Consider the following 72089-nt stretch of genomic DNA (forward strand, 5'->3'; position numbering starts at 1 on the left):
TTCAATTGTAACATACTACTATTATTTATGATCAAATTCTATTAGTATCAAATTCTATTGATTCAGATATTTTTGTAAATGATATCTAAACAAAAATAATATTTGTATACGAGAAAAAATATATTATTGATCTAAATATTTTTATGTAAATGATACTTAAATATGAATAATATTTGTATATGGGAGAAATCTATTAATGATCTAAATATTTTTATATATGAAAAATGATATTTAAGATCCAAAATTTTCTTATTAAAAAATTGTATACGGGAAAAAAACTATGATTGATATAAATATTTTTATATATGAAAATTTATAATTCATTTAGATATTTTTCTAAATGATACCTAAACGTAAATAATATTTGTATATGGGAAAAATCTATTAATGATCTAAATATTTTTATATATGAAAAATGGTATTTGTGATTTTAAAAATTTTGATTTAAAAATGGTATACGGGAAAAAAATCTATTATTAATTTAAATATTTTTATATACGAAAATTTACTATTGATTCAGATATTTTTTATAAATGATACATAAACATAAATAATATTTGTATACGAAAAAATTTTTATTATTGATTTAAATATTTTTATATACAAAAAATGGTATTTATTATTTAAAAAATTTAATTTTAATTTTGTTTTTGATTTAAAATAAATATATTATATAAATAAATGCACGTACCAAATCAGAACTCGTGCGTATGCACGGGTTTGTTACTAGTTATCCTTAAAGAAAAGCTACCACCCTTGTTTTGAAATTTATTATGACACACAATCTATCATAATCAATTCAATTTCTATAATCAACTCATTTCCCTTATTATATAATTAAATATAAATATAAATTATTAAAGTAAAATTTGTTACAACTGAAAGATCTTTCAAGTTTTATCTTAATTCAATGTCTTAAAATTTTATTTTAAATAATAACATTTTAACTAGTTATTATAATTAAATGATCAAAGATTTATTATATGATGAACTCATTTGTTGTTATTTTTTTATAATTAGATGTTGTACATTATTATTTTTGGACATTGTTTTCCTTCACAATAATGTTTTAAAACTTAATAAATGTATTATTTAATTTTACTTAAAGTATTATAAAATATAGTAAATTAAGTTATTCGATTTAAATTATTTTTAAACATATTTTAATTTAATTTGTTTAAATTTTTTCATTAATTTGTTTATTAAATACAGCGAATTGACACAATAATAAATTTGATGTAGTAATTGTCTCCCTTTGAAAAATCAAATTATACTCTTATAGTTTTGTAATTTCACAATGTTAATTATTTATAATTAAAATACTTTGTTATGAACATTGTCACAATTGTTCAAATAATTTTTCATTAAATAGTATAATTTTTTTTTTATAAATGAAGGATTGTAGGAGTATGAAAATGCGAAAAAACTAAATTTCAAATGAGTCAAATTTTTACAGAATATTTCTATATCATTTTTTTCTATATATTTATTTTATTAAAATTTAAATGAAATATAACTTTTATAATCTATTGTATTTTATCTATTAAGGGGCCTAATGTTACAATAGATCTGGGCCTCTAAATTGTTTGGCCCGACCCTGGTTATAAGGTATGTATTTTAAACTTACCTCTTTAGTCTAATTACTAATTTTATTTGCCTCAGTTATAGAAAACTAACAACCAGTCAAGTGATTTATAACTAGAGTGACTATTGTCGTTATTATTACTTTACTCCTTGTTAAAAAAACTGGCAACTTGTCAAGTGCTCTATAATAAGTCTGATTATTTTTATTATAAATTTTGTGTGGAGGTATAATATCTCATATACACTTACTAACTTTTGTATTTAGTGGAGGTTTAAAACCCCATATACAGTTACTAACTTTTATATTTAAAGTGGAGATCTAAAACCCCATATGCAGATACTAACTTTTATATTTAATGAAAGTCTAAGACTCCATATGAAAATACTAACTTTTATATTCAATAGATGTCTAAAATCCCATAGACATATATTAATTTTTATCATACGTGTTCATTTACCTTATATGTTATATATTATAATTATTTCTAACACTTGTGACGGCTAGTTGATATTTTGAACACACTTAAAATTTGGCTAGATTATTTTTATAACACTTAATCTTTTTCTTTTTCCTTTTCCTTTTCCCCAACGGTAGGACCATTTTTTAAAATTACCTCTATAAATACTTCTACTTCTTTCATAACTTTCAAATCATTCTCAAAATATCTATCCATATTTTTTTTTCAAATGACTAAATTTCTTATTATGTTCATTACTCTACTTATAATTATTTTGTTTCTTGTCGGTATTATCAAGCGTGAAGAATTAGGTAATGATTTTGTAGCTTTAAAGATAATTACCATCTTACCATTATAAGTCATAGCTTGGTTTATTACTAAAGATTTTTGAATAATATGTAGTCATGAATTTTGTAATTGAATAAATTGATATTATTTTTAGTTATGCATTAAATATAGATTATGTTCATCTGAATTATAGATATAATCATGTCAAATCTTAAGGATCAATTCAAAATTCTAAGCATAACTGGAGACAACTTCGTAACCTGGAACAACAATTTAATAGAGTACCTTACATGTGAGGGACTTAACAAAATCCTTGAAGGAGACAATTTTAGAAAATCGACACACGACCCAGATGAAATGGAAAAGAGAAAGTAAAGTGAACAGAATAATCAAGCATCATCTTAATAATGGATTGCATACCGAATATTCAAATGCTAAAAATCCCAAGATTTTACGGGACAAAATTAAAGCAAGATTTAGACATCAGAATAAAGTCTTTTTACCCTCATTGCATATAACTCTATTATGCACCAGATTATAGCACAGCTAGAATTTTATGGCACAATTATACTTGAAAAAGTAACTTTTTCAACTTTCCATGCATCCAAGGTATTATTGTAACAATAATATAGAATGAAGGAATTTACTGAGTATTCTGATTTTGTTGCAACCCTTCTAGTGGCAGAACAAAATAACGAGCTCCTTATATAAAACCACCAATCACAACTCACAAGAACAATGCCGTATCATGAAATAAATGCCACAACCTTTAATCGTGGGCGTGGTGGCTTTAATCATCTTAAGAGACATGGTGGTCATGTTCATTTTGATGGTAATAATAGTCATGCTCGTTTTGATGATCACAGTCGAGGAGGATACCATGGTCGAAACCTTTTCCACGGTCGAAGCCATTTCGTGGTAGAGGGTGTCGACGAGGTCATGTGAATAATTATAGATCCTCCAGATATGACCAAAATAATTAGAATCGCAAAGGAAAGGGTAAGTATATCCAATAAGGTCTCTCGAGGAATTATGAGGATATATGTTACAGCAGAAAGAAAGGCCACTAGTCTATGGTTTGTAGAACACCAGAACATTTGTGTAAAAGACAAATGACATCTGTAGAGAAAAAAGGAAAAGAAGTTAATTTTAATGAGATTGAACCCAAAAATGATAGTACCTATTTTGAGACTACAAATTTTGTTGGAGGTGGAACAGATTAAGTAAATACTTAAAATTATGTATTTGAATAATGTTTGGTGTGCTTGTATTAATTTTATATTTGAAATATGTATCAACTTAAGAATTTGTATGTTGTTTAGGTGTATCTTATGTTTGTATAAAATAATAATGTTAAATATGTTATTAATTTACTCTATTTAATCTTATTTCTATTTTAAGAAGATTAGACATGGAACATGTCAAAGACATTTGCATTCCAGACTGTGGAACCATACACATATTCCTCAAAAGTAAGAAATATTTTACTAAAATAAATCCCATTAAAGGTGTAATAAATACATTCTCAGGTCCTCCAGATTTGATTGAAGGAACATATAATGATATGTTCATATTATTAAATGGGACAAAATCTATCATTAATAATGCTTTATACTCTCCAAAATCAAAGAGAAATTTGATGAGTTTTAATGACATATATCGTCAAGGATATGATACTGAAATTGCAACTGAAGGTAATTTGAAATACATTAATATTATTTCTAATATTTTGGGAATGAAGAAAACTTTAGAAAAACTACCAAAATTGCCTTATGGATTACATTACACATATATACATGAAATTGAATGCAATTTAATAGTAAAAGAAGATTCCAAAATTGTGACTTTATGGTATGACAGTTTAGGTCACCCTAGTTCAACAATGATACGTAAAATAGTTAAAATATTACACATGGTCATATATTGAAAAGTTTAAAACTTACAAAATAAGATAGAGCATGTGAAGCTTGCTCTCTTGGCAAACTAATAACAAAGCATTCACCAGGCAAGATTCAAACATAATCACCTGGATTTCTTGAAAGCAAGGAGATATGTGTGGACCTATACATCCACCGTCAGGACCATTCAAGTATTTTATGGTATTGATTGATGCATCTAATAGATGGACACAAGTATGCTTACTGTCAAGTTGTGATATGGCATTTGCAAAATTTCTTGCACAAATAGTTAAACTTAGAGCTCAATTTCATTATCATACTATAAAGAAAATTAGAATTGACAATGCCGCTGGATTTACATCTGAATTATTTAATAATTATTGCATGTCAATTAGAATTACTGTTGAACATCATGTTTCTCATGTACATACACAAAATGGTTTAGGTGAGTCATTAATCAAACGTCTTCAATATATTGCTAGGCAATTGATAATAAAAACTAAACTACCAGTTACTGAGTAGGGTCATGCAATTTTATATATTGCAGCACTTATCCGTCTAAGGCCAAGTGCTAATCATAAACATACCCCTTATCAACTTGCAATTGGTAAGGAACCAAATATTTTTCATTTAAAGATATTTGGTTGTGCAGTATACGTTCCAATATCTCTACCACAAAGAACAAAGATGGAAACTCAAAGGAGGTTAGGAATATATATGGAGTATGAATTACCATCTATTATTAGATATCTTGAACCTTTAACAAGTGATGTTTTTCAAGTAAGATTTGTTGATTTTCATTTTGACGAAATAATATTTCCAACACTAGGGGGAGAGAATAAAAAACTATAAAATGACATAACATGATATGTACCTCATTTATTACATTTGGACCCATATAATAGATCGTGGGAAGAAAATGTAAAGAAAATAGTCCAGTTACAAGATTTAGCAAATCAATTGCCAGATTCATTTAGTCACATGTACCAGCTATAAATGTCCCAACTAGGATTGAGATTTCAAATCAAAATAATGTAGCAAGTACATCTAAGGCACACTTGAAGCGTGACCGGCCTATGGGATCCAAAGACAACCCTCCCTCGAAAAAGAAAGGGAATAAAAAAGGTGAATTTGGATAGAGGTTACACACACTCACAAAAAAATAAGATGATTAATGCCAATAATAATGTACCGGCCATAATGGCCAAAACGATGAAAGCACGAGAAAGGATGTATGTCTACAAATACACCGAAAGAGGGCCAAGAAAATGGCATCACTTATTCATACATCAATCATATTAAAGCTTTTCACAAATGGTGTTCGTTTTGTTAAGTAAAGTCCCAAGCCCAATTGACATCAACTCACCTAGGATCTTTCAGAATAGAGAACGCCAAGCCCTTTGATGATTCTAAAAATGGCATTTGCGAGTTCAAGATGATCTCGAGACATATCAACCAAAGTCATTGTTATATAAGAGGTAAAGTTTATCAGGCAACGAGGTTGGCTAGGTTCTGAATCAAGAGATTAACTTAGCTTTGTTGAGTTAACTATAACTCATGCAACGAATTTACTAAAGGTTACGCACGCTCAAATGAGAAGATAAGATGGTTAATGACAATAATGATCAGTGATGGATCTTGAAGAAAATTGTTGGGGTGCCAAAAAATAAATTATATATAGGGAGAATTATTTTTAAAAAGTAACAGGTATTGTTAGATAAAGTGGTGGTTAATAAAAATATTTTTTAAAAATAAATACAAAATTGATGGAATCGGTAGTCAAACTCATGACCTTATGCAAAAATAAGAAATATTTTACCACTCTGCCACAAGAAGTTGAGGGGTATCGCCTTCCGCTCCCATATAAATTTGCTCATGATAATGATGTAACAACAACAACATCAAAAAGTATGAGAGCGTGGTAAACGAGGTATGACTATAAATATACCAAAATAGAGTCAATAAAAGGGCATCAGTTATTCTAATATTCATCATATTGAAGCCTTGCCCATACGTTGCAAGGTCACAAATGGTGTATTTTTTGACAAGTACAAATATATATATATATATATATATATATATATATATATATATATATATATATATATATATATATATATATATATATATCATCTCTATGATTGTGAGATATGACCAAGTCTACTCACTTGATAATCTATTATCTATGCATTAGTGTTGTCACATTTGATAGTAAAATTTAACTACAAATAAATTAATAATAATATTTTATGCTTAGAGTCTAATAATTAAGTCACCATTAATGTTCAATTAGATAAATTAACTATTTTAAATACTTTATTATGTCATATACAAATAACATAATAATGTATATATTTTTTTATAATCACAAGATTGGATTAAATAACATAATGTATTAACACAATAAATACATTGTTATTATGTGTATGATCACCTATAAATAAAGAAAATTCAAATTATATAAAAGAGAGTACTATTAGTGATTTGTGGTTGTGGCTAAAGTCAAAATTTGCAACTACCACTTGATATGGGTTTCCAAAAATATCTTAAGTAAGCATTGAAATGGATTCTTGGGTTATGGCCCATATCCTTAACTCATTCAAGACCAAGAACTATAATTATACCAAATTTCTTTGATACATCATGTTTAAAAAGTTGACATTTAATTATTATTTTAATTAAATAATGACATTAAAAGACAATAAGTTGATTACATAGATTTCTCATAAATATGATTATTAATGTATCTAATAATTTTAAATTTTGATTTTCTATTTAGAGACATTTTTTTAATCATCACTAACGGATTGGGTTTCTTTTTCTTGCTTGCTCTCTCTTTTTTGTGCAAACTTCTATTCATTCGTCAAATCAACCACACTAACTAGTGATGATAACAAGATATAAATGAGATACATTGATACTACAATCCATGATGAATTGAAATTCATAAAGACCAAGGTATTAAAGAAGAAAGTTGGTTGAATTGAAAAAGTTGTTTGGCAGAATATGTTTGATACATTCTGAACTATGGAATGAACCAATGGCTACAGTCTAGTATAGAAACTTAAAGAGACAAGCTAGTTAGTAGCGTGACGATTCTAGAAGAGGTTCGGAAAATTATTAGAGCTTGTTGATATCTTAAAAAGTAATTTGATAAATAAAAAAGAATAATAATTTTCATCCAATTACTTTGTAACTTATTTGTTTTTTAACTATATTTTTCACCTTTCATTTATAGTAATGAAAGTATATTTGTTTACACAATAACTTTTGAATCGAAACGAGCAAGCAACAAATATAAGGATTAGACAAATTTGCTCTCAATCAAATGAAGATTATATATATATATATATATATATATATATATATATATATATATATATATATATATATATATATATATATATATATATATATATATATATATATATATATATATATATATATATATATATATATATATATATATTTCCTGGAAAACATTTTTGACTACTTTTCGGAAGAAGATTCTGGCGAGGTCACACAGGAGTTTGTGATTTGTTGCTATAGGAATTTGAGCAGCACAACTGATGCGAGCTCATGAATGAAAGAGTCTTTCTTATCCCTCAGTTGGAAGCCCTTTTATAGCTGCAGGAGCCATAATTGTCTTCATTGATGGAGGAATTTTGAATTCTTTCCATAATGAGCGAAAGTGTCTTAACTCCCGCCGTTTTGGTCTTTTAAAGTATTGTAACTGTCATAACGGTGAAGACCATTGAAGTGGAAGCGACGGTTACGGATTCTCTGGGTTAAAGGGCACCGACCTTGTTCCACGCTTATCGGCCTATCCCGACGCTCTGGGCTGATGACTGTTGTTGACTCACTCCGGCCTGTGGCTTCAGTCCGGGTTGATGACTGTTGTTGTCTTGTTGTCTTGATATATGTGTAGGGGTGGCAAAACGGGCTCGGCCCGCGGGGAAAGCCAGTTTTACCCGCACTTTTACGCGGGGCGGGGCAAGGTTTTAGGCCCACTCACGTTAATGTGTCTGCCCCGCCCCGCACCATTTTTTTGCGGGCTTTTGCGGGCATTAGCTTTTTCATACAATTTTACTATTTTTAGGCCTAAAAGGTTCAATGCCCGCGGGCTTTCCCCGCCCCGCCCTCATTTTTTTGCGGGGCGGGGCAAGGTTTTAGGCCCACACAATCAAATATGCCCGCCCCGTTTTTTCGCGGGCTTTTACGCGGCGGGCCTAAACGAGGCGGGCATGCCCGTTTGCCACCCCTATATATGTGTGGGTGTGCATGTGCGCGTGTGTGTCGAATCTTTTTAAAGTCTATTGAAGTTCAATAGTTAAGGATATATTAGATTTGGTCAATGTGCTTAATAATTGGATGATTTGATATTTTACTCGTTTCTTACTTATAACACCAGTAATTGAAATTGTTATTGATAGAAGATGTTTTAAGAAAATAATGAACGTATGGATTGTAGAAACACAAAACATTGTGGACGAGGGGATTACAAGAAAAAGATGGGGTGTTAGATATCCTGTAGAAGGAGGAAAAATCACGCAATACACATGTAATTAGCCGACCAAGGTTAAATTCTATATGAGACGTCATTTTAGTCAGTAGGACTAGCGTTACAATTTTCCTTTACATGTCTACTTTATTTTATTTCATGCATTTCTTAACTTAGTAGCTCAGATAGCCAAATGATTAGTACTTATAATTAATACTCTTCATTGAATTTAAGAAATCTATAGATGATAGACACAGTTCCTTCCCCGACATAATCTCTTGAAGAATAGGATTTACAGTCGATAGCTTTTAGCAAACTCTTGGCCATCTTTCAAGTTTGAAAATAAATTTTGTACGCCCGGTGGGATACTTTAGCTAGAACCATTGATAAATTTAGTTTTCCAGACTAAGAGTACATACATTTATGCATTTGCATCCAAGTAAGAGTCTAATCAGTTTAGGTAACCCATCATCTTCAACATTCTAAATATCATACACATATAGACCTAATGATCATCCACCAACATTGGAAATGCTACATCTATAGCCCCTTCTAATTCCTATAGATATCAACCAAGTGATCCACATGAAGCATTGTGTAGTTGTGTTGTGACTACATCTTTTATTAGACAATAAATTGATATGAGGATATGTGACATCATGTACCAAGTCTTACAAAAATTTACTTGCATTATAAGACTCATTATTCATAATGAGGTTTAACAAAGCTAGAGAGTTGGGTTTTAAAAGAGACAGTTCCTAACAATTTCTAAGTCACGCCCATGGTCTAAAGGGGTTCAAGAGAACCAATGTCAAACAAATATTTTAATTTAAAGACATTCAACCGTTGCAACAAAAGAACCTTTACGACCATATTTAAGTCATATATAATAGGTACCTTTCACTCTTTACAATTCACAACTTAGTTCTTTTGCCACAATTTGTTAAAGAGTAAATTTGAATACACACTTGATATCACCAAGGTTGTCAAAATATTTGATTACATGCTTGAAAATAAGCATATTCAATAACTAGATGGTCTCAAAATGCCTCTATTTGGGGAGATCAAAGACAAGAGATAATTAATTCAAGTGGCATAACTCATATAATTGCTTGATAACTAACTTCATTGTCTTCAAGAAATTCTCACCAAAATATATCAAGAAAAACATGTTCAAGTTAGTTAATTAGGGGGTTGATGTGAAATTCGTTGATACAAATCATTCTCCAACCATGATCATAGGCAGTTGTGGATACTGTTTTTCCTCATAACTCTTGCAAAATTCTTTCCTTTCAACATGCTTCTTACCATGTTCATAATTGATCAATTCTTCCTTTCGGAAGCATCATTTTGATGTAATGTATAGGGCGGTACAACCTCATGTACTATCCCATCTTGATCACCAAAATTCCGAAATTCATTTGAGACGCATTCGCCTCCAGCATTTGTTTAAAGAACTTTGAGCTTGTGACAGTTTTGCCACTCAACCATGGACTTGAAATTCTTAAATACTTCGAATACCTCGTTTTTTTTCTCTTGATTAGGTATGTCCATAGCTTTCTAATATAATCATCGATGAATGTGACAAAATATATATTACCACCAATCAAGTTAACTTGCATTGGTCCACATACATCAGAATACACCACCTCAAGATGATGTTTGGTTCTACAACCTGCATCCTTGCTGAATTTGCCCTTGTATTGATTCGCTTGCACATACTCTTCACAAATTTCAGTCGGTATGTTGATCAATGGCAACCCTGTTACCATTTCAGTCTTTTGCGATGCATTAAGATCTCTAAAATTGAGATGATCAAGACGGCAGTGCCATATCCACTCTTCTTGATTAGATGTTGTAGCATGAAACCTATGCTCAATCACTTTCAACTCAATTTTGAAGGTTCTATTGGCAGCCACATGAGCTTTTAGGAGCAAAACCCTGTTTGCATACTTAACATGTGGCACCTTGTTCTCTATGCAAATCTTGTAACCCTTTTCAAGCAATTAGCTAATACTTAGAAGGTTACATTTAATTCCTAGAGTGAATGATACATCTTTGATTTAGGAATATCCATCATCCCTTCTCATGATCAAAACATCACTAATTCCATCGGCCGCTAGAGTGGTGTCATCTGCAAACATCACTTTGTACTTTGTGGCATGATTAATTTTGACAAACCAATTCTTCCTCTTCGTCATATAAGTAGAACAACCGGAGTCAAAATACCATTCCTCATTACTCTAAACTCTATTTCGCACTCATCATAACATTTTCTACTTCTTGTAACTGGTTACAGCTTTTACGTAACCGATTACATCATGTTTCTGCACCGTTCCTGGAACTATTGTTGTTGTTGTTGTCCCGCATCCTGTTTCAGTTGCATTCCCCTTTTGTGACATGACCAAGAGTGTGTTCTCCTCATCAAACTCTTGTCTTCTGACCTTGTCTTTATCCCCTTGAGGTTCTTTCTTGTTTGTGTTTCGCTCTCTTGCAAAATGGCCAAACTTTTGACAATTAAAGCATTATATCATGATTTTGTCAATCTTTCTCCTTTCACCTCTGAAGTTGCCTTAACCACCATTTTTGTTGCATCTGCTCTCACCCTTTTGACAAGTTGGAATCCTTGAATTTTGGGATTCTCTTCATGAGCCATTTTCATTTCCAACTTCTTGTTTTTCTCATTGAAACAAGCTTGCAAAGCAATCTCCGCCTTTGCCTTGTCTCTTTTTCTCTCTTGCATCCTTTGCTCATGAGCCTCAAGAGAGCTTTTGTAGCTCTTCTTTGCTCATTGTCGCAAGACCCTTTGATTCCTTAATCGCCACCACTATGTTATCAAATCTTGGCGTCAAAGAACACAAGATTTTTGCGATAACATTCTGCTCCGTAACAATTTCTCCACATGCTTTTTTTAGGTTCACCAATTGAGTAATTCTCGTCATGTATACATTGATTGTCTCCTTTTTTACATTTTAATTAATTCGAGTTGACGTTTGTGAGTTTATAACCTCGCAACTTTCTCCTTGTCAGCCCATGCATATTTCTTTTCTAAGATTTCCCACGCTAGCTTTGACGATTCGCAATCACCAACTTTCTCAAAGTTATCACCATCCACACATTGATGGATCAAAAACACCGCATAGAAAATTTTTTCTTCTCTTCCTTATGCGTTGCTCGTTGTGCATTCATTGCACCCTCGACAAAAGGATTCACGTAGTTCTTGATCACTTCAAGAACATCTTGGTAGCGAAACAACACTTTCATCTGCTTGCACCATTTGTCGTAATTCTTCGCAACAAGGACGAGTAGGTTTTTAGGAATTCTTTCTTTGGAGACAAAATTTATGTTGCACACTAGGTGTTTGGTGGATCGAACCATACTATTGCCAAATGTTGGAACTTGGTTGGTGAAAATGGAGGGTTTGAGAGAGAGAGAGAGAGAGAGAGAGAGAGAGAGAGAGAGAGAGAGAGAGAGAGAGAGAGAGAGAGAGAGAGAGAGAGAGAGAGAGAGAGAGAGAGAGAGAGAGAGAGAGTAGAGAGAGAGAAAGAGAGAGATAATTGAGGGTGAAAATATTTTCATTAACATTGATAATAATACTCCCAATGTATTTAAACAACTATAAGTGGATTAAGACACAAGTTACAACATCAAATAACTGAAAAAACTAAATTCTCAGACCTATAACCGGTTTCACAACCTCTAACCAGTTACAATTGACACAAATAATTCCATAACAGTGATAATCAATTACAACAATCAGTTACGATAACCGGTTACTGCATATGCTTAATCAATTACACCAACCCTAAAATTACTTTTTCTCAATTTATTTGATTTTTACACATGCTTGTTAACATCCCGTAATAACCGGTTACAACACTGAAAATTCTGTTTAACAAAATCATCTATGGTAGACACTGTCTTTCTTTGGAAATGCAACAAACTTGAAAAACTAAACTGCATATTTAAGTTTTTCCTATGTTCAAGACCAAACCAGGGGCTTCTAATATATACATACTAGTATTTTGTATCTAATATTTTTATAATATCATTATTGTACTATCACTGTATGAATAAATGAATATAAAATAAGCGTTCGAACTAATCACATTTTCCATTTTCTCAAATAAAATACGTAAGAAATAATGCAACATGTAGTGGGTAAACAACGTAACCCTTTTTTATCGATACTTTGTGGAAAGGAGGGAAAAGTATACGCATTAAATTACATTGAAGAAAAGGGAAAGTAGCATTGGATAAACATTATATGGAGTGTCTCCATGAAACATCCGAAAAGGCTTAAAGGTGATGGAAACAAACAAACTAATGTTCACATGGGAAAAAGTGGGGACTGTTTCTGATTTGGTTGGCTTCATCTTCAAGTCATACTCACATCATGGACCAAAATTAGATGTAGGTCTCCTTTATTCTTCATTTGCCTCATTCATTTTAAGTCTAGTCCAATTTGAAAATGTCTCACAACTAACTATATAAAGTGTAAACACTTTGAATTTCAACATTAGTGTGTAAGCATATATTTATCCAAAAGTGAATGATATTATCTTTATTTTTTCATAAATAATGGGTTTAAATAGAGAGAAGAAAATTAATATTTATTGCTATAACTCATTTTCTATTTCTCCATTTTATAAGATTACTTCAAATATAAGTACAATGTCCAAATGTTAAACTTCTGTTTGTGATTAATTTTATCCATGATGTATCTCTGAAGATAGACACGTTTCTTTCATTAGTCTTTTTTTAGAGTAGGTCTTTTTTTGGGATTAAACTTCAAATACCATTGTATTATATTAACTTCATCAAGATGTTCCTCAAAATGTGGACATATAAACTACCTCGTTAGACTATCTGAGAAGATGATGCTAGTTCTAAAGTAAGATACATACATTCTTTTACCAAAGTGTAGTCGGATCTAAATCTATTATCCAAGTAAGTCGGGACTGCTACTAAGAAGATCATAATTAGCATTTTATGTTATAGAGTAATAAAGAATTTGTGATTTAAAGAGTTAGCAAAAATTGTCTAGATATTTTGTCGTGATTGAAATTTGAGTTGAAGATTGATGCTCTTGATCAGAATTAATGGTTTGAAATGTGTTACCCTCATTACCATTTTTCTTCTTCCAATTAAGAGGCTTGCCACTAAGTTTCGAATCTCTAATCGTCTGAAACATACGACCCTCATTACCACTTTTCTTCTTCCAGTTGAAAGGCTTGACATTAAGTTTTCGACATGTTTCACACATATTTCATGTGTGTTTGCACTTTATCGCGCCCAGGTTTGTCTTACTTGTTACCTTCGTTGAAGCTCTAAATCACCATAGAAGAGCCATCTTATTTTAAACTTTGAGGTATCTTGCCCATCACATTTCTTTGTCATATCTCCTCCCTTCTTATTTTTGAAAAATTTATACAAAGTGTTGAGAGTGATATCTTCTACAAAATTATTCTTACTTCATCAAGATCTTTATTCGCACCAACAAGATACATGAAGACACAACTACTCTTTCTTTTTGAAAAACAAAACACTATCTTCTGCATACCTTAAATTGTCATCATAATATATATTCAACTCTTGCCATAGAATCAAGTCATCAACATCTCAATTGTAATAAGTTGTTACATCCATACAACCTTATTTAGCATGTCAAGACTTTGACTTTAATTTAAAGATATGGGAGGACTTTTTAATATCATAGCATGTTTCTTTGACAACTTTCAAGACTGTCTTGTATATTGTTGGTTCCATAGAGCTAACCAACCAGACAATGTTCAACGAGTTTTCAAAGAATAACTAAATTCAAAATATTTGATATATAACGAAGATACATGCCATAAATAATCTTGACAGTTAATATTATCGAATGACTCAGATTACACAATAATAACAAAATCAAATTTAAATAATGTTGGTTGTTAATCTGAAATTGAGTTAGTGAACAAAATTCAAATTCTCCTAAACTGCTCATTAAATAAATTGTCATACTCCCAAAGGACAAACATAATACAGACAACTACTATATGGTGGGTGTGTGTATTCATCACATCTAACCAGCATCCCTTGATTGATATAATCACAGTCAAGGAAATTGAGCTAAATAATAAATGGGAAGAATTATACATCCAAATCCAATCAAAGATGAATATCACCAACCAAATTTCACTAAACATTATTGAATTAATTAGTTACTAAAACTAAAACTAATTATTCATAACTGGGATTGGCAATCATGCAAAATTTTATTCCTGAGATTACAATGGAAAAATTGATAAACTCACAGTTAAAAGCTTTGATTAAGTTCACCGATATGCATATGCAAACTCAAGTTATTAAGCACTTTGCATGATCAATAAAATTATAGATGGAAAAAAAAATCAAGCAAAAATGCAGATGAGTAACGATTCCAAGTTTTATCTCGTCTATTTGCCATATAACTTGGAGAGGTCTTCCTGAAAAGTCTTTCTAATGATATCTCTCTTGATCTTAAGGGCTCCAGTGACTAGGCCAGTCTCAGGAGTCCATGGATCAGAAAGCAATTTAACTTTTGCAGGAATCTCGAATTTTTCCAGACGAGCCTTCTTTGCTTCCTGCAAACATTTTCATAAAATATTTTCTGTTGTTTAATACAAATATACCTTCTAATATTTTCTGTTGTTCAATATAAAAATCATACCTTTAGAAGTGATGCATGCACTTCCTTCACTGCTTCTTCTTTCTGGCATAGTTCTGAAAAATCTGACGAAGCAATTCCTTGCTTTGAAGCCCATTCACTCAATGCAGAATGAGAAACAGCCACAAGTGCCACACAGTAAGTTTGAAAAGAATCAGCATACAACATAATGTTGTCCACAAAGGGGCTGCCAAGAAGAGCTGCCTCAACCTGTGTTTAACTTGATTAGTCTTCAGGTATTGAGAATGAGAAATACCACAAACTAATGTGCATACCTTTCCCAAGGACACATATTCTCCATGCTGCAATTTAACTATGTCCTTTTTCCTATCAATGATCTCAAGGACCCCGTCTGAGTGAAATCTTCCTACGTCACCGGTGTAGAACCACCTTATTCCTCGTTCGTCAACCTTTACAGGAAAAGATGCAAAAGTAATTTTTTATGTTTTAAAGAAAAACAGCAAACTATTTCTATATCCCTAAGTAGAATTTGATGTAGAATCATCCCTTATATCAAAAGACCAAATGTTCTAAAAGATAGACTTGTTAGTTGTTACAGTAAGGTTCGTGTAAGGTTTTATAGCTAACAACTGGGTTAGGTTAACGCACAACCATGTCCAACATTGCGGTATAACTTGACTTTCATTTCAAACAATAGTGGTGCTGAGGAGATAACTCACGATTACTTGGTTAGAGGCTTTGATACCATGTCAAGGACCAACTCTCCTAACAAAAAGCTTAAGCTTAGGCTATTTGGCGAAGATTCATTAATGACTTTAATATCTAAAAGAACCAACAAAGTGGTGGAAATGGAGGAATATCACAAATGATATCTTATCGGACATTGCCTTTCACTCCACAGAAAAAAGAAGAAAAAAAATGAACATGTAGCTATACCTTGTAAGATTCCCTTGTCTTTTCATCATTTTTGAAATATCCAAGAGTGATATTTGAACCACCAATTACTATTTCACCACGAGGCATCGGTAAATCAGTAGTTGAATATCCACCTTCAGGCCAGTCAACTAGCTGAGAAAAGAGTAAAAAATCCTTGCATAAGAAATCTTTTTCTAAATGCAGATAAGGAAAGTAAACCACCATTATAAAATATCATAGTAGAGTTTATGATATTGAGGTCTTTATTAAAATTGTACTATTATATACGGAAACAAGACAGCAAGCATAACTCTGAAGGATCAAGAAGACGACGATAGGTGCCTAGTCATTTCTATCATTTTAAAGGAATACTATCAACACTTTTTAAACACATATTTCACCGGTGTTTATGATTACTCCAACAAACACATTTGCTTCAAAAATTGATCACTCTTTATGTATTTTTTTCTTTATTCATAAATTGTGCATATAAGAGCAATGATATAAACTGCAAGGAACAACTGCTCCATATCTATCGAAGCACTGTGATTACATTAAACAGCAAAAGGTAAAAGAAAAAAGTAGAAAAAATAAGCAGCACTTGTGTTTGAAAAATAATCCTTGAATTTAAAATATGTGAGGATAAATAGATCAATTACTACCTTAATATATGAGCAAGGAAGAGGTGGTCCAACACGGCCAGCAGATGTATCGTCAAAATCAGAGAATGTTCCACCAGCACAAGTCTCTGTGAGACCATATCCTTGACTTATTGGAGCACTGAAAATGAGAAATAGAAAAACAAGTACATGAAATAAGCAAACCATAGAACTGAATTTACTACCATGTTTCTACTCCTACTCTTCCCTGATGATGATATTTTTTTCTTTACTTTTTTGCTATAATTTGCTTCTAGCTTTTAGAATGCCAATCTAAAATGAATATTAAGTAAAGTTAAAGGACCAAAAACATATTTTAGCAAAAAAAACTGATTAGCAATACTTACCCAAGACAAATATTGATGAATCTTTGTGTGTCAGCAGAAAGGGGTGCACCACCACATAGTATAAAACGAATACGACCACCCAGAATTGCTTGGACTTTTTTGAACACAAAAAAATTCCATAGAGCTTTTTCCAAGCCCCAAGCGCCAAACCAGCTACCATTAATCGCCCGCAACCTTCGTGCATAGGCTAACTCAAACAACTTCTTTGAGAATCCTCCTTTTGTATTTACCTATTCAACCAGAAAAGTTTCATTTAACAAGCTCACTCACGCTTGCACATTGATACAGAATATGTAGGAACACATTTTTCAAATGTATCAGAAGAAAAATCAAATACCTTCTTGAAAACTCCATCACGTACACGATCAAGAATTGCTGGTACAGATGCCATCACAGTTGGCATTAATGCAGTGGCATCCCCCTTTGTCCCCTTCTTTACCTTGTTCGATGTATCGGTTAGAGTCAAAGGAGTTCCGTATCCTATAGAGCCTCCAACAGCTGCAAGTAAATTCTAAAAGAAGTAGTTGAATTTGTCAAAACATGGAAGATAAGAAACAAAGGAAAATAAAATGCAAACAAAGTGCCCTATATGCTGAAAATTTTATTCAATTCATTTATGTTACTGGATACACATACCTCAGCTATTAATTCAAGGATATGAGCCATTGGTAAGTATGCTAGATATACATCATTTTTCCCAAGGTTAGGAATAATTGTCATTACCGCAGACACCGTTGCTACGATATTTCCATGTGTCATCATCACACCCTGTGCAAAAGAAAAGAGATTCAAGAAACAGTTAAATGAAGAGAAAAAAAGGATTGTGAAAAAGAAGAAAAATGCATCACAGTCCTGTCTAGACTCTAAGATAGAAAGAAAAGTTTCTACTAGAATAACTGCATCACTCAAAGATGCTTAGTTCTAACCTTAGGCAAGCCTGTACTTCCACTAGTGTACATTATAACTGCAACATCAGCTGAAAGGGGTAAATCAGCTGCAATAGGCTTTTCTCTACCAAACCTCTCAACATCAGCAAAGGAAGTGATTGTCCATCCATGCTGAGCAGATGAGGCATCAGATGGGACATCATTGTCAATACATATCACACGTTTCACAAAGTCAAGCTGTCCGGAAATATGTAGAAGTGATTTCAATTCCTTGCGCCCACAAAACACAGTTGTAGCCTCTGTCTGGCATAGATTTCACAAGTAAGATTATCAATAGTATAAGAATAATAACAACAAGAGCAGAGGAACTAAATTACAAAATAAGAGAGTGAATGTTTGAGAGTGTTAAAAAGAGAGTGTTCCTAGCTCTCATATTATTATATTCACATTCAATGTTTGAGTTGCTAATTTCTTCTCCCTTTTGTGTTAAAAACTTTCATAAAACAGTTCTCTGTTTGTGAAGAGTGATATAAACAGAGAGCAAACCTCATTCAATGAGTGGCACAAAGCCTCCTCTCCCAACGAAGCATACATTGTCACAACCGTCACATTTCTCCTGAAGCAAGCCTAAAGAAACAAAAACACACACAACACAAAAAAAAGTAAATAAAATCATCCTCTTTCATATATGTTAAAAAAATGTTTCAAAAAATGAACAAGAATGAGAAACATGTTTTATTTGAATCGTAAAAACAAACACCTGCAATGCAATAAACCATTCTTCTCTAGTCTCAGCATAAATCGCCGCACGTTCTTCCCTAACATGCCCAATATTCGCCAAACCAGACGCAAAATTAACAACAGATTCAAAAACATTCCCATACGTAACCCATCTATACTCCCCATGATGGAGCTTCTCAAAAGTCCTTCCATCGGAAGAAACTTCCATTTCTCTAGAAATCAGATCACGCGTTCCAAGTAACAACTTATCATGATGCTTCCTGCATGAATGCTCAAACATCTCCGCGAGAGTGGTAACATCTTCCCAAGCCGAACTGATCACGGAAGCGAAGCGGTGGTTGCGGACTACGTAACCGGGATCGCCTCCGACATCTGCCGGTGAGCCACGGCGTTTGCGGTTGTTGGAAGTCCGGAAGATGAGTATGACGAGGGGAACAATGAGACCGACAATGTAGGCGTTCATGGTTGATCTGAATGATTCGGTTCAGAGCAATGCACGTAACGTTGTTGTTGTTGTTGTGTTTTTTTTTTGTAGTAATAATAATAGAAGAGAAAACGAGGAGTGTTGAGTGTTGTGTTGGCCTATCAGTGTGGGGCGGAAAGACCAAGAGAGTCAGTTATGGAATTTCACAAGTTCAAAGTAACCAAGCCATAAATAAACTGATACTACTCCGGCATAATTTATAAGCAAAAATTATATTTTTAGGTTCATTGAATAATGAATGTATCTAGTCTATATAAAAGACAAGATACATTCATTATTCAATAAACTTAAAAAGAGAATCTTTGCTTATTTATAAGGTTGGAGATTGTAACAAAAAAAATTATTTTAAGAGAAATAAATTTTATTTTAAAATAATGTTCATGTTAATACTATAATGTAATTTAGGATTGAATATATTAGCATAATGAATACTATTAAATTTTAAAATTAAAAATTACATTTTAATTCAAAAGATAGAAATTGTATCTTTAATAAAATTAATTATAGAGGTAAAGCTAATTGTAGCTCTAGTTTATATGATCATAGGATTTGTTCATGGAATAATCAGAGAATTTAACCTGCAATCCCAATCCCATCTTATATATTTGACAATCTCACATATTTGCCTATTGATAAAACTAGGAACAAACTCGTGCATATGCACGGGTTTTGGTTTGGTACGCACATTTGTTTATATAATATATTTATTTTAAATTAAAATCAAAATTTTTGGATCATAAATACTATTTTTCGTATATAAAAATATTTAAATCAATAATAGATTTTTCCCGTAAACAAATATTATTTATGTTTAGGTATCATTTAAAAAAAATCTATATCAATAATAAATTTTCGTATATAAAAATATATTTTTTCCCATATACCATTTTTTAATCAAAATATTTTGGATCACAAATACCAATTTTCGCATATAAAAATATTTAGATCATTAATAGATTTTTCCCATATACAGATATTATTTATGTTTAGGTATCGTTTACAAAAATATCCGAATAAATTGTAAATTTTCGTATATAAAAATATTTAGATCAATAATAATTTTTTCCCGTAAACTTTTTTTGAATAAATTTTTTTGGGATCATAAATACTAAACTTAATGATAAGTGACACACATTTTTGTATTTTATCCAATAACACACTTTTTGAAGTATATTTTTAAATTCATTTTAATTGAAATAATGTTCTTAAAATTAAAATTATTATTGTTTTCTTAAAATATATTGTATCTTAAAGTAAAAATTATTTCAAATTATATTTCTTCGTTATTAATATTCAATTATTAAAGTTAATTTTTAAAAATTAAATATTATTTTAAATGTAAATTAACAATTATTTAAAATGATCATAATAATCTTTTTATTAAAAAATAATTTATAAAATATTTTTATTAATTATTTATTAAAAATTATAATAATAAAGTAATAAAAAGTGAAAAGTGAGTTGGAAAGTGAAAAGTGAAAATAGGTTGAAAAGTAAAAAGTGAGTTGGTAAAAATCAACAAAAGATATTTTTTTTACCCTTAAATTATTAATTTAGACTAAGATAACGAAAAAGTATTTTGGTAATTTTCAGAGCAGCAACTTTTCTTATATTATAGATGCCCATTATATTATTTTCCATCAAAATATTAAAATTGGTAAAAAGAAATTCACTTTTACTAAAGCTGTAAATTTCAAAAATTGTGGTAGTTGTTTCCAAAATTATGGTACCATTTTTTTCATATTTTGTGAAAAGTTTACTTTTCTATAAGAAATATAAGAAAATATGGTATATTATGGGAAAAAACATGCAATTTTATCGGACTTTTTGAAATTGTCGATGAAGAAATACTGAAAATTTTGAAATTTTCTGTAATTGTTTGAAAATACAAAAAAATTATCGAATTTTTTTTAAAAAATCTAGAAAACTTCTAAAATTACCGGATATTTCCATAAATCCGATATACTAGAAATTTCGCCAACATTCAAAAAATTTGGTAGTTTGATAGCAGAAAATACCATGACATGACATGTAGGGGTGGCAAAACGGGCCGCCCGCCCCGCCTTATGCCCGCCAAGTAAAATGGGCATAAAAGTCATGCCCGCCCCGCCAAGATGGCGGGTTGGCGGGCGGCGGGCTTACCCACCTATTTTTATTTATATTTTTTTTAATAGATTAATAAGCTTTTTTTACATTTTAATTAAACTTTTCACTTATTTTTTAAAACAACTTTTATAAAAGTAATTTTTTAACAAATTTACTTAAAAAAAATTACATATATTTATAAATAAATGTATAAAATAAACCATCAAGAATTGCAATTACTAGAATTAACTAAAAAAAGAGTGAATTTTTGTAGAGGAGCGGGCTTTGGCGAGCGGCGGGCTTTGGCGGGGCGGGTATGGCGGGCGGCGGGTTTTGGCGAGCGGCGAGCCTAAAATCCCAACCCAACCCGCCATTTTTGGCGGGTGCGCGAGCGGCCCGGCGGGCCCCGGCCCGTTTTGCCACCCCTAATGACATGTGTGGAAATCGATATTTGGATAAGGGTAATTGATTTTTGTTGCAATTTTTGCATAATGAGGCTACTGGGACTGTTTCAACAGAACAGGAAATCGATTCCCCACTTTCTGGAAATCGATTACCATGGGAAAATGCATAAAATCAGAATTATGCAGGTTTTGTATAGCTGTCGGTCTAAGTCGAAAACGGTGAATCCAGTAGACGGCAAACTAGGCGAAGAGGCTTGCCTCAAAAGCTCCAAGATTGTGAAGTATTTCGGGATATTGAGATTGACAATGATGGTGATCTCATTCACTTTGCGCTTATCGCCGAACGTGAGCCAATTAGCACTTAGGAGGCATTAAGAGATCTAAAGTGGGTGTGTGCGATGAAAGAGGAACTGGAATCCATCGAGAAAAATAATACTTAGTAGTTGGTTGATTTATAAGCTCACTCTTGAACTTAGAAATACTCAACTCATTGTTGCTTGTGTATTGGCAGCATTGAAATACTAAACTCATTTAATTAAGGTGGTGTATTGGAAGTCCTTAATAATTCAAATGCGTTGTGGAAGCTTCTGGGATCGTTTCGTAGAAAATAGCTTATTGGAAAAACAATTTTGGAAATCAGGAAAAATAAAGTGTCGAAGAGGAAATCAATTACCCATATTAAGAAAATCGATTTCCTGAGAGTTATTTCAGTTTCCCATTCTGTTTTTAGCTGGGGAAATCGATTACCCCCTCGTGGGAAATCAATTTGCGCCCCGTGTTTTGTGTTTTTAGCTGTTTTTGGGCCTGTGTTGGTTTCAAGTTGTATTTGGTGTGTCCTATAAATACTCCCTCATGTAATATTGTTTGAAATTAATTCCATTGTGAATATTTCTTCTCATTTACTCTCTCTCACTCAATATCTACAAATTCATTTCATCTTTTCCAATTAACCATTTTTCTCTATTTATTCACCAACAAACTTTGTACTTGTTCCAACAATGATCACGTCTCGACGGGCAAAATACGATTTCCACTTCCTTCCATAAAATGCAACAATGCAATGGTAATGGCGACAACTGATAAGGATAATCCACTGACTATGATGAGAAATATTATAAATGGTGACCCAATGACAGAGCCAGCGCCCGACCAGATCGGGCAGCTGCCCAGGCTACGAACTCCCACCTTGAAGATCCACCTCATCTGCTCCAACCGTACAAGCCGCGTCATCGCCGAAAGAGCCGTGTCCATCGAAACCGACGCGCCACCGTTCAAGGCACCCTCCACCACAGACTCCTCCATCCGCCGTCTGCACGCTCTGCCCTCGGATGCTACTCGGTATCCACTTGGCACATCTCCTTGATTTTCTTTCTCTTAAGTTTAATTAATTAATCATGCTTGTTGTTTGATGAGAAGAACAGGTGTTGTTGTTCCCTTTCTTTTCTTCGGTCCCTGCAAAAACGAGAGAGAGGAAGAAGATTAAGTTCAACTCTTTTAATTTCTCTATCTACTTTGTTGTTAATATGTGGTTTGTTTATTTATTTATTTAACAAATGCCAAGTGTCTTAGTTTAAGTGGTAGTGTTTAAAAATTGAAAAGTCAAATAGAAGCAAATTAATTTTTTTATCAAATGATGATAAGACAATGGGGGAGGCACCTCCCACTCCCTATATTTTTGGTTTTTTTCTCTTCTTTAGCTATTATTGTTGTTTTTGATCTTGACGGTAATTAGAAAATTTTACTTTGTACCCCTACAACTATACCCATATCCCTACATGAAAAAAATTTGGACCGAAATACCCTTATATAAATAATACATATTTTAAAAATATTCATTTTTTCCTCATATTTCAGAAAAAAAATTGAAACACCAAAAAATATATAAACCGGAACACTTTTCCAAAGTCTTCCGGTTTAGAAAAAAACATACCGGAACATTTAGAAAAAGAGTTCCGGTAGTTTTCAAGTTGAATACCGGAACACTTATTTAAAGTGTTCCGGTGGTTTCTTTTTTAAATAATTCTAGACTTTACGCAACGGTTTAAAACCGTTGCCTAAAATGAGTGGAAAATAAGTAAAACCGTTGCCTAAAGTATAGTTTTTAAAAAGTGTAGCGTCAGCATTTAAAAATCACTTTAGGCAACATTTTCTCTCTGTTGGCAAATAGCTTTAGGCAACACTTTATAACCGTGGTCTAAAGACCAGAATTTTTTTTAAAAAAATTAAACCACCAGAACACTTTAAATAAGTGTTCCGGAATGTAGCTACAACCACCATTTTAAACAACTACCGGAACTCTTTTTCTAAGTGTTCTGGTATGTTTTTTTTAAACCGGAAGACTTTGAAAAAGTGTTCCGGTTTATATATTTTTGGATGTTTTGAATTTTTTTTTAAATGTAAGAAAAAAGTGAAAAATTTTAAAATATGTATTATTTATAAGAGGGTATTTTGGTCCAAATTTTTTTCGTGTAGGGGTATTGGTATAATTGTAGGGGTATAAAGTAAAATTTTCCGGTAATTAGGGTTTAGGATAAGTGGACTCTGGGCTCTAATTTTTTCTTTCACACCCCCTTGCTGTAATATACACTCTCTTAGTCTATTTTTTGCTTTCTTCTATTTTAATTTAATTTAGCTTCTAATTTCATGTTATGTTAGCTTTATATTTAGCTTATAACTATTAGGAAGATGTCCCCAAAATACAAAAAATTAAGAAAATATCAAAAGTAAGTTTCTCTTCATTTAATCAATATATAAAAATACAAAAAATATATTTTCTTTTTTTGGCTATCCATTCAATTAGGTTAATTAAGTCATTAAGTTGTATATATTTTGATACCCAACTTACGTTAATGCCTCATAACCACTAGTAAATATTTCACTACTCTTGTCCATATTTTCCAGTTCAAATTTTCACTTTATTTGTAAATAAATAAATTGTTAGCTTTTAAATAATTCTTATCGCGTACGTAATCAAGTACTTTTTGAAATTTAAATTAATTATAACTCTTTTTGCAAATAATGAGATATGTGGATGTACTTCCACTTGGAACATGACTCGACTCCTTTTTTAACCAGATATTTCACCTAGAAAAAGTAACAAACTTCCTATGACTTCTGATCTTCTACCAGGAACGGGACTCAGTTTATTCTTTAACCAAGTATTCCACCTGAAAAGGGTAACAAACCTCCCATGACTTCCGGTCTTCCACCAGGAACAGGTCTCAGTTTCTTCGCTCTCAATGGAAGCTAGATTGCAAAAAAATGGATCATTGGGACACCCTTTGAAGGGTTTCCTTCCTCTTCTTTTCTGCGAGAGCCTTTAACATTTTTTTAAGAGTGTTTATCTATTACGATTCGTCAAAAAATAAATATATCAAATATTGTCTTGGTAGAAAATTATGAAGCTAGTGGCGGAACCAATGAAAACTTACCTAGGCTTTATGATTCTTTTTTGCTCCGCCACTGGGTGGCCCCATGAAGATCATCAACTAATAGTAAACAGAATTGAATAAATTTTCTGGTTTTTGAATTTGCTTCAAATTATCTATGAGTTAAGCTACATATTAGTTATGAATTTTTATGGGTTCAAGTATGATGATTATTTAAGCCACGTGACGTGACCATGCTATCACTGCAACTTGTACATCCAGTCAACAAAAAACTTCCACGTGACATGTCACATTTACTTTTGTTAACGGACATTGATGGGAGGGACCAAAAGTGTGGACGACAAATTTTTGGAGAATAATTCTTTAACAAAAAATTTTAGAGACTAAAAGTAAAAATAACTAATTTTAGATGAACTTAAATTTAATGAATTTAAAAAAAAAATTAAAATTCCTCATGTGAAATTGATTATTATTATTAATTTTTAAAAATTTTGTGAGCTGGTCCTCAGAATTTAAAAAATTAGAAATTAGTGTTTAATAGTATTTAAATTTTACAAAACAGTCCTTTTAAATTTTCAAAATTTTAATTTGATCAAAAAATTTAACAAAGAATAATTTTAATTAAAGCGCATTAGAGTTATATTACGCCATGAATATTGTTCACATTGAAGAATGGCCTAATCATATTTTGATCTAGAATTATTTGGTGTCGTTTTTTTCTTATAGGTTATTCACTTTGGTCAACTTGGCTCATCGTGGGTTCTACATATAATATTTGGTTGTGGAAGCGACGAAAACGCTCGCCATTCGTTTTTCTTTTTCATTGTCAACTCTTTTGTTAGCACATGTTCCCACATATAATATTCCATCAAAGCTCTTCACTACAATCACACCTTACACTCCACGTCTCGCCCTTCTATGGCTGCAGCAATGTTGTTATGGCATGTTATTGCATGCTTTCTATATGTTTCCAATTTGGTATGTGTTTCAAGCCTTAATCATACCAAAACTAGAAATGAAGTTATCATTGCTCATCATGGAGCTGTTGCGACGGATGATCGACGATGCTCTAAGATTGGAATGGATGCTATTGTTGAAGGGGGACATGCAGTGGATGCTGCTGTGGCTGCTGCTCTTTGTTTGGGGGTTGTTGGTCCGGCTTCAAGTGGTATTGGTGGTGGGAGTTTTATGCTTGTCAGTTTAGCTAATGGAGTAGCAAAGGCTTTTGATATGAGAGAAACTGCTTCTCTTCTTGCTTCTAAGGTACCTTCAATCATCAACAATTTTCCGAATTTTGTGATCATATATCATGTGTTCTGTGTCTGTGTTTTATTTATCTCATTACTTTTGAACCGAGTTTTCAAAATCACTCTTTTATGTCATATGAAACATTCACTTTTTCCAGGATATGTATGGTGGGAATACTACTCTGAAGGAAACAGGTGGCCTCGCAGTTGCAGTTCCAGGAGAACTTGCAGGCCTTCACAAGGCATGGAAACAACACGGGAAGCTTCCATGGGAGAGACTTGTAAAGCCAGCTGAGATTCTTGCTCTTAAAGGGTTCAAAATATCACCATACCTTCGCATGCAAATGGAAAAATCCGAGTCCGATATATTAAATGACAATGGTCTTAGTAGTGTTTTCGCACCAAATGGAAAACTTTTGAAGGTAGGGGGAAAATGCTACAATAAGAAACTAGCAAAAACTCTCAGAGCGATTTCAAAGTTTGGTCCACAAGTTTTGTATGGTGGAATAATCGGCATTAAGTTAGTTAAAGATGTTCAAAAAGCTTGAGGGATATTGACTATGAAAGATCTCAAAAGTTACACTGTTAAAGAAAAAGAACCTATATCTATAGATTTTCTTGGATTGAAGATCCTTGGCATGCCACCTCCTTCTGGTGGACCTCCATTGATGTTGGTAAGTCTATTTGTTGTTTTCTTTTTGTTGATGAAAAAGGGCTTAGCCTATATATTTTTCTGTTACAGCTGCTGAACATTCTAGCACAGTACGAACTTCCTTCGGGACTTTCTGGCGCCTTAGGGATCCATAGAGAAATCGAGGTTTTGAAACATGTATTTGCGGTGAGAATGAATCTTGGCGATCCTGATTTTGTAAATGTAACTGAAGTTCTTTCTGATATGCTTTCTACTAAATTTGCCCGAGTGCTGAGAAAAGACATCAATGATAATAGGACTTATAATTCTAGTCATTATGGTGGCAAGTAAGCTTCTTGATCTTCTTCATTCAATTTAATTAACTACAAATTAGTTACAATGATCGTGTATAGAAGCTTAATTCTTTATTTATAGGTGGAATCAGATAAAGGATCATGGTACAAGCCATTTAAGCATAATAGACTCCGAGAGAAATGTTGTTTCCATGACTGCTACCGTAAATGAGTATTTTGGTGCAAAGATTCTTTCACCAAGTACAGGAATAGTGTTAAACAATGAGATGAATGATTTTTTCATGCCTATGAATGCTTCCAAAGATGTTCCACCACCAGCTCCTGCCAATTTCATCGCGCCGGGGAAGCGACCATTATCATCTATGACGCCAATTATTGCCCTCAAGGTTCTTTTCACATTTTAAAATAATTGATTATGAAATTCTATGGTCATTGTTTTGAAGTATTTAGTTTTTGTATTACAGGATGGGAAAGTGAAAGCAGTAGTAGGTGCAAGTGGAGGAATTAGGATCATTGCTGCAACTTCAGAGGTTCTTTTGAATCATTTTGTCAAAGGAATGGACCCATTTTCTCCTGTAACGGCTCCAAGGGTCTATCATCAGGTATATAATCTTAAATTTTCCTTTATTCTGGTAAGTTATGGAACACCGACACCTCTAGAAATAGGCGTGGCGCTGTGTCTGACACTTGTATGACATGAGTCGGAAAAGTTACTTCTCACATGGCTAATTTGTGCAGCTGATACCTAATGTGGTTGATTATGAGAATTGGACAACTGTGAATGGCGACTATTTTGAACTTTCTGCTGATATCAGGGCATCCCTTAAAAGTAAGGGTCATGTCCTACAAGGCCTTGCAGGTGGGACAATATGCCAACTTATAGTTTCAGACATTTCTGAGCATTCAGGAAGAAACAAAGGTATTGGAAAGCTTGTGGCAGTAAGTGATCCTAGAAAAGGTGGTTTTCCTGCAGGCTTTTGAGACAATTCATAGACATTTCGTAATGAAAACAGATTGCCTATAGCTGCAGCACCATTCAACAGCCACGAAAACCGCTAGATTTAGAAAGTTGTTTTCTCTCATTAGATTTAACAATTGTCACTTTTTTTTCTTGATATTCAAGTATTTCTCAAAGAAAATAAACTATATCGACAAAGAGACTCAATATATTTCTAAAAATACAGCCTCCATATTATATGCATTTAACAAAACCAACTTTCACACAGACTCAATTGAATAATCTAAATATTTCATTTTCCAATATACAAGATCCAAAATTAAATCAAATTAGACTTCTATCATACATATTACACATTTTTCATGACATAATTGAATATGAACAATCACCTTGAGAAGCTCAGAAGGGCGAAAGCCACCTATCCACATGAAAAATCGTTCAGCTGTTGTTTTCCACATGTCGGACATGACATAAAAAACATCTTCTTTTGCAGCCGCGGATTTCATGCGATAGATTTCAGTATAATGGTTCATCATACCATCGACTAGAATCCTGAGCTCTATATCACAAATATGCGCGTTTAAAGCAATTCTCATTTATGTGATTTGCCGGTTTTGCTCGTCAACCCAATGTCCATACTCCATCTCAAAGGCTGCAATTCCTACACATAAGGATGTCCTTAGAATGCAATGCTAGAACAAATCGAAAAAAATTAAATGCAATACAAATAAAAACATATCACCAACCAACCTGAATTCACAGGTCCAACAAAACACATATTATTCGAATCCAACCCACCACTCATATACATTCCCTGCAGTTGTCGCCTCGAGTTAGTAGAAAGACGAAAAGTAAAGAATGATGCCAATGACATAAAAAAGATCGAAAATAGAAACTACAAGTAAAATAACAACTCATCTTCCCCGTACCCGCTGTCTTACTCGTTCGAGCTCTTGCTCCAACTGCGCACCAACTTCAAACGACTTGATTCTAACTGTTGCACATATGCCTGGGACGAAATGTCAGAGATGTCTTGATCAGTATATCTATTCTAATCAGTAATTACTCACATAACATATTCATCAATGTTATAACGTTCAAATTTCAAACCTTTTTCCTCAAATGGCTCTTGCGAGCAGCCTCTCGATTTTGTGCAAGACGCCTTTGTATCTGCACATTTAATCATATCAGAAACAAAATTCAACAGTATATAAACATAAAAAGAGTAACGATAGAAGAGAACATAAATAAAGAAAATTCAAAACATTATCTAATAAACATTACACATAAACATAACACAGTATGACAGTAGAGTAGGAGAGAACATAAATAAAAACAGTAGAAGAAGAAAAACAAAACATAGAAGAGAACACAATATTACCTAAAGGATAGAAGATCGGTTGGTGTGCCTTCGCCGGAGAAACCGGTGGTGAAGGACGGTGGCAGTAGAGTGAAAGTAGAAGCAGTAGAAAGAAAGTGAAACGTCAGCGTAGAGAAAGTAGAACGAAAGCGAACAAGTGAGAGAAAGAAAAAAAGAAAATCTAATTTATCCCTTTAAAAAAAGGGTATTATCGTAATTTCATAAAACGATGATTCACCCTCCTCAAAAAAGGCTTCATTCAAACTTTTCCCTTTCCGGTAAAGATTGATGAATATATGAAATCTTCCCACGGAGAGGACGAGTTCACCAGAATCCTTCTCACGATCTTACGTGATTCTTTTAGCCATATCACGTTAACAATCTCAAATGCAAAAAAGAAATATTTAAGAGGAAAAAAAAGGTAACCTCTCAAGAATAAAGAAAAACGGAAGCGTAAAAGAAAAGTGACTATAGTCTTACATGTATTTATATACTACCCATATAAAAACAACGGGGCAACTTCTCTACCCATCACAAAAGATGGGTAGTGTACCTTCCATCAATCAGACGACACCATTTAATTTTTATGTATTTAATTATTTATTATATAGAACAATTGTTTGATGTTTTCAATACATTTTACACTAAAGGTATAACCTTACCCACTTTTTTGAGTTGGGTAAATAAGAATCCACCTAAAAAGAAAGGTGTCTTATCGATAGTCATTTCGATAACTTCTCTCGCATGTAATGCTTTTTGGTTCCTTAAAAAGATCATAATCACTACTTCTAAGAAACGTTTTACATTGCAAACAGCATAAGCACAAAAAAATATGATCGGTAACCAAGTATTAAAATCCTTCAAACTCTCACACTAATATCCAAACACGAGGTGATATCCAAGCACGAGGCCTTGGGGGCAATTGTTATGGACCGACCATATCTCCCTTGATTTGATCATATCATCACTGATCTGACTACCTTGAAATGGAATACCCTAGATTCAAAAGTATCAACTAGGCACTTAATCGACTTCTAGAATATTTTCTTGATCAATGGAATATCATGTACCCAACTATAGGGGATTCATGCCTCAAGCATATTCAAAGGTTCTCCCCCATTCCACGCTTGTTAGACACTGAGGCATTCTTCTTCCCTATATATATTAAATGACATCATTTTAGTTAATAAATTTCAAACACAATTTGAATACTCTCTCTTCATTCACATATTAACTTGAGTATTAGAGTTTCTAACCTTATAGATACACCTCCGCTCCGTCATATTTTCCTCCGCCGCAACATCCACAATTCTCCATATTTGAGATTCCAAAACGGAACAATTTTAAAATGACCTCGAAAATTGCAATTTGGTCTTAAATTTTTAAAATTTATAAATTATTCCTTTTAAATTTGTAAATTGGTCCATGTTTTTTCAAATTATAAAATTTGACCAAAAAATTTTAAAAATTACCAAAAAATTAAACATTGAATAATTTGTATACTCTATTTGAACAATTTAAAAAAATTAATTTTAATTGAATAATTTGAATTAATTAGTATTCTAAATTTCTTAAATATTTTCGAATATCTCATCCAACCGTATCATTAAAGTGTATTTTGATGACTGATTTAAATTAAAGAAAATAATCTTATTCAAAATGACGTTATTCAAAATGACGTGATCAAAATTCATTATTTTGATTAAAAAAATATGGATAGCTATTAAAGCGAAGAAAATCTAAGAAATTTTAAATAACACATAAGGAATTACTAACAAATCTAAAAAATATGGATAACAACTAAAAGTAAGAAATTTCAAACGACACAAAAATAAAAATAAAAATTAAATTGCTCTCGCAGTCTACATTGTGAATGTCAATTTGGTTATTATAAATCGTTTAAATCTTACAAGTTGGTTCTCAAATTTTTAAAAATTATAAATTAATCCTTAATAATTTTCAAATATTACAAAATAATCCTTTTAAATTTTCAAAAATTGAAAATTAGTCCTTATTTTTCAAATTTTTAATTTGATCCAAAATTTTAATAAAAAGTAAATTTAATATTTATTTCAATAAAAAAATTTAAAAATAAAAAAATTTCAATGTAATCATTTTCATTGCTTAAAATTTAAAAAAAAATGATAAATAATACTAATATATTAAAAAAGTGAAAATTATCAAACAACAAGAGAAGTGTACAAAAACAACTAAAGAGCATAAAAGATAAACAAAATCACAATAAACAACAAAAACAACCCAATCCAACAAAAGAGTTGAAGTGCCCCCAATAAATAAGGATTCAAACTACTAAAATACACCTTATTGATAACAAATTAGATCAAATCATCAGATCCACTATCATTAGATCAGATTCCTACAAAAGAGCACCAAAAAACACCAAAAACCAAAACCTACCTAAAAGTTATAGATGCATATAGATGATAGTATTCTAAAATCATTTAGTGTGTTCACCTTTAATCTATCCAAAAGTTATTTCTAATTGGATTATATTTGTTGCATGTCTGGTTTGCAAGCAACGAAAATCCTCACCATTTGGTTTTTTCATTGTCCACTCTTTTGTGTGGAATGGAGTTTGGATTGGATGATGGATATTGTTTCTGTGTTACCAAATCACATTTTACCACATGCTCATAAATTTACTAGTTTGATCTATGTGGAAGATAGGGTAATAGATTTAATGTATTCATTTTGTTAACCAATGTTACTAATACACCTTAGTATATGTTGAATAGTCTATTAATTTGAAATATATTTTATATTATTGAAAAGTATCTTTTTTTTTGGTTAAACTTAGTAATCAAGAGGAAGTATATTAGTCTCTAATGTCTCTGTGTTCCCACTTTTAGTCCATTTTGGCGTCTTAACTCTCTTATAATATTCAACCAAAGCTCTTCACTACAATCACAGTTTACACTCCACGTCTCGCAGTTAACTTCTATGGCTGCAGCAATGTTGTTGTGGCATGTCATTGCAGGCTTTCTATTTGTTTCCAATTTGGTATGTGTTTCAAGCCTTAATCATACTAAAACAAGAAATGAAGTAATCATTGCTCATCATGGAGCTGTTGCGACTGATGATCGACGATGCTCTAAGATTGGAATGGATGCTATTGTTGAAGGGGGACATGCAGTGGATGCTGCTGTGGCTGCTTCCCTTTGTTTGGGGGTTGTTGGTCCAGCTTCAAGTGGTATTGGTGGTGGTAGCTTTATGCTTATCAGTTTAGCTAGTGGAGTAGCTAAGGCTTTTGATATGAGAGAAACTGCTCCTCTTCTTGCTTCCAAGGTACCTTCAATCATAAACAGTTTTCCTAATTTTGTGATCAAGTATCATGTGTTATGTGTTTGTGTCTGTGTTTTTTATTTTTATCTCTTTACTTTTGAATCGAGTTCTTGTGGAGAGAGATGACTCAAGTTTCTGTCCATTCATTTTACATCCAAAGCACTCATTTATGTCATATGATACATTCCCTCTTTGATGCACGGACACCTCGAGGATTAGACGTATCACGGTGGTGTCTGACACGCATCGGTGTCTGACACTTTTATGATACACGTATGACACCTCAAGGATTAGGCGTATTGTAGTAGTGCCTTGACATGCGTCGGCGTCCGACACTTGTATCATATACGTATGAGTCATGACATGTGTGGAAAACTAAACAAATGTCGGAAAAGTCAGACAAGTGTCGGAAAAAATTTGTTTTTTTCTTTGTTTCGTCACTCTTTAATCAGTGCTCGGCACCACCTGTATGACACTCATACCATAAGTGTCAGACAATTCAAACAAAGGTTTTAAGCAAAATATGTTTTTTTCTTTGGTTCAACACACTATTATACATTTTTTGAACTAATCCCACACACATCTAAGAAGGAGAAACACATATTGAAGCAATGTTATCGATAAATGATTAAAGAAGTTAATTTTGATTGGAATATTTTTAACTTTTTTAATAATAAATGGGTAAAAGAAACTCAAATACTATCATATATGTAAGATGTCGGTGTTGGTGTCCTATGTTATTAACATTATCCGTGTTAGGAGTGTCCGTGTCGTATGGTGTCCCGATATCTGTGCTTCATAGCATTCACTTCTTCCAGGATATGTATCATGGCAATACTACTCTGAAGGAAACAGGCGGCCTCGCAGTAGCAGTTCCAGGAGAACTTGCAGGCCTTCACAAGGCATGGAAACAACATGGAAAGCTTCCATGGGAGAGACTTGTAAAGCCAGCTGAGATTCTTGCTCTCAGAGGGTTTAAAATATCACCGTACCTTTACACACAGATGAAAAAATCAGAGTCAGGTATATTAAACGACAACGGTCTTAGTAGTGTTTTCGCACCACATGGAAAACTCTTGAAGGCGGGTGAAATATGCTACAATAAGAAACTAGCAGAAACTCTCCGAGCAATTTCAAAGTTTGGTCCACAAGTTTTGTATGGTGGAATAATCGGCATTAAGTTAGTGCAAGATGTTCGAAAAGCCGGAGGGATATTGACTGTAAAAGATCTCAAAAGTTACACGGTTAAAGAAAAGGAACCAATATCGATAGATTTTCTTGGATTAAAGATCCTTGGCATGCCTCCTCCTTCTGGTGGACCTCCTTTGATGCTGGTAAGTCTATTTGTTGTTTTCTTTTTGTCACGAAAAAGGGCTTAGCTAATATAAATTTTCTGTTACAGCTGCTGAACATTCTAGCACAATATGAACTTCCGTCGGGACTTTCTGGCGCATTAGGGATCCATAGAGAAATCGAGGCTTTGAAACATGTATTTGCGGTGAGAATGAATCTTGGTGATCCTGATTTTGTAAATGTAACTGAAGTTCTTTCTGATATGCTTTCGACTAAGTTCGCTCGAGTGTTGAGAAAAGACATCAATGATAATAGGACTTATAATTCAAGTCATTATGGTGGAAAGTAAGCTTCTTCTTCTGCATTCACTTAACTAACTACACATTAGTTACAATAAGCATGTATATAAGCCTACTTCGTTCTTTATTTATAGGTGGAATCAGATAAATGATCATGGTACAAGTCATTTAAGCATAATAGACTTTGAGGGAAACGCTGTTTCCATGACTTCTACAGTAAATGAGTATTTTGGTGCAAAGATTCTTTCACCAAGTACAGGAATAGTGTTAAACAACGAAATGGATGATTTTTCCATGCCTATGAATGTTTCCAAAGATGTAGCACCGCCAGCTCCGGCCAATTTCATTGCGCCGGGGAAGCGACCATTATCATCTATGTCACCAATTATTGCCTTCAAGGTTGTTTTCACATTTTAAAATAATTGATTATGGAATTCTATGGTCATTGTTTTTAAGGTATTTGGTTTTTGTATTACAGGATGGGAAAGTGAAAGCAGTAGTAGGTGCAAGTGGAGGAATTATGATTATTGCTGCAACTTCAGAAGTTCTTTTGAATCATTTTGTCAAAGGAATGGATCCGTTTTCTTCGGTAACGGCTCCAAGGGTCTATCACCAGGTATAGAACTTAAATTTGCCTCTATTCTGGTAATCTATGATATATGGAAATAGGCGAGTCGGAGTGTCCAACACGCGTTGGTGTCTGACATTTGTATGACACTCGTACGACACGTGTCGGAAAGTCACTTCTCACCATCTGTCTAATTTGTGCAGCTGATACCTAACGTGGTTTATTATGAGAACTGGACAACTGTGAATGGCGACCACTTCGAACTTTCTGCTGATATCAGAGCATCCCTTAAAAGTAAGGGCCATGTCCTACAGGGCCTAGCTGGTGGAACAATATGCCAACTTATAGTTTCAGACATTTCTGAGCATTCAGGAAGAAACAAAGGTATTGGGAAGCTTGTGGCAGTAAGTGATCCTAGAAAGGGTGGATTTCCTGCAGGTTTTTGAAACAATTTGTAGACATTGTAATGAAAACGGATCACATATAGCTGCAGCACCGTGTAACAGCGACGAAAACCGCTAGACTTATAGAGTAGTTTTCTCTCATTAGATTCAAGAGTTGTCATTTTTTTTTCTTCATATTCGAGTATTTATCAAATAAAGGAAAATAAACTATAGACATGAAGAAACTCTTTATTTCTCAAAAATACAACTTTCATATTATATGCATTTTACAAGACCGATTTTCACACAGACTCGATTGCATATTCTAAACATATATTGCAACAATCCAATATACATGGACCCAAAATTAATTTATTTACAAACTCCTATGCGTAAACCGAGCAGTCATATTCACAGATTCTGCGTAACACAAGACTGCAGGAAAAATTTGAGCAGCCTAAACCACACGTTCTACACGGTTTCGACGCTCGTGGCCATTGAAAATGACCATACTCATCACATCACTGATTCATATTACAAACTTTACATTATTGTAGTCATGTTGCAAAGACTAAGCTGGTTCGCGGGGTCGATTAGACCATAGTGAGCTCAAAGCCCTCAGACGTTGGAAATATTCTCCCAACGCCAGCAAGCACCTAGCTGACTGACGGATTGTAAGTATTCGTGACATTTGCTGTAAGGTTTCCTGCCGAAGATGGTCAGCCTGTTGTACATGAATCACGGTTAAAACTATGACGCTTCTAATAGTCAAACTAAAACGCGTTGATTAACATAGCATGTTGTAAAAGGGAAAAATATGATAAAAAGAGAATGACGGTCAAGAATGTTAGGTACAATACCTGATTCACAAAGCTTACGAGAGCGTCTAACCTCTCCATTGCAGAAGCCATTTGTGGAACATAAGTTCCTTCCATGAATTGTCCAGCTGCTACACTATCTGCGAGTGTTTGCCGGAGTTTCTCCATGCCTTGCGAAAGGGCGTCTTCCGCTTGTTGACATGATTGTCCAAGATTATCAATATCCAACCGTTGTTGCTCTGTCAAGGGCTCAATCATTGGACCAAGAATCTGCAATATAATCAAGTTATAGACTTTCATCATACATATTACACATTTTTCATGCCATAATTCAATATGAACAATCAATCACCTTGAGAAGCTCAGAAGGGCGAAAGCCACCGATCCACAAGAAAAATCTTTCAGCTGTTGTTTTCCACATGCCGGACATCACATAGAAAACATCTGCTTTTGCCGCTGCGGATTTCATGCGATAGATTTCAGTATAGTGGTTCATCATACCATCGACTAGAATCCTGAGCTCTATGTCACTTATATGTGCGTTTAAAGCAATTCTCATTTCTGTGATTTGCCGGTTTTGCTCGTCAACCCAATGTCCATACTCCATCTCAAAGGCTGCAATTCCTACAGATAAAAGTGTCCTTAGAATGCAAGAACGAATTGGAGAAATTAAATGCAATACAAATAAAAACATATCACAAACCAACCTGAATTCATAGGTCCAACAAAACACATATTATTCGAATCCAATCCACCACCCATATACATTCCCTGCAGTTTTGTTGCGTCGAGGAATTAGAGAGACGGAAAGGAAAGAATGATGCCGAGGACATAAAATGATCGAAAATAGAAACTACAAGTAAAATAACAACTCTCCATACCTGCTGTCTTACACGTTCAAGCTCTTGTTCCAACTGCACCAACTTCAAACGACTTGATTCTAACTGTTGCACATAAGCCTATAAGGAAATGTCAGAGATGTCTCGGTCAGTATATCTATTCTAATTAGTAATTACTCGCATCACATATTCATCAATTTTCAAACCTTTTTCCGCAAACGGCTCTTGCGAGCAGCCTCTCGATTTTGTGCAAGACGCCTCTGTATCTGCGCATTTAATCATATCAGAAAGAAAATTCAACGATATCCAAACATAAAAAGAGTAACGATTACATCTACGACATCCAAAATTTGGAAGCACCGAATACAGATTATTATTCATGCTCTTACCTTATCAATCGGTCTACTCGCTTCTTGATCATACTTGTTAGATGTTCCAAGTATACTATGAGAAGCATCCTCTGACTAACCATTACACAACACCAATGCAATTCAGTTAAAAAACAGAATACACAAACAATCTCATTTACCAATAAAGAAAAAACAACTTTCATAAACATTAATTTACCTGACTACTATCGAATTTCAAATCCGCCTCATCGATCAACGTCATCGACGCGCTTAAATTCCCGTTACTCTTAAACCCTTCTCCCCACATATTAATCTGATGAATAGGATCATACACACTCATCCTTCTCGACGAAACAAACTGCGGCGAATTCATACTCAATCAACTTACTCTTATCCCCGCAGCAAATAATTCAGCCTTCAACACACCTTTATAGCAGCAAACTGCAGTTAAGTAATAAAAAAAATTCATTAAAGGAATCATCATTCTTTTCAATCACAAAAAAAAAAACAAAAAAACAAAAACACAAAATAAGCATGATTCTATTAACTAACCTATGAAACAGATTATACTCTATAGTACAAATTCTATCATCAAATTAAGAAACAAAGAAAGAAATCAATTATGGTCCATATATAGGAAAAAAATACAAAAGAAAAAGTATCTATCTATATTGATGTAATATTATGGTATTGGAAATTAGTTACTAGAAATAGAATTAATATTGAAAAACACAAAAGGTAAAAGGGAAATTAAAAAAGAGGAGGAACCTTTAGAAATGAGAAGGATTAAGTTTTATTGGAAAGATTGAGGTTATGAGTAATAGACAAAAATTGCAGAAATAATGAGACTTGTTTCATGTTGGTGAGGGAGAGAGTCATAGTTAAATTATAGTTTATGAAATAATTTAAGGAATATAAAAATGGTATGAAAGAAAGTGTGTTGTTATATTATTATAATAAAAAAGAGAGAATGGGGAAGAGTGTTATTGGTTTGTTATTGGAGATTGAAGAGTGGTGGTTTGTAATGGATTTTTGTGCTTGGTTGTGTTGAGCTACAGAGAGTCAAATCAAATATAGTTTTCTTCCACTATTGCCACTAATGTGCGCACTAGGTAACACTATACTATATTATTATTATTATTATTATTATTATTATTATTATTATTATTATTATTATTATTATTATTATTATTATTATTATTATTATTATTATTATTAATTTGGTGAATATTTATGAATAATCACTCTAGTGAGGCAACTAACATTAGGGGTGTTCGCGGTGCGGTTTAGGCGGTTTTTACGTAAAAAATCAACCGAACCGCAAGAGAAAAAAGTGTGCGGTTCGGTTTGGTTCGGTTGGCCTTTGGAAATAAAACCAAACCAAACCAAACCAAACAAATGCGGTTTGGATTGGTTCGGTTGGTTCGGTTTTTTTACAAAAATTTATCGAGCCATACACACATATATAGATGATAACATAACTTTGTATTTAGTCATTTATGCGTTATAAAATAACAACAAAATTCATCATATTTGGATAACAATTTCCATTTAATATACAAAAATAAAATTAGATAAAAGTGGAATAAAAAACATAAATAGTAGCATAAAACAATATAAAAAATATTATAATAAAATAGAAAGAAAAAAAGCAGAAGAGATGAGAGATTGGATAAGAAGAGGAACATTAAAAACGTAATTCCAAGAGAGAACAGTAGAATAAAAATAATAAGATGAAAAAGAGGGAACTTAAAAGATAAAAGACTAGAAAAGAAGAGGTGTATGTACTTGAAAAAGAAGATGAGAAGAAGACGCAATACCGTTAGGAAAGATTTAAAAAGACTTAAATTGAAATTTTAAGTGAGAAAAAGAAAATCATTTGTAATTGTAAGGCTAAGGCATAATAGGTTTAAGTTTGGGTTGGATATAAGTTAATTGAAGTTTGGGAGTTGTAGCATAATGCGGTTTGGTTTGGTTTGGTTCGGTTTGTAAAATACAAACCGCAAACCGAACCGAATCGTGCGGTTTGTTAATTAAAAAATGACCCAAACACATCCGAATCAAATGCGGTTTTTTGCGGTTTCGGTTTGGTTTGGTTCGGTTTTGCGGTTTTCTATTGGGCCGGTTTGGTTTTGAACACCCCTAACTAACATAGGGAATACTAATATTGGAAACTTGATAAGTCACTTGTCGTTGTAGAAAAGGACACAATAGTCAATTCTTAACTATTTATATATGTCTTTACATTACTTATACAACACTAATTTAGCTGTAATCGAGTGTCACCAATTATTTATTCAAAATATTGTTTCAGAATTTTAAATAGAGTGAGTATTATGTAAAAATATGTTTGGTGGCTGTACGTGATAGGATAGAGATGTTTTATAATAAATAAATAGACAAATACCTTATTAGATAAATAGGACATAATAAAAATATTTTTTTACTATGTGTTTGATATAGAGATGATAAAAAACATAATATAATTATTTATGATTTCATGTATTTTGATAAGTATTTAATAATAATATCATAAAATATATAATAAAAAATTATTTTCATAAAAAATATAAAATTTTAAAATTAATTTTGAACAATTTTAAATTTTAATAAATAAAAAAAAATTAAATACCTATTATAAAAATAGATTGACACGATCAAATAACCAATTTTATATTTTTTTATTAAAAAATATTAATAACCAATTGATTAAATTACTGTTTGTTCTCTTTATTTTACGTTATTCACATAAATAATCCTCTTATTTCAAATTTAATTAATTTAAATTTTATGGTCACATTTTTTCATTTAAAATTAAAGATGCGTCTATTTTTAAATGACGTGTCACTTGTAAAATATAGCAAATTATTTTATATATATATAAATTTTTCTGATATTTTAGAAACAAAATTATGTAATATTTACATTATTAAAAATAAATATGTCATTAGTCTTTAATATAAAACTCTAAAATAAAATAAAAAACTATTGAAGATCTATATAAATAAAAAATATATATAAGTTACATGTCATTGTCAAAATGGACACAACATCAATTTTGAAGAAAAAATTAGAGAATAATTAAAACTGTTTAAATATAAAAAAGGAAACTTATTTATGTAAATGAGACAAAATAGAAGTATTAAAATTATATTTTAATCCTAATAATTCTATTATATATGAGTTTAACAAAATAAATATAATATGTAAATGAAAAAATTAGTCATGCAAGAACATTAAATTAGTATTAATATTTTGTAAACTTGAATCAATAGTTTATTTTAAAATATTATAATTTTAATAAAATAATTATTAATTTTTAAATTAATGTCAAATCATTTTTTATATAACATTAAATTTAAATTTTCATATTTTAAATTATATTTTAAAAAAATTAAATCAATAGTTTTTGTTATATTTTATTTTATTTTATTAGTTTCAAACGTAATTCATATTTTAGATAAGATTTTCATTTATAACAACATAATATGAAAAATTTTAAAATTGATTTATTATTTTATCATCGCATTGAATATTAAATTTAAATTCGATATGACACAACTCTGATTTAGAATAAATGCTTCAATTAAAAAGAAAGGATATATAACAAATTTCAAAACTAATTTATCATTTTGTTGTCTCTTCAAATGTTAATTAAAAAAATATATTTATTATATCATGTGTCTAATATAAGCATCCAAGTAAAGTATTGAAGTAAGCAACAAGCATAAAATTTGGAGCATGGAGAACTTTGTTGCTAGTGCATCTCTTTTCAATGTAATAGACTAATAGGAACACAAATTCCTAAATCTTAGTACTTTTTAAGGTTTGTTAAACAATATCTCAAGAAACTTGTTCAAAAAAAAAAACAATATCTCAAGAAACTACTTTCAAATTTTTTATGTCATTTTTATATTTTTGGTTTTCATATTTTTTATAGGATGGATGGGGGTAGCTTAATATTTGTTAATAGACTTAAATGAGAGGGATTCGTAGAGATGGAAATATGTTAGGTTGAATTAGGTTTGTTAAGTTTGAGTCCGGTTTGTTAAAAAATTGAAATCTAAGTTTGATCTGTAGTCTATCGTAGACTTAATTATATGTTTAAACATGACTTTTTAAAGTTCTGGTTAGCCTGTTAGCCTACATAAAGTCTATTATTTTAGACATATGTAAATAAACAATTAAAATAATGTTTAAATAGATTAACTAACTTAAAAATCAAAAGACTAAAACTTTATTTGCATTGACTTATTTTAACTTACCTATTTATAAGAGACTAATTATTTAAGAGAACTTATGAAAACAATGTTCATCACGTGTTTTCATCTTATTTACACAAGGTCTTCAATATAATCAAGTTTTACTCAGGGGCGGATGTATAGCCCAGCCAGCCCGGGCACGCGCCCGGGCTCAACCCCTCCTTTCGTTGTATACTCCCCCACTTAATAGTAGATTTTTAGACAATACCAGGGGCAAAATTAATAATTTTTAGACAAAATATAGGGCAAAATTAGTAAAAACAGGGGGCAAAATTTTTAGACAAAATCAATGGCAAATTTTTTAGACAAAATCAAGGGCAAAATTAGTAGAAACAGGTTATAAAATTAGTAAAAATAAAGTGTAAAATTTTTGCCCAGACTCCCTAAAATTTCTGGCTCCGCCACTAGTTTTACTTATGTATTTTAATTCAAAGTACAAAACATAACATAATGATAATAAAAAAACTATTCATATTTATTTAAATAGACCGGTCTGATAGGTTTAAAAGACTTTTTTTAAGACCTGGGACCTAACTTTTTTTAACTATATATGCTTATAAAATAGCATATGTCTTTTCTATTTAAAAAAATGTGTGGTCTGACCAGAACCTATATAGGCTAGCCTATAGGTCTCTGTTATCGGTTTTAAATTATTTTTTGTTTAAATTATTTTTCATTATATTATGTAAGATATTAAATATTTTTATTTATTTTATTTATTGTATTTAGCATTTTAATACATATAATTATTTATATTAATAGAATTATATTATTAAACAAAACTCATTTTATATTATTAAGAAACAGAAGCAAGCCAAAGAAAATACTTTTTTCTGAAAAAGATGAATTATTAATTGTTTAAATATTATTAAAATAAAGTAGTTTGCGTAGATTGTTACGATAAGAAGTGGCAGTTCCTTACGTCTCTTAGTTGGATTAAGATAGGGAATTGGAATAAAGAAGAAAAAAGATTAGGAAATTATGCAGATTATTATTATGGTAGTGATTCGGTGCATCCAACTTCAATACTCTTTTAACTATTCACCTCACCTCCACCATAATTATAATACCAAAAGCATTTCTGCCTAACATATCATACCATCAAATAACTAAATCCAAATATTCATATAACAAATTTAGATGAAATTTTGATTATATTTGAGTTCATTATTATAGCATCCTTTTTTAGTACCATTTGTCTCTTTTGTCTTTCATATGATATTTTAATTATGAAACCCTACAAACCACAAGCCTATTATGATATGTTTGTGACCTTTCAGATCACGTTGGGACGAGGATACCCATCCTCAATATTATTTTTAATAATAATAAAAAACATCATCCGTATTTTTAGTTCCTTTCTTATTCCATGTTTTTTTCTTCTTTATATCTTCCTTTTGTGCATCCTTAGCTGTGTAAAAGTTATAGTCAACCATCAAACCAGAAAGAGAAAAAAAAAAAAAGACGCACGTGCAAATCCTAAAGAGCCAAAAGAGGACAGAGGAAAGAAAGAAATAAATATATTGTGTTGTGTTGCTTTCGTGTATTGGCAAGATTCCATTCCAACACTAATCCATACAAGTTCTCGTTATGATTTTGATTTCAACAATGTTTTCATAACTTTTTAGTATAGAAAAAAGTTGTAAAGGTAATAAAGGAAATATGATGTTTCTAACTTACAAACAAAAACAATAACAATGTCAAGCTCAATTTTCATGACTTTCCTGATAAAAAAAAGTAAACCTTAATTTCTTGTTAACTAAGGTTCTTTATTTATGAGTTTTGGTAAGTTTACCTTTGCCTAACACTTTAAAAGTGTGGCTTCTTTCTAACTTTGGAATCCAAATCTACTTTTACACTCTTTTTGGTTTAGCAATATCTGAATATATAAACCGAATAGCTCAACTAGCTAACCAAACATTCTCCACTAATTTAATCCACATTTCCCTTTCTTTCTTTCTTTGTGCATTTTGATTTTTGCTATATTGTTCTCTTTGTTGGTGAGTTTCTAATTTCTAGTGACAAAGATGGGTTGTCTAATCCTACTTTTTTTTCTTTTCTTTCGATAAGTCAACTATTAACTTCTTTTAATCAAACTATTAGCTACTAAATAAAGAGTTTTATGGTGATTGAATTAATAATGGAAATAAAGTAAAAACTATTTGCATATGATTCCTCAATCATATAATGAGTCTGTTTGATAAAAATAGTGGTTGGTTAATAAGTTAGCTGATAGTTTAAAACTTATAACTTATAATTTATAACTTATAGCTGATGGTTGAGATTACTAGTTAATAAATTAATTGAAGTGTTTAATAAAATTAACAAAATGGTGTCTTGCCAAACAGAACTAATATGCATTAATAGATTTACAATACCGGATGAGCTTATTAATAAACAAAAATATATTTTTCTAACAAAATCTAATTAATAAAACTAAATAAATAAATTGAACTTGTGTGAATTTAACCAATATACTTATCATCTAATTAATAAAACTAAATAAATAAATTGAACTTGTGTGAATTTAACCAATATACTTATGGTCTATTTGGTAACACACTTTTTGAGCTTATAGTTTATAAACCCATATGATAATAAAAGATCTGTTTGGTAACGGTCTTTTCTTCACGAGCTTATAAGTTACTTTATTAGTTTATGGTTTATTTTTCAGACGCTATTTCAAATAACGTTTTAGTTTATAGCTTATCGCTTATCATTTTTATTCATATTATTTTAACTAAAACCCACAAATATCCTTTATAATTTATTTTAATTTAAAATAAAACACTTACATATTAAATGTTTTTTATGTCATTTTAATTTATCAACTAATTGGACTGCTAATTTTGCCATCAACCATCAGTTATAAGTTATCAATCATCAGTCATAAGCTATAAGCTATTTGTTAACTTATACCCGACTGCTATTTTTACCAAACGTAACCTTAATGAAAAGAGAAGAGTAAATATAATAAAATTAAATAAATAAATAAATAATCTAGTATAAAATGTAACTTAAATTCAATTATACTATAAATTAGTTAAAAAACTATCATCATTATAGAAATCTTAGAATATGTTATGGTTGCATATAAGATCCAATAGTACAAAAGTTTAATAGTAGTAAATGATTGTGTCTAGTTATGGTGCATAACAGGTGGTTCCTTTTATTTGTCAAGAAAGAGAAATCTCTTGTGAATCCCATTATAGTCGTTCAGATCGGTCAGACAGATAGCCGCATCTCACGCCCTTCACATGCATTTGGTTGCTAACTAACTCCATTATTTCAAGAAATGACCGCACCACTTCACAGATATTCGAATCCATGTTCATTCAGACTTCATTTTTCACTCTCTTACTGACTTAAGCGTTGGAGTTCTAACCTTTCAGGTAAGCCTCCTCTTCACAACATTAGAAGCCTTAAACTACCATAACAATTGTGGGTCCATCCTCTCAGATCATCGTCTAATTTCATATTAGAACATTGTCGTTGTCTGTGGGAACTGACTCTTGATTCCTGCAATTTTCCATGATCTAACATTTCTTGATTCGACTGAATCTCCTTCACTAGGAATCCAGATCTCCTAAGCGAAACATAGATCTTTGTTTCTCGATCAATACTATCAAGCTCAAATTCGTACAGATGATAGTAGCATCCAAAGCTACCTACTCAACCATTCAACGACAAGCTACTGATGTTGCTAAAGCTTCCAAAAACCTTATGCCTCCTCCTCCAAGGACAAACGATCAAGTTGTAACAATTATTTCATTCGTTCCTCTGCTGCAAAATGTTGTCCAACCTTAGGCAGAGCAAAGAGTGTTCCAACCACCTACATTCCTCGAATCTACACAGTAATTCCATATAGGAAAACTTCATTCAAACCTCCAGCACTTTCTAGAAAGTTCGGCAGAGAAGTGTTCCCCGACTTCCAATTCTTACAGGTTAATCTTGGCCTACAGGGAGCTAATGAATTGTTGACCAACATGTACCAGATGGTTTAACAAAAAAACTCCAAGGCCTTGGAGAAAATGCTGACTTGAATTGAAGAAAGTATACGAAATGCCAACTCGAGAGACAACATTATGTAATACACAGCCTCGCACGAAACTGTCGCTCTTGAGTAGGATTTAAAATGAAGAAAAGGGCTCAAACATGACCAAAAATGTTGCCCATATGCGTACCAGACAAAGCCATGTGCATATGGGAAGAACCAGACGCCCCTAACACGTATGACAGTTTTCTAGGCTAAAAACATAGTAGGGACTCTTCCATTCATCTATGAGATGTTAGAAAGGCTAGCCGGTCATGATTATTATTGTTTTTTATGGATATTCCGGTTATAACAAAATTGCATTAGCTCCCGAAGACCGAGAAAATATATATTTTACACGTCCTTGTGTGAGTTCTACATATAGAAGAATTCCATTTGGACTATGCAATTCACCTATGACATTCCAGAGATGTATGACGTCCATTTTTGCTTACATGCTTGAAAAACATACAGAGGTGTTTATTGACGATTTTTCTATTTTTGGTTCCCCTTTTGATAATTACTTGTCTAACTTGTCTCTTGTTTTAGAAAGGTGTCAACAATCCAACTTAATTTTCAATTGGGAAAAGTGTCATTTCATGGTACATGAAGGTAATAGTGTTGGGTCACAAAATCTCACATAAAGGGGTCGAGGTAACCAATCAAAGATAGATGTAATATCAAACCTTCCACCTCCCATTAACTAGAAAGGTATAAAAAAATTTAGGTCATGCAAGTTTCTATAGTAGATTCATAAGAGATTTTTTTAAGATAGCTAATTCATTGACAAATTAACTAGTGAAAGACACACCTTCATAATAGATTTTTTAAATGGATTTCAATTTTCTTTGTGTTATGTAAGTGATGGACATACCCTATTACTGTGACATTACTTGACATGATTAGTGTGTGATAGAGAAAATAGTCGAGTATTTGTATAAATATTTTAAAACTTTAAGATTTATGATTCAACTATTTTTCTCTATCAAGTGGGAGAATTTAACATGTCAATTGTATAGAAATAAGAAATAAATATTATTTATTTAATATAATATTATTTTATGGAGACTTATATTGAGGATAGTGTAGTCTTAAGTTATTGATGGAAATTTACGACTACTTGGGTTATATCCTCAATATGAATTGAATTAAAGTCTCATATATTTCCGCTGCGTATAACATAATATGTTTCTCAAATGTGTGTAATTTCTAACTGTTATAATATAGAAATGGGTGCTTAGTGATCCTTCAAAGACGAACTTTGCGAGAGCAAAGGCTAAGAGGAAACCTAAGGTTGTGTTCTTGATGTATTGCAAGAATGTAAAATGATGAGGGATCTTAGGGTTAAAAATTAGGGTATAACAATATCTACTTTGCCCTTGCCACTTATACCATTTTACTAATTATGCCACCTAGTTTAAGTGTGCTCCTTATCTATATTACTATAATACACCACTTAGTAGTTGTTAAAAATACTTAGAGAAATTGGGATATTACAAATTATATGAGAAGGTTTTAAATTTGTTCTTGTCAAAATTACAAATTGAATAAACAAAGCATTATCGTTCAATTTGACAATGATGAGTCTGCAAAGAATGCCATTGAAAAATTGGATGGTATGTTGATAAACGACAAAAAAGTGTATGTAGGATATTTCAGAACCTTATCCCCATGATTGACCAATGTCGTCAATAGCTACCTTACAAGAAAGCACAGGTCCAAAAGCAGCAAAGGTATAATGCAACGCCTTGTTATCTTTTGAAGTGTCCAAATTCTTAATGAACATGTTTGCAAATCCACTTTTCCGAATGCTAGGATCTCGATGAGAAAACATAATACGAATAGGCTTCTCAGTCAGAGGAGTGAAGTTCAAATGCTTCATTGCATTAACAGCTGCACCATAAAATTTGAGTGAGTTAAGAGAAGCAAATATAAGTTAAACAATGAATTTTAAAATTGCCTTAATAAACTGAACAATTTTTCTTTTTATTATAAGGAATACATTGTCTTAATGTACTTTGATTTTGAATGTGATCCTCATAAAAATAGCTTAATAATACCTCAAGCTTATAACCACTACAAAGGTAATATCTCAAGGCAATGTCGAACTAAACTCACCACATTAATTAACCCAACCCAATTAAGGTCTTGTACCTGTAATAAAGGCAAATGAAGTGGCCTACTAGAAATACTAAAATCACATGCAAATACTACCATATTGCAAACCTAATGGATTTAATCATTAATAAAAAGAAATGAATGAAACAATGGCCGAGTTTTCCTTTTTCCTTGATAATTTTCATATGTAACTATTTCTTAACATAAAAATACTATAACATATGTTTATGTAACTATGAGTTTTTGTTCTTTTCATTTTGTTTCCATATGACATACAAGGAAAGGAACAACATGGCAGAACTACACATTATAATTAGAGAGAAAGAAATACATTGTGGTACCCTACATTACCACCCACTCACCTGTAAAAAAACAACATTCATTAAATATATTTTTATCTGAATTCAATCAGCCTAACACAGTAAAGTTAAATCACCTTATTTTCATTAATTTAATTAAAAAAAATCTTTCAACATGCTTATAAAACCAAACATACTGCCCAAGAAGAAAAAGATTGATGATGCATCAATAACATGAATAACAATTTCAATATTAAGGTAAAAAACGGCTCACGTGTCAAATATGATTTAAATGATGAATGGTTTGCTAAAGGTATTTAGAGAAGAACACGCGTCAGCAATGTTCAAATGATCTGAACACGACCAAAATGACAAATGACATTTTGAAAAGGGTTTTAAAAAGAAAGCCCGCAAAATCAACAGTAGCCATGATATCATGGTTTTTAATGTCTATACAATTAGGGAAACTTTAACCTTATTAAATAGTAGAATAAAAAATTAAATACTTAGGTAAAAGACGGCTCACGCGCCAATTATTGTCGCGTCGCCAAAGATTATGATATTTTCGCAATTACATAGTTACCATAATTGCATCCACGTCGGTCATATTTAACAACTTTCTACAAATATCAAGGATCACAATCATGATTTTAATGATGAATGTTATGTACTTGCAGAAAAAAAAACATATCTTCCAATCAAGGTGCAATCCAGATTATATGCACTTGCTGAAACAAACATATCTTTTCCAATTAAGGAAAAGGAAACCTGCCAAAATCTCAATTCAAAAAAATGTCTAAACAAAGGGAATGAATGTCCTCCAAAATCCCTTTTCAAAATTATTAGTGTCAACTAATCCAAATAAAAATCCTTATTGCCATGTCTATTGGTTCAAAACTCAAAAATCTCGATCAAAACTTCAAAAAAGCAATACTGAAAAGCTTAAAATGAAAGAGGCCAAGAACTCCAAAACACAGTCGCTCAAATACTCAGTAAATCTACCACTACGACTAAAATTATTTCATTCCTTCAATGAACCATCAACTTCAAAACCAGATGAAGCTTCTCGGAGGACTTGCATTGCCTCAGACACCTTTATCTTCAGTTCTTCAGGAGAGTCAATCAAATGTATAACCTCCGGACTGGTCCATTTCTAACAACATTCCGATAACCTTCGCTGTCTGATGGTTTGAGGTAAGACGACCCACCAGTGGATATAAATGCTCACCCAACATATGTTTAACCAATAAAAATAAAAAAGTTCAATTTTAAAGTCATGATATTGAGAAATTTTAAATTATAATAGATGCACACAATGTTACAACTATAAATAGAAAATTCAAAGATCACATATAACTCAAAAACAAACTTTTATGTACCACAAAACTTAAGAAAAATATATGCACACAATGTTGCAACTCAATAACAAATTCAACTATAACATAAAACTCAAAATAAAAATTTTACATACCAAGCGTTGATTTTCAGGGGTGGCAGAAGCCAAAGCCGAAGTAAGTGAGTTGTTAGACAATCCACTATGACGTTGATTGTTAACAGGAGATGCAACAACAACTACAGATGTATCCATCATTTGACCTGTGAGACCTTTAGGATCTACTGGATCCACGCCATTTCGAACATTATATCTAAACCCTTGGTTGGAATTCTGGTTGGGCAGCTGGATTTAAAATTAAGATATTTCAAATGGGTTGAATTAATTAGTAATACTATTTTCAAAATAATAAAGCTTTAGATTTAAGAAATAAATACCTGGTTTTGTTGCACTGGTTGGAAATTACCAACTCGACGCACCATTCTAGGTCCAGGATGACCTTGCCTCTGAAGGTGGTATGGCATGATGAAATTAGGAGCAACGCCAGATCGCATAGTTGGCATGAGCTGTAACTGGAAACCATATCCATTTCGCTGAGGCGGAATGAGACCAGGTGCACCTTGAACAAAATACATTTGTTGTGGAGCAAGTCTTTGTGCACTTGGATGATATCCAGTAATTCTTCCAAGCAAAGTTGTGATTCCACCCGGTGCTTGAATTTGAGAAAATTGAGCCTGGAAGTACGCAAATTTATAAATCTAACAATTGAATTTATACCAAAATACAAAGTAAGCAAAACTAAATTTGTTTGTATGAAAAAAATAAAATGAAAGTAGGCAATTACTACGAGGCAATCATATGAACGAATTTTTGAAAGGACAAAAATAACATATTAAAAAATTTATGTCTAACTCAATGCTACAAAGGGAAACTACAAAAAAAAGAAGTGAAGTTGACGGATCATAATGTATATACATTAATTCACAAATAAAAAGTTGAATATTTCAGCAAAAGGGGCTTACACCCACTTCAAGGCTAAAACAATACCATGGAAATAATTGATTTTTCCATAATTTCATTCTAAGGTTGATTAAAATTTAGACAGTATATATACAACATAAAAGTAAGGCATCACCTGCAAACGAGCTTTCCTTTCTTCTTTGCGCTGGGCCACGGCAACATATAGGGGCTTATGTCCTATTATCTTTCCATTCATTTCATTTATCTGGAAAAAAACATGATACAACTTAAGCATACAATGAAAAAGGATATAGTTGGTTGAGAAAAGCTTTATGAATAAAAGAATAAATGACATACAACTTTACTAGCTTCCTCAGGAGTCGAAAAGGAAACAAAACCAGCTTTACAATTTTGCTAATTTTACCATCAACCATCAGTTATAAGTTATCAGTCATCATTCATAAGCTATAAGCTATTTGTTAACTTATACCCGACTGCTATTTTTACCAAACGTAACCTTAATTAAAAGAGAAGAGTAAAAATAATAAAATTAAATAAATAAATAAATAATCTAGTATAAAATGTAACTTAATTTCAACTATACTATAAATTAGTTTTAAAAAAACTACCATCTTTATAGATATCTTAGAATATGTCATGGTTGCATATAAGGTCCAATTGTACAAAAGTTTAATAGTAGTAAATAATTGTGTCTAGTTATGGTGCATAACAGGTGGTTCCTTTTATTTTCCAAGTAAGAGAACTATCTTGTGAATCCCATTATAGTCATTCAGATCGATCAGACGGATAGCCGCATCTCACGCCCTTCACATACATTTGGTTGCTAACTAACTCCTTTATTTCAAGAAATGACCACACCACTTCACAAATATTCGAATCCATGTTCATTCAGACTTCATTTCTCACTCTCTTACTGACTTAAGCGTTGGAGTTCTAACCTTGCAGGTAAGCCTCCTCTTCACAACATCAAAAGCCTTAAACATCCATAACAACTGTGGCTCCATCCTCTCAGATCATCGTCTAGTTTCATATTAGAACATTGACGTTGTCTGTGGGAATTGACTCTTGATTCCTACAATTTTCCATGATCTAACACTTCTCGATTCGACTGAATTGCCTTCACTAGGAATCCAGATCTCCTTTAAACGAAGCATAGATCTTTGTTTCTCGATCAATACTATCAAGCTTAGATTCGTACAGATGATCGTAGCATCTAAAGCTACCTACTCAACCATTCAACGACAAGCTACTAATGTTGCTGAAGCTTCCAAAAACCTTATGCCTCCTCCTCTAAGGACAAACGATCAAGTTGTAACAATTATTTCATTCGTTCCTCTGCTGCAAAATGTTGTCCAACCTTAGGCAAAGCAAGGAGTGTTCCAACCCCCTACATTCCTCGAATCTACACAGTAATTCCATATAGGAAAACTTCATTCAAACCTCCAGCACTTCCTAGAAAGTTTGGAAGAGAAGTGTTCCCCGGCTTCCAATTCTTACAGGTTAATCTTGGCCTTCAGGGAGTTAATGAATTGTTGACCAACATGTACCAGATGGTTCAACAAAAAAAACTCTAAGGCCTTGGAGAAAATGCTAACTTAAATTGAAGAAAGTATACGAAATGCCAAATCGAGAGACAACATTATTTAATACACGGCCTTGCACAAAATTGTCGCTCTTGAGTAGGATTTAAAATGAAGAAAATGGCTCAAACGTGACCAAAAATGTTGCCCATATGCGTACCATACAAAGCCATATGCATATGGGAAGAACCTGACGCCCCAAACGCGTATGACAGGTTTCTAGGCTAAAAACATAGTAGGGACTCTTCCATTCATTTATGAGATGTTAGAAAGGTTAGCCGATCATGATTATTATTGTTTTTTTATGGAAATTCTAGTTATACCAATTCCCAAAGACAAAGAAAATACATATTTTACACGTCCTTGTGTCATTTCTACACATAGAAGAATTCCATTTGGACTATTATAACTTAATTTGTCATATTATTAATTTCTAAATTATATTGAAAGGTAAAATGTTTATTGACAAGTTGCTAAAAATAAGTATTCCATAATAATTTAAGTATACATATCACAATGGTTACTAGTTATAACCGTACTGAAAATTTGTACGCTATGTATTTCACTATGGTTGTTAATCACAACCGTAATGAAATGTAGAAAAACAACTTAAAGTTATGGTACTGTGTATCAAACCCCTGACCTCCATATTTTACTACGATTGCTTTTTAAAAACGAAATGATAGTTAACACGCTACTGGGTCTTTACAATGGTTCCCAGTCTATGGTGGTAAAGCTAGCACATACCACCACACCTTACCTTCACACCGTTGATCAAGCGTGATGGTAACCCTTTAAGAACTGCGGTGAAATGACCCTTCCATAGTAGTGACCTTCATGAAGGTCCAGGAACCAGAATGAATATGAGAGGGGGAAATTTCAAGTGCTTAAGGATGTCTACCTCAAACTCAAACAAAGGTCGGGTAAACAGTAACTCATAAAACAAAGGCTAAATAGGCCAGACTTTTTTAATAAAAAGACCAAGCTTGAACTTTTTTAAAAGTCTATTTAATTAAATAGATCAGACTTAGGCTATTAAAAAAGCCTACGAAGCCTTATAGGTCGGCCTATATTTTCGTATATATTAAAAATAGGTTATATATATATATATATATATATATATATATATATATATATATATATATATATATATATATATATATATATATATATATATATATATATATATATATATTAGAAAAAAAGGCTAAATAAGCAAAACTATATATGCATATATATTAGAATAAAGGCTAAATAGGTCGGATTATATATGCATATATAGGCCGACCTATAAAGCTTCTTAAGTAATATGAATTAATTGAAAACTTGAATAAAAAACAGATTTTTAAATTGGCCTTCAAGGCAGGCCAGACTTTTAAAAAGGTCAGGTCAGGCTAAAAAAAAAAGAGCCTATAATAGGCCATAGGCCAGGATCAGGCCTTTTAAGTTTATCGTAGGCCAGGATCAGACCTTCCTAGTCTAGCCTATTTCCACCCTACTCCTAAGTATCTATACAACATTGTACAGAACAACACAAAACAAACAACAAAGGGGTGAGAATACGCTCAAATATATTAATGGTTTAAAAGAATGCAAGGGTAGCTTAAATCCCACAATCAACAATGCACATTCAATTACATAACAACACAACAACCATCTCACATAGCCTTTATGTATGCAATGTGACTCACAACTCGACCCCATGCATGAGGTACCAATTTGGACATTAGAGGTTTGTTAGTGATTTCGTCCACTCATAATGGTTCCTTATTCGAACCGGGTCCCCACTTATGAACTTTGGGTTGCCACTTCTGAATACCTGACTAATCATTGGTTCCCATTTTTGAACTCGTGACTCACCTCTTTCAAAACTCTGACATGTATGATGCATGACATACAATTATTGCAACAAAATTTATGATTCCACTTCTAACCATATACAACATTCCATAAGGCACTTACACTAGTTCCCACTTCGAACTACACACCACTACACAAACACATATAATTATATTCGTCGCACATAATTATATCAACTACGTCATAACAAATATGCATAATTATAATTCACCACTTATAATTATACAATTAATTCGATTATTATTTAACTTATCACAATATTTCACCTTAATCAATTAAATTCATCAAATACACTCAAACAGTAGCCAAACATCGACTACACGAGAAAATAATGTCAAAAATTGACCGAACGCCCAAACACATCACCTAACGGGCGTGACACCAACTCGTCATCAGGGTAACGATCGTCACCTAGGTGGTCATGCCCTAGAGACTGTGACGGTCTCTCTGTCATCACATTCATGATTGTCAGCTTACCCGAATGCGTGATGAACAACCTGTCACGCTCGTGACAACCGTCACACTGTTATAGAAGGCGGAAACTATGTTTCTACCATGGGAGCTCATACGAAGCTTCAAATTCGATCCTCAAACACCCATATCGACCAAAAAATAATAGATACATATTATATTAGTAATAAAACATCACATATACACTGATTAACATCCAATTTCATCAATTATTCATGAATTCAAGGTTATGTTCATGAAATCAAAACATATCAATGGCAATAACAATTTTCAGATTCACATCAACATATCATGTATAAATTATAACAATACTTAAAGCACGAATTTACACATCGAACATAGCAATCAACATGGATTACACATAACCACATTGAATAACTCATAAAACACATCAATGGAGAAAAACCTAGAGAAGAGTAAGGATCCATCTCTACCTTTCATGCAATTAACACCTATTTCAAGTAATTCCCCCAAACCTTAACTTTCAGCAGATGAATCAAAGTTTGGTTATGATGTTCTTGCTCTCACTCAAAAGCTTATTATATTTTGCCTCTTGCCTCTTTTTCTCCCACTTTCACAACTTCTACATATCAGACCAATTTGGCTCCCCTCCTTTTATTATATTTTAAACCTAATAATAGTTTTGCTTAATCCACAATTTTCCCTCAAATATTAGTAACTCTCCCCTTAGCCCACCAATTTTATTAAAATGCTACTGTCCACCTTACAACTCATAATTCTTTTAATTTCTATTAATTTATAATTATTTAATTAAATAATAATCTAATAAATCCCAAATGAAATCCCATAATTCCAAATAATTCACATAAATCATTTAAAACAATTTAATCACTCGAATAGTTAAATAAAAGCAATAGAAATTCAATAAAATAAATTAATCGAATTCAGGGTGTTACTGAAGGAGTCAAAACTCCTACTGCTTGAGAAGAAAGATGCACAAAAGCAGTCATATTATCCTCTTTAACACCATCATCAGATAAGAGGGCATCAAAAAAAAAAGAATCCTTATAAGAAGCTCCCTCATATTGGGAGCCCATAATAAACCTTTCTGAGTCAGAATCATTAGTTAGGGAGATCACTTCAGGTTCTAGGAGATCATATATAAGTGGGGAATGGTTTAAACAATGAGATACTCCCATTCTTGCAACAGAAGAGGCATCACTCTCGGAATTGCTAGTTATGTAGATAGGACTATCACTCATTTTGATCAAAGTAGAGAAAATGCTGAAGGTATTAAATTTTAAGGTGAGGAAGGTACCTAGTAAGGCGAGGCTAGCAAAAGCAAATGTAAAGCAAGGAACTGCAACTATTGTGATAAACACTCTCAGGAGGGAAGAGAGGAAGACACCCACAAATAGAAATGTTGTGAATGGGAAATGATTTTAAAGGAGTGCGAAAAGTTTCACCAAATTCATACACACACACACACACACACACACACACACACACACACACACACACACACACACACACACACACACACACACACACACACATATATATATATATATATATATACACACACACACACACATATATATATATATATATGTATGTGTGTGTGTGTGTGAAGGAAAGCAACGAGCCGTATCCATAGAAGGAAGAAGTTATAAAATTAACAGCTGAATTTTCTCATGAAAACATAAACAAACTTGAGTGCAGTATAAGCAGCATCATGCCCTAACTAGTCACCTCAAATCACACGTTAGAAAGAAGAAACGAAACATTTCAATGACATGAAGGCGTTTAATGCGCTTCCCCCCACTACTTTTTCAACTGACTCCAAGCGTTTCCACTTATGGTTCGAAGCAAACGACATCCTTAGAGGCTGACCACAAGTGCTAAAGACTTCCCCGACTATTAACACCCAAAAAGACTTGGGGGCAACTGTTCTGGGCCGACCAACGTACCTAAGAGCTAAGGCCCAAGTTGATGTCAATCCACTCAAAATTACCCAAGATATAAAAGCCATATCATGAGATATTCAAGGTACACTTTCTGATCTCCATTTTTACTGCACTCATCTTGAATTTTGGACTGACTTATGAGTTAGAGTGCTAACCTTGCAGCCCCATCCTCGTGCTACAGTATCGGAGATCAGCACCACCATTTCATAATTCCTCACCATCAACATACACCTAATTCTGGTTCCAATACGGAGCACCTATTGTATTGGTTAATAAGCTAAGAGAATGTTTATTAGGTAATATGATTGATCTAACGTCGTTGACTTAGTTATGAGCTGCAATGAGAGCGATGAATCATAATATTAATAATAGATTAGAATTGCATATTACTGATCAATGATATTATAAGATAATATGTCGATGAAATCTAACCCCATCTAAACTATTAAACATCAAAGTTTATTTTATTTTCTGTTATTTTATTTCCTATATTCACAAACCATCAAACATTTGATAAAATAATTCTTAAAGTTATGAAAACTATTGAACAATCAATCCCTATAAAGAGGATACAAAATTGTACTTGCTAATGCACTTGCAACACCCGTACAATTTATTGAGAGCGTCCCTAACCTCTTTTGTTGATTCCACTACAATGATCTTATCAAAAATATTTGAATTAACATATTGATAGACTAATAACAAGCCTTCTGCATCCTTCTTTCTCAATTTACGACAGAAAGTTCTTTGCATCTCATTGGCATTTTTATATTTTTAGCCGATATTAAGACACCATCATTCACAATTGTAAGCACATGTGAAATTTGAATAGGACTAAATATGCCTGTGGTTCTTCTAAATATATTATATTTCACTTTTAGCCTCTCAAAAAATTTCCCTCAAATAATGATCCTCATAAAAAAAAATTATCCACACTTTTGGTCCCTCATACAATTTAGCAACAGTTTTTACAACTTAGTGACAGAATTAGTGACGATTTTTAGCGACAGTTTATTATTTAGTGACTGAATTAGCGACAATTTTAATCGGTTGTAGCAGTAGGAACCAAAAGTGTGAATGCAAATTTTTATAAAGATCACTCTTTAAAGAAATTTTTTTGAAAGACTACAGATGAAATATGAGATATTTAGACAGACCAAACATATATTTAGCTTATTTAAATATAATCTTGATTTGTGAATCAACAATCATAATTTTATCCTTTCAATATTTAAATATTTACAGGGAATTTTTCATTCAAAGCTGAATTCGAATTTGCCATGTTTTTTATTACAAAAGAAATAATAATAGAAAACTTGCACACAAATATATTATGAGAATTGAAAAGTTTATTGAGTAATGAAGAGAAAACAATAATTAAAGTAATTGGTTACTTATACAACAAACTATACGTACTCAACCAACTACCAACAACTATATTCAACTTACCAAAATTTTGAAACTAACTGAATTGTTCATCAAGTAATTGATTTAACAACTTGAATTACAACATAATAATAAATATTCTTAATATTAAAAATATATTAATAATAAATATTATTTATTTTTCTATAAAAATATTTTTAAAAATATATAATTTTTTTTTCTTTTCTCATATCCTCTCAAAGTCTTCATTTCCCCCTTTAAACAGAACTTTTAAGAGATATGGCTCTCACCTTTCATATGAAAAGATAACTAAAAATAATATCTTGAGTCTGGAATAATCATTAACTCTTAAGTTTTGGAAAAGCTAGAGACAACAAACGAATGGAGCATATATATAATATGAGGCAGCTAGTGTACTTGTGAGGGACAGCTTCAACTCATGTGATTTACAAAGTACTATAATGCTAGTGTCACTAAATCTAATCTAAAAGCAATATTAAAAAAAATAATAAAATATGCCTAATCGATAAGCAATAAATATATATACTATATATAGATTGGATCTTGTACTTACTTAAGATAAAAAGATGCATTAAAATAATTAAAAAAGGTTGGATAAGTTTATATAAGTTAGGTCTTAGTGTGAAATTGAACGATATCTGTATAAAGCTACAATGATGGTGGTGGATGCATTATGAAATGGTTGGTCGACACATTAGTGATTTTCCTTTTCATATATTCAGTTTTAATAATTAATAAAAGAAAAGCAAACTTCCATTGACATTATTTTATTACTATTTTTATTCTCATTTCTGATCCAAAGTGGGTTGCCACTAATAATGGTTATTGGTGATTCGATATCCTAAGTTGTAATCCAAAGCGTATGTTTTCGGCAAACAGGGGACAGGTATATGGGGAAGGAATTTTATTTATAATTTCATAATTAAAATAAAAGTTTAGAATAAAAAATGAAAGTGAATATGTACTAGGTTCGATCATTACATTTACATGTACTATTAAAAGAAGTACATGTGAGATGTTGGCGTAATCAAATGTTGTGCATGCATAGATGATAGAAGCAAAAGAAAAATAAAAAATGTTTTAAAAGAAATTGTTGTGCATGCATAATAATGGAAGAAAACCATGTTTCTAATTTCTATAGCCGTTTTTATGATTTTTCTCTTGCGTCAGTCAATCCTTGTTTACTTTTTTTAAGTGCACATGAAATCAGTTTTTTCTCAACAATTGTAGACAGTAGCTTATCTTACACGAATATATTTTTATGGATGTTTATTGATATTGGCAAATTGTGTTAGAAGTTGTAATTTGATTTTTGTCGAAAGATAATATTTGACCGTGTTGAAGTAATCAGACAAAGTAGTAGGAGTCAGCTGTATTTAATAGAATCGAATATAACATATAATTGTTATATCGAAGTGTAACTTGTAACTTTGTATTTGTATGTTTTGGGCTTGGGTCGATTGATAGAGTTTTGGGTATGGATTTTAGTTGTTTATATAAAGGGCATAGTATGATGTATTACTCATTCAATACAAATCCTATTTTTACAATTCAATTTCTCTCTTTTCTCTCTTCTTCTTCTCTCATCTTTCTTAAAAATCCTAATTGTTCCAATAAATTCGAACCAAACCAGATTCCAAACCAAATTATGATATTTGGGTTGGACATTTTTTTAATAGGGTAAAAATCGAACCAAATAAATAAAATTTGACATTAATTGGTTCGGGCAATGAATTTCTAAAATTTTATCTGTGAGTCGTATAGCTGAACCAAACATAATAAATAGTATAATTTATATCATCATTATCATGGAAACCATGATAAAGGATTTAACTTCTAGAAGGAAAAAAATGAAATATCATTTTGGCAGGAGGTTGTATCATGAGCTAATACTGGATACTCCTAATGTAATGTATTGTGGTGTAACTTGGTGCTTCACAACAGAGCTAGGCTCAGGGCAGTTATGATTTTGTGGATGATATGTCATGGGAAATTGGCAACTAGAATGAGGTTGCACAGTTTCGATATGGTTGCACTACTAGAAATACACAGTTTACCTGCGGAATTTTCTGCGGAAAATTTTCCGCAGATATACCTGCGGATTTTCCTGCGATTTTACAAATTAAGATAAATTTTTCTACGGATCAGGAATTTGCAGAAAATTCCGCAGGAAAACCTGCGGATTTACCTGCGACTTATTAAAATAAGATAACTTTTCTACGGATCAGGATTTTGCAGAAAATTCCGCAGGAATACCTGCGGATTTTGCTTCCGATAATATATTTCAAATAAAAAATAAACTATTTTATAAAATCTGCAGGTAATTTCGCAGGAAACTTTCTGCGGATTTTGCTGCGGATTTTGTTTTGTATTATATTTTAATATTTTTTTAATTTAAAAAATAATGTAAAATATTTTTTTTTAAATAAAATATATTTCTTGCAAATCGTATATATTTAGATATTCTTTAAAATTGTATATATTTTAAATTTTTTCCGAAAGCCTATTTAAAAAAGTTAATAAAATTTTATTGGTTAATTATTTAATATTATTATATTAATTAATTTTTTAATGTGAATTGTGTTATTTTTAAATTTTAACTTTAGTTTGTTAAACTTTATTTTTAATAAAATAAAAGGCATGAGACTTTTGGTTCTCTTGTTAACAATTATAAAGTTTTAATTTTAGAAATCCTTCTTCAATGATAATGATAATGTGTTACATGAATTTATATTTGATCTCTTGTTAAAATATTATTAAGTAATTTTAAATTTATAAATTAATTTTACTATTTTATTGAAGCATGGAAAAAATATATGGATGTATTATTATCAATTAAAGTTAAGAGAATACTCTTTTATTATTCTATTCAAATTTAGATTTCCTATTAAAATTAATTTTTATAAATAAAGAGTTAATAAATAATTAAAATATTTTGAAATTTATAAATTCTGTTTTAGTATTTTTTGGATGTGTTTGAAATTAAATCATTGATAATGATAATTTAATATACTATATTATTTTGAAGAAGAATAAATAGTTATTCATTTGTTTTGTATTTTTAAATTTTTAAACGTGTTTGATAGAAAATTTGGGCTTAAATTTAACCCGGTCCATTTTTCCCTTTTTCCATTTTTCTTTTTCGTTTTTCCATTCTGCAGAAACGTGAACACACTCTACTCTATTCCTTCTCCTTGAAAACCCTAGCGCCGCCGAATCTCCTTCTTCCTCTCCCTCCGACCACCGCACCTCTAATCGAAGAAAGGAGCTTATTTTCGTGTTCATCATCACGTGACCTTCAACTTGAACCGTTGATTTTTTTTGACAGTCACTTCCGGCCACCCTTTCACTGCCTCCCACCGCCGCGACTCTAGGCAAAGAACGGGGACTTTTTCTGCTCCATTTAGCACATCCTTTAGGATAAACATATGGCTCCCCTCAACATTTCAAAATTTGAGGGTTTTATTGTATCTGATCAATGGCTTCAAAGCCAGTTTACACAGGTTGAACTTCATAGCCTCAAATCAAAAGTAAGATCAAATTCTTGTTTCCTTATTCAGTGGATATTTTGATCCAATTTCATTACTAAGTTTGATGTTTTGCATGTTTCTCTTTGTGGTGGTGTAGTTTGTGTCTTTCAAAAATCAGAATGGGAAGGTTACATTTGGAGATTTATCATCTTTGATGATTAAACTAAAGGCGTTTGTAGATATGTATAATGAAGATTAGGGGGATCTTGAATGAATCTGGCAATGATTTTACCAATGATGTTGATTTTGAAGACTTTTTGAAGGTATGTAATTTTATGGTTCTCTCCTTTGTTTTTGATATCAATAGAAACATGTTTTGTTTGAGTAGAAAACCATATTATAAAGTAATCAGATAAGTAGGTGTTCATAAGAACACGAGAGATTGATCACGGATTTCGACAATGCTTAGGGTTTGTTGAGTATTAGTTTCTGTTCGGGTTTATTAGACCCCGTTTAGCTCTAAGTCCATTGCTCTGTATGTGTTACTCATGCTTGTGTTGTAGCCTATATATGGTTAATATATGGATCACTTTTACACAACATTAGTTATATCAAAGATAGTACTTATTCACCTTTCCATCTCTCAAAATTCATGCCCCTAGCCATTTTAGCAATAGTGTAAGTGTTTCCATTGTGTCAATTACATAGAAACTAATTCTTTATGGTCAAACTACATCATAGAACCAAATACAATGTAAAGCATGGTTCAAGTAACACTATGCGTTGGAAATAATTGTGTTTGCACTATTTGATTGTCAATATTTCTATCCAAAGTTTCAACCATTAGATTAATTGAAAGACTATGATTTATACTGTTTACATACTTAGAACTTAAAAGTTTCAAGTCCTAGTTCAGTGACAGAACAAAAGTATTCAAATAGTTCTAAAGACAAAGTATTTTATACTTGGATCAAAAAGGTCATTTTGGGATTTGTGTGAAGTGGGTATATATATATGTATATACATAAATATATAAAGGGTAGGTAAGTTAATTTGCTTTTATATGCGTCACATAAAGCCTAGATAAGTTAGATTACCAACTATGGTGCTTTTCAATCAAGTAGATGCGTCACAAAAGTAATACTTCTGTTTTTGATTTGTGAAGCTAGAGAGGCAGCTTGGTAGCTTCAATCAAGTTGCTGTTCTGATGCATAATGACTGCCTTTATCTTTTCCAGGAGATACTTGGATTTGCATTTGAGGTATACATACTAACATACCTGAATAACTAAGCATGAATGACTTCACAATATTTGAATAATTTTTTTTTGGTGAACAAAATCATTTTTTTCTTCTAATTGATGTCTTTGTTAGTATGGATTATTCAATGTTATATCGGCCAAATCTCAATTTTATCTTTTAGTCTATCAAATGGAAACTAGTTTTTTTTCCTTAACTCACTCATTTTGATGCTATATTACCTCAGTATCTTTTAGTCTATCAGCTTGTTATTTATAACTTGAAGGAGGTACTGCCTTTGTTAAAATGCATGCAGCATCTGTGTAGGATATCACTTAGTTTTGGTTAACACTTGCCTTTCTGATCTGCTAATTCCCATATTCGACTATGTTTTTTAGGCTATAGATAGTGCTGATGGATTTCAGAATACTCATCAAATGCAACAATATGAGTCGGCTAAATTCAGCATTGATCAGGTTATTTTTTTAATATAGTGTGTGCACATTGTCATATGCGGCCCCATAGTTGCTTTATCTCTTACTTCCTATGTTTCTTTTTTCTGCATGCAAGCTACAGTGTGGGGCATTTGTTACAATAGGTTACAAGTATTAAATGAGACCTTTTTTATTCTAACAAATGACATAAACTGAGTTTCCTTGATCAGGTTGTTTTCATTCTGCAAAAAGTGCATATCATATGGGAACCATTTTTGCTTCCTTCAACTTACAGGAAAAGCATGTGTACAGTATTAGAATCAGTTTTCTCTAGAATTTCTAGAGATATACTTCTCCTAGATGACATAGCTGCAAATGAGACTTTACAGGTATGTCTTTACAATAAGTTAGCTAATTAATGCTTGTAGTTGTACCATTTTATTTAAGTTAGTCTAATACATATCTTGGTTGGTGCATTTGTATTAGACTTCTAATATAGGTTGGTGATGAATTTGAATTCAGTTAGTTATGATGTTAGAAAGCAGTAAGCAGAAAAGTGAAACTGTTAGTTTTGGTTCATATGATTGAGTTAAGGTGCTTAAATTGGAATTAGAATTAGGTATGAGATTCGAATTCATGCACATATTGCAATGTATGTCTAGAATATATATTATATAATTGCATGTGATATAAAATAATGTTGAAAAGTAATACTATATTGAAAAAGTTGCAATTTTTACCAATCTTATTAAACCTGCAATTTATACAACAGAAACTAATTCAAAAACACAGAAAATGAAGTAGATTATATATGTAAATAACTATGAAGATTAAGAAATATATACCTGCTAATTGACTCATATTTTTGTTCATATGATTGAGTTAGTTTTGGTTCAAAGAGGTGGCATGGTTGTTAGTGAATATGGTTGAAGTGTTAATTTGATTGAATTTCAAATCTGCACACAAGTCTTTTGGAAAATATAACTTTTATTGAATTTAATTCCTTACTATTTTTTCAATTTTCTTTTAGGATAAATTTGAACAGAAAAAGTTGGAGATTTCTTCTCAGAAGCCAACTATTCCAGGAGAGGACGAAGCTGATAGTCAACCAACTAATGAAATGCCACCTGATTTGGATATATGGGTAATAGGGTATTTGGTCTTGGAACCGCATCTAAGACTTTGGTTTCTGTATCAAAAAACCCTCAAGTCTTTCAAGTGACTCTCAAGAGGTTGATGTTTTGAGAAGTCAAGTCCATGCTTTAAATGCATCGTTGCAAAGACAAGAACAAGAGAAGATGGTGATGAGGCAACAATTGCATCGACAAGAAGAAAAGATAGCCGAAGCGAATAATAAAATTTCATTTTTAATGAATCATTTAGGATTTGTTGGGCCTTCTTCTCATCCACCACAACCCACTAATGAAAGTGAGTACACAAATGAAGATGGCGTCGATGAAACAGATGAAAAAGATTTGATTTGTACTTTTTTTTCATTTTGACTTAGTTTTTGGATTGTATTATCTTTTTAACTTGATGGACAAATGATTAGTAATAACTTGATTTTTATTAATGACTATGTAAGTACTTCTTATCAATTATGTTCTATGAAAAGTTTAATTTAAATTGAAAATTATAATTTTATTTTATATTATAGTTAGTTAAATATATATAATGGTTCAAAAGTTTATTAAAATAAAAAATTATTTAATTTGAGAAAGAAATTTCCTGCGGATTTACCTGCGGATATACATTTCCTGCAGATTTACCTGCGGAATTAGCTGCGGATTTACCTGCGGATTTATCTGCGAATTGTTTCCTGCGGATTTAGCTGCGGAAATACCTGCGGAATTACCTGCGAAAGATATTACCCACGAAGGTTTTAGCTGGGGACGTAAAACCGCAGGAAACACTTTTCCTGCGGAAATTTAGCAAAAATCCGCAGGTAATTCCGCAGGAAATATGTGTATTTCTAGTAGTGTTGCTAACACCCAATGTCTATTTTGTGATTAAGCTGAAACAATTGATCACCTGTGTGGAATTAAAGAGAATATGAAGTAAAGTTCTAAGCTGGCTTAGGATTCAACATGATCCTTGTGAGTGGGAGCAGGAACTGAAATGGATTCTATTGCACTGGCAAAGGATGGAGGGATGATCTAATGCATATGGCACTTGCATAAACACTATACGAGATATGGCAACTCTGTAATGATATTTCTTTTGGTCATAATGCAAATAATAGGATCATTAATTAGAAAATCATCAACGTTATAGTATATAGAGGGTGGACTAGTCCTAAGTTTAGATCACATATAGCTAACATTTTATTTTCTTAAGCTATAGATTTTGTTGCATTTGTTAATTTGAGGGTTGGATCCTATTGATCGCTGTTTTTTAAATTAATATAATCCTTGATTCAAAATAAAATGAAACGTCATTTTGTGACATTCAGAACCTGTATGGAGACACGAAAAAAATTAGTAATTTTATATTATTATGGAAAATTAGTTTATGTAAATTAAATATTTTTGCACATTTTTTAATGTATCTGATCAACCCAATCCAAATCAATCCATCGTTTCTTGGTTTGGTTCGGTTTAGGTTTTATTACAAAAATGTGCAAATTCAATCCAAACTAATTCATATATTTTTCATCAATTTAGACATCAAATTCTTTCGAAATCAAAACAAACCGACCTCCAAACACTCTTATATACTTTAATCTTTTATCAATTCAAACATTTTAACACAATATAATGTTAATCAAAATATAAGTGCTTTAGTTGATAAAAGATGCTTGATTTGATTTCAAACATCTTAAACATTATTTATCTATTTTAAAAAATATTAATGATTTTAAATAAATTTAAAATTTTAATTTTACAAAAAACTAATCTAATTTGGACCTGTATAGGTTAGACCATAAATCTTATCGGTTGGTATGACTTATTCTCACTCTTAACCAAAATTAAAGTATTATTTGCATAATGAAGATGAAAGACCACTAGATTCTAGGAGCTCGCCCTAAAGTTAGAGAAAAAATTCATCTCAACAACTCACTCAAACCTTATGCCACAAGCAGGAAAAGTAGCACAACTAGAGAAATCTCCTTACTTTAAACCTCTTTTTGAAATGTTAATCTTTTAAATAGGACAATTATTTATCAACAAGGCAAGATTCTCAACAAACACAAAAGCATGCATCTAAGATCTCCATTTATTATTAAACTCAAATTTGATAAGTATATAATCCATACAAAGTCAACTAATTAAATCATACGTTTTTTTAAAAATCCATCTTAAAAATAAGACAAGTTATTTTAGTTTTCTTCACCAAGTCAATTAACACATTCACAACCAATTTTTTTTATATAAATTTCAATTAAAATTAATAGTTAAAAATATAATTTGGAAAATATCTTATGAATAGCTTATACTAATATGTGGGCAATTAAACCAGAATAATAAAAATTGAACCATAAAAGTTTAAAAAGTTTAATGGTTAAGGACGGATATTTTTACACTAAAAATTAATAGAAATAAATTATTCAGCCATATCATATTAATAATTTAAATTTTATAATATGATATAAAAGAATTTATAATAGCAGCAGAATTTATAATGGTGATTACATAACCCATTTTCTCAAGTTTGAATATTAAATATCTTGCTCCTATATATTCAGAATTTATAATGGTAGCGAAATTTATAATGGTGATTATTGTCAATACATAACTCATTTTGTCAAGTTTGAATATTAAATATCTTGCTCCTATATATTCCCTCTTTATTTTCCTTCTCTCGTGTGTTGAAAGCAATTAAAATTGACTATTTGCAGGGTACCGGGGAATCATAATACAGGAGAGACATTTGAAATGGACTTGACAACGTTAATGGATTGAAAATATTCTACTACTTAATCATGTATTTATATTAAGGAAGAAAAGCATATAATTCAAAGTTAATATATATATATATATATATATATATATATATATATATATATATATATATATATATATATATATATATATATATATATATATATATATATATATATATATATATATATATATATGCGCGCGAGACGTATCAAATGAGAACCAAGAACTTTTAATAATTGAATTTAAATTAATAAGATTTTAAATACATTCTCCCTCCAGTATCAAATATAAGTAAATTTGCAAAAAAGTTCACCCTTTAAGGAGGATGTCTCAATGCATTTAATTCTTACGGTTTTTCTAATTTTATCCCTATTTTTCGCTTTGGAAATTGTTGCGAACAGTATTTTAAAAACCAGACCGGTCATTAAACCGGTGAGAGTACTGGGTCACTGATTCGTTGAACCACTCGGTCACTGGTCGAACCGCATGACTTAATCGGATTAAATCGGATAATTTGGTTGAATAAACCGGTCTCTATTGTAATACTATATATTTATTAAATTGGTCGAACCGGATGACTTAGTCTCTAAAAAATATCATAACACCTACAAAATAATACAATTTTAAATTATCATAATTTCACATGTTTATTTTTTACATTCAAATTCTAAATATAATCATCACTCACAACAAAATAATATAAAATATAAATTTTAATAAATTTAAAACCAAGTCTAATTGCAAATAGAGGAAAAGTTGTTCCAAATAAGGTTGAATAAAGTCTAATTATATTTTAATTATATTTTTTATAAAAAAAATATGAAACGACATCATTTTGTGCGGAAAAAAAGTATGCATTTGAACCACCGATTTTCTAAAACCGCCGGTTCACCGATTTTTTTCCGGTTTTGGCCGATTCTCACCCGTTCAATAGCATATATGGTCCAAAAATCAGACCAAACCGGTGACCCCTCCGGTTCCTAGTTTGACCGGCCGTTTCGGTCTGATTTTTAAAACACTAGTTACGAACATTTAAAATGTAAAAAATTATAGGAGTATATTTGAAATACTGACATTGAATGTAGCAAATGTAGATTTTATTTGCTTTAAGACCATAGATTTTTTTTTGTTGCATATATTTGAAACCGGAGGGAGTATTAAATAAATATCTTATTCACCTAATCATTAAATAAATATTTCAAAATCGAAAGCAAATATAAGTCATTAAATAAATATAAGATATTATTAAAAGTTTGCAGTTCTTATTATAGCTAAAGTTCTCATAAGCGTGAAATTTTATATGCATGTTCTATATGAAAATAACTTTCAATTCAATTGTGGATTTTGTTATACAGACATGGAGCGAAAAGTTATGAGAGGTGTCATGTTACTAAGTTTGACACTTTAGTGTCATTTGATCCTGAACTATATATATATATATGAGTCAGGATCAACTGACACTAAGGTATCAAATTTAATATTATGATGCCTCTTATAACTCTTTACTGCATATCTGTAAGACAAATTTTATAATTGGATTGAAGTATATTATTATCATATAGATCATATCATGTATATAAAATTTAACATCAATAAAAAATAATTTGATATGATAAAGAGAATTATCAAAATTAATTGTTCCCATAAACATTTGTAAGACGTTAATTTTTATGCATCTCATTGACATGTTAAATGATTTTCTATTGATGTTAAAATTTATAGACATGATCTTTATGATAATAACTTTCAACCCAACGGTGAATTTTGCCATAGGAATATGCCGTAAAGGGTTACCGGATGTGTGTAAGAGGAGAGATCAAATTACACCTAAAGACTTACACCACGAGTCCAAGATCGAATTCCAAGTGGAATGGTACGTGGAACAAGTAGACATTTGTTTACTAGAAACATATAAATTTTGCACTTAAATGCTTTAATCACTGTCTGATCCAATCAAACGACTATTTTCACGACATGTTGCATCACACGTGAACGTTTTTAACCGCTTTTAATATATAAGTGTGAAGCACGCCATTTCAGGTATTTAATTCCAATCTTACTTGAGCGTTGGAGTGATACCCTTGCAGGCCAGCCCCCATCTCTGCCGCATCAGAAACTTGCTTCACCGATCCAAGATCTCATCTGATCGTTTCACCAAACATTTTTTCATAACGAAAGAATGACATCGTTTATGGGAATCGATTTTCGATTCCTTTGAATTTCCACACTCAAATTTCTATTGATCCAAGGATCTATATCACTGGTCATTTTTCTCGAAGTTCAACTTCCTCCTAAAGCAGATATATCATCATATTTATCAAGCATGGTGACGTGTCCTAAGTCACTCGATCCACTGCTCATCGGCAACTTTTTGTTATAGCTGTTGAATTTTCTAAAAATTCACATCCTCATTTGTTGGAAGAAGATCCAGTTCTGGTAGCTTCTCCATATATTCATACACAACATAAATTTGCTTTGCAAAGAGTGGGACAAATAACATTCCAAACTCTCCCATTTTTCATATCCACACAACAAATTCACCAAGGTGAACCATCACATCAACCTCGTCCATTAGAAGTTGCACTTGTCACTTTGTTTACCAGTTGCATGAATTCTTTTGGTACTCCTATTAAGAAGAATAAAAGAGTCGGAACTCAAATTATGGATGAGGACACAGATGAGTCAAATTCTCAAGCACTCAAGAAGAAAAAGACTGGTAAGCCTTATTTCCTTCAAAATCATATTAAGAACTATCATATGGAAACTTCTAACTAACCTCTTTCATCATTAACCTGCTATTATAATTAACCTTCATCACCTGAATCAAAATTGCATGATATCCATCCATCTGGCACTCCTAACCAATAATTTTTTTTCTCTTGAACCCCTACCAACTAATCAACCATCTAGAGACTAACAACCACCAGCTTTGGTAACCAACCCCTCTAGAACCTTCCTTTCCCCTATTTAACCAACATATGTTAAATATGTTTCACCTACACCCCCCCATCCGCACTTGCATATAAACTTTCACCCCCACTAAATTACTCTCACCTACCCTAGACATTCCTCCTCTCTAAACTTTGCAAAATAATCAATCAATTACTATTGATATCTCATCAGAAAATGTTACTTCTTCACCTTCCATATCAAAGAGTTATGAGGGATGTACAAATAACATGTTTTATATAATGGAAGCATTCTTAGCTAAACCTAGAATGGATTTGAGTAATTTCTTTTTTAAGATTAAAAGCAAAGAAACATCTCATGCACCCAATGTTGTTAGACTCAGATGGCTCCTGGATTGGTCACACACTCCGACTCCCTATTCCTCCATCATAACCTCCCATGTTTCATTGCAACTTCGTATATCCTTTTCCTCCTCATCGTCCCTAGTTGTGGCCCTTTTTATACCAACTCACCTAGATTTACCTGAACTACATCCCTTGGTCTTTCATGAATTTGAAGATTTCCACATTGTTACAAAAGTTCATCATCAAATGATTGAAAACATTAACTATATGGCTTTGAGTAATATTGGTCGTCAACAAAATCTACTCAAGCTTTGGGTATTTAAATTGTTTGGAAGATAACAAAAATGCTGGAAGACACTTTGCTGAAGATAAAATCAAGCTTACCACTAAAGCTCTTTTTGAATGGGTAAGTCTTTTGACTCAAAGGCAAAAGGCTATTAACAAAATTGTAAGAACAAGATTGGTTATGCATTTGGCCTTAAGTTTTGATGATAACTTTACATGTTATCTTAAAGAACTATTGTATACACTAACAGATTCTTTCTAGTGTGTGGCTTTTGCCTTGCAGGTTTTGAATCTGGTAAGAAGACATGTGACGTCATCAGGTTCTGAACTCAACACTCTGGAAGAATACTTGTGTTGTGTTACAATGGAAGTCAAGATTCTGGAACGGTACTTCTGCAACGATTCTAAGGAACGTTAGTACAAGAGTTTCTGATCATGACTTATAAAGGAAGCTCTGGAGACCTTTTAAAGCTTTGCTTCTGTGTCCCATGTTCAGAAGATCCTGAAGAAGAGGTTCTACTGATCAAGTTCTGAAGATTTGAAGACATATCGCTTCTGAAGACCAAGTGCTGAAGACTCTGAAGACAAGGTTCTTCTGAACAGGTTCTAAAGACTCAAAGACTTAGGTTCTGAAGACTCAAGTTCTGATCATCTAAAACATGCTTCAATCAACATACAATTAGAAGCCTATAAAAACTTATAAGATCAAGAACGACTTGCGTGTGATGGTGAGCATAAAAGTACTGACATAAATTGTGACCTCTACTCTTATAGGATGACGTAAGGACAGTCCAACATGTACTTGTTCATCAACCTCTTAGTTTTGAAAATCATAAAAGTCCTAATTTTGTTTATAAATTAAAGAAATATTTGTATGGTCACAAACAGGCTCCTAGAGCATGATATGAATGATTACGCAATTTTCTTTTGAAAAATTACTTTACAAGAGGGATAGTTGATACAAATTTGTTTTACAAAATATTCAAAAATAAAGTATAGAGATAACTTCTAAATAAGTTTGACTTATCACAACACAAGACAACAAAGACTTATATGCATCCAATGTGTATTGAGAAGAATGAAACATGTAAACAAGTATAACCAAAATTATACAGAGATATGATTGGTTCTTTTCTGTATCTGGATACTTCTAGACCTGGCATTTTATTTAATGTTTGCTTATGTGTAAGATTCCAATCAAAAGCTTAATAAATTTTGATAAGAATTTGAACCAAGAAAGACTAGACAACTCGGTCGACCTCATAGAGAAGATTAGAGTAATGGCTCATCTTACAGAGTTTGTAGCAAAATAAAGAATGGTCAGGAGGTTCAATACTAGAGTTCGTCCAAGAAGCTTCCAAGAGGGCGACCTAGTTTTGAAGAGGGTTATATACACAATGAGGGCCTTACGTATGCCTTGCTCCTATGTCATTGCGGCTTGCACATATATTCGCAAGGACGCTTACAACTATCTATATGATGTTTACAAGGTCATTAACATTATGAATGTCTATAGCGACCACTTCTCGATGGTAGCAATGGAGGAATATTGGTCTACATATCAAGGGGATATAGTTGGGTACAATGATGAGACGCG

At 31.9% G+C, this 72089-nt stretch overlaps 4 protein-coding genes, 1 long non-coding RNA gene and 1 pseudogene across 8 annotated transcripts; 3 read left to right on the forward strand and 3 right to left on the reverse strand.

The window, feature by feature from the left end:
* Positions 1–14708: 14708 nt before the first annotated feature.
* Positions 14709–19512, reverse strand: LOC131655717 (long chain acyl-CoA synthetase 9, chloroplastic-like). Its single transcript, XM_058925538.1, has 11 exons — positions 18950–19512; positions 18736–18816; positions 18229–18492; positions 17939–18070; positions 17640–17813; positions 17303–17532; positions 16959–17076; positions 16318–16449; positions 15696–15830; positions 15424–15630; positions 14709–15337 (listed from the first exon to the last, which is right to left on the reverse strand). Exons 1-11 carry the CDS (start codon positions 19391–19393, stop codon positions 15170–15172), a joined length of 2085 nt encoding a protein of 694 aa, XP_058781521.1. The 5' UTR covers positions 19394–19512; the 3' UTR covers positions 14709–15169.
* A 6541-nt stretch (positions 19513–26053) lies between these two features.
* Positions 26054–28626, forward strand: LOC131661428 (glutathione hydrolase 1-like; annotated as a pseudogene).
* A 90-nt stretch (positions 28627–28716) lies between these two features.
* On the reverse strand, positions 28717–30237 carry LOC131661431 (uncharacterized). The gene is made up of 5 exons (XR_009301184.1): positions 29824–30237; positions 29553–29612; positions 29372–29451; positions 29193–29256; positions 28717–29103 (listed from the first exon to the last, which is right to left on the reverse strand). It is a non-coding gene; the product is annotated as an uncharacterized LOC131661431 (long non-coding RNA).
* A 2507-nt stretch (positions 30238–32744) lies between these two features.
* On the forward strand, positions 32745–35711 carry LOC131661427 (glutathione hydrolase 1-like). Its single transcript, XM_058930967.1, has 6 exons — positions 32745–33108; positions 33924–34439; positions 34508–34743; positions 34832–35096; positions 35176–35313; positions 35469–35711. The coding sequence occupies exons 1-6, from the start codon at positions 32764–32766 to the stop codon at positions 35709–35711; spliced, it is 1743 nt and encodes a 580-aa protein (XP_058786950.1). The 5' UTR covers positions 32745–32763.
* Positions 35712–35881: 170 nt separating this feature from the next.
* LOC131661429 (transcription factor TGA1-like) lies at positions 35882–38683 on the reverse strand. Of its 3 annotated transcripts, XM_058930969.1 has the most exons (10): positions 38424–38681; positions 38208–38240; positions 37873–38096; positions 37695–37769; positions 37512–37571; positions 37348–37425; positions 37174–37237; positions 36819–37090; positions 36509–36736; positions 35882–36372 (listed from the first exon to the last, which is right to left on the reverse strand). In XM_058930969.1, exons 3-10 carry the CDS (start codon positions 38026–38028, stop codon positions 36220–36222), a joined length of 1086 nt encoding a protein of 361 aa, XP_058786952.1. In that variant the 5' UTR covers positions 38029–38096; positions 38208–38240; positions 38424–38681; the 3' UTR covers positions 35882–36219. The 3 variants fall into 3 exon arrangements, with proteins under 3 accessions (XP_058786952.1, XP_058786953.1, XP_058786951.1); XM_058930970.1 differs by lacking the exon at positions 38208–38240 and having other exon boundaries at positions 36819–37081; positions 38424–38683; XM_058930968.1 differs by lacking the exon at positions 38208–38240.
* Positions 38684–61088: 22405 nt separating this feature from the next.
* Positions 61089–64614, forward strand: LOC131655718 (centromere/kinetochore protein zw10 homolog). Of its 2 annotated transcripts, XM_058925539.1 has the most exons (6): positions 61089–61457; positions 61555–61720; positions 62563–62658; positions 63034–63111; positions 63300–63458; positions 64100–64614. In XM_058925539.1, exons 2-6 carry the CDS (start codon positions 61646–61648, stop codon positions 64289–64291), a joined length of 600 nt encoding a protein of 199 aa, XP_058781522.1. In that variant the 5' UTR covers positions 61089–61457; positions 61555–61645; the 3' UTR covers positions 64292–64614. The 2 variants fall into 2 exon arrangements, with proteins under 2 accessions (XP_058781522.1, XP_058781523.1); XM_058925540.1 differs by lacking the exon at positions 61089–61457 and having other exon boundaries at positions 61607–61720; positions 62567–62658; positions 64100–64613.
* Positions 64615–72089: the final 7475 nt, after the last annotated feature.

Source organism: Vicia villosa, linkage group LG3 (assembly GCF_029867415.1).
Source record: "Vicia villosa cultivar HV-30 ecotype Madison, WI linkage group LG3, Vvil1.0, whole genome shotgun sequence".
Lineage (NCBI taxonomy): Eukaryota > Viridiplantae > Streptophyta > Magnoliopsida > Fabales > Fabaceae > Vicia > Vicia villosa.

Coding starts and splice junctions, on each gene's coding strand:
- LOC131655718 (XM_058925539.1), top strand. CDS start 61,646: ATGAAGATTAGGGGGATCTTGAATGAATCTGGCAATGATTTTACCAAT. Junction 61,721..62,562: donor ATTTTGAAGACTTTTTGAAG/GTATGTAATTTT, acceptor TGATTTGTGAAG/CTAGAGAGGCAGCTTGGTAG. Junction 63,112..63,299: donor CTAAATTCAGCATTGATCAG/GTTATTTTTTTA, acceptor TTCCTTGATCAG/GTTGTTTTCATTCTGCAAAA.
- LOC131661429 (XM_058930968.1), bottom strand. CDS start 38,028: ATGAATTCGCCGCAGTTTGTTTCGTCGAGAAGGATGAGTGTGTATGAT. Junction 37,091..37,173: donor TGTTGGACCTATGAATTCAG/GTTGGTTTGTGA, acceptor TTTTATCTGTAG/GAATTGCAGCCTTTGAGATG. Junction 36,737..36,818: donor GCCCTTCTGAGCTTCTCAAG/GTGATTGATTGT, acceptor ATTATATTGCAG/ATTCTTGGTCCAATGATTGA.
- LOC131655717 (XM_058925538.1), bottom strand. CDS start 19,393: ATGAACGCCTACATTGTCGGTCTCATTGTTCCCCTCGTCATACTCATC. Junction 16,450..16,958: donor TTCCTTGCTCATATATTAAG/GTAGTAATTGAT, acceptor CTCTTTTCTCAG/CTAGTTGACTGGCCTGAAGG. Junction 15,631..15,695: donor AATATGTGTCCTTGGGAAAG/GTATGCACATTA, acceptor AGTTAAACACAG/GTTGAGGCAGCTCTTCTTGG.
- LOC131661427 (XM_058930967.1), top strand. CDS start 32,764: ATGGCTGCAGCAATGTTGTTGTGGCATGTCATTGCAGGCTTTCTATTT. Junction 33,109..33,923: donor CTCCTCTTCTTGCTTCCAAG/GTACCTTCAATC, acceptor CACTTCTTCCAG/GATATGTATCATGGCAATAC. Junction 34,440..34,507: donor GTGGACCTCCTTTGATGCTG/GTAAGTCTATTT, acceptor TTTCTGTTACAG/CTGCTGAACATTCTAGCACA.